This window comes from Haliotis asinina, chromosome 7, assembly GCF_037392515.1.
Source record: "Haliotis asinina isolate JCU_RB_2024 chromosome 7, JCU_Hal_asi_v2, whole genome shotgun sequence".
NCBI lineage: Eukaryota > Metazoa > Mollusca > Gastropoda > Lepetellida > Haliotidae > Haliotis > Haliotis asinina.
In genome coordinates, this window is record NC_090286.1 from 54,032,480 (window position 1) to 54,089,703 (window position 57,224).

At 40.8% G+C, this 57,224-nt stretch overlaps 5 protein-coding genes across 5 annotated transcripts; all 5 read right to left on the reverse strand.

Moving 5' to 3' along the window:
• Positions 1-2,602: 2,602 nt before the first annotated feature.
• Positions 2,603-11,964, reverse strand: LOC137291790 (uncharacterized). The gene is made up of 11 exons (XM_067823317.1): positions 11,890-11,964; positions 11,383-11,535; positions 10,678-10,757; positions 9,232-9,373; positions 7,954-8,085; positions 7,264-7,281; positions 6,575-6,804; positions 5,845-5,987; positions 4,982-5,121; positions 4,205-4,298; positions 2,603-3,047 (listed from the first exon to the last, which is right to left on the reverse strand). The coding sequence occupies exons 1-11, from the start codon at positions 11,957-11,959 to the stop codon at positions 2,882-2,884; spliced, it is 1,368 nt and encodes a 455-aa protein (XP_067679418.1). The 5' UTR covers positions 11,960-11,964; the 3' UTR covers positions 2,603-2,881.
• A 1,010-nt stretch (positions 11,965-12,974) lies between these two features.
• LOC137292073 (uncharacterized) lies at positions 12,975-15,134 on the reverse strand. The gene has a single exon (XM_067823617.1). The coding sequence runs from the start codon at positions 15,132-15,134 to the stop codon at positions 12,975-12,977; it is 2,160 nt and encodes a 719-aa protein (XP_067679718.1).
• A 500-nt stretch (positions 15,135-15,634) lies between these two features.
• LOC137291791 (uncharacterized) lies at positions 15,635-29,398 on the reverse strand. The gene is made up of 13 exons (XM_067823318.1): positions 29,316-29,398; positions 28,668-28,829; positions 27,221-27,297; positions 25,268-25,397; positions 21,065-21,196; positions 20,340-20,357; positions 19,623-19,849; positions 19,221-19,363; positions 18,459-18,598; positions 17,977-18,070; positions 17,302-17,467; positions 16,181-16,231; positions 15,635-15,743 (listed from the first exon to the last, which is right to left on the reverse strand). Exons 1-12 carry the CDS (start codon positions 29,377-29,379, stop codon positions 16,220-16,222), a joined length of 1,365 nt encoding a protein of 454 aa, XP_067679419.1. The 5' UTR covers positions 29,380-29,398; the 3' UTR covers positions 15,635-15,743; positions 16,181-16,219.
• A 1,646-nt stretch (positions 29,399-31,044) lies between these two features.
• LOC137290820 (uncharacterized) lies at positions 31,045-40,572 on the reverse strand. Its single transcript, XM_067821962.1, has 13 exons — positions 40,437-40,572; positions 39,545-39,697; positions 38,910-38,989; positions 38,192-38,324; positions 37,461-37,592; positions 36,266-36,283; positions 35,627-35,835; positions 35,132-35,277; positions 34,720-34,859; positions 34,268-34,361; positions 32,430-32,586; positions 31,379-31,443; positions 31,045-31,207 (listed from the first exon to the last, which is right to left on the reverse strand). The coding sequence occupies exons 1-12, from the start codon at positions 40,504-40,506 to the stop codon at positions 31,423-31,425; spliced, it is 1,353 nt and encodes a 450-aa protein (XP_067678063.1). The 5' UTR covers positions 40,507-40,572; the 3' UTR covers positions 31,045-31,207; positions 31,379-31,422.
• A 3,511-nt stretch (positions 40,573-44,083) lies between these two features.
• Positions 44,084-55,891, reverse strand: LOC137291375 (uncharacterized). Its single transcript, XM_067822693.1, has 13 exons — positions 55,795-55,891; positions 55,376-55,528; positions 54,047-54,126; positions 53,401-53,539; positions 50,060-50,191; positions 49,834-49,851; positions 48,861-49,081; positions 48,193-48,338; positions 47,812-47,951; positions 47,162-47,255; positions 46,079-46,235; positions 44,364-44,424; positions 44,084-44,220 (listed from the first exon to the last, which is right to left on the reverse strand). Exons 1-12 carry the CDS (start codon positions 55,862-55,864, stop codon positions 44,404-44,406), a joined length of 1,371 nt encoding a protein of 456 aa, XP_067678794.1. The 5' UTR covers positions 55,865-55,891; the 3' UTR covers positions 44,084-44,220; positions 44,364-44,403.
• Positions 55,892-57,224: the final 1,333 nt, after the last annotated feature.

Sequence of the window (57,224 nt, forward strand, 5' to 3'; positions counted from 1 at the left end):
GTTTCAAGAGAAAACACGTTCATGATGTTAATATTCATCCCAAAGAACTTACGTGGGAGCATTTAGCATATTTACAGGTGATAAATACTATTTTGAGGACTCACATCAGTGTTGGTCTATTTCTATTGTTCTATATCTATTAAATGTCTGTATATTAAGCTGGTGGGGAACGAAGAACATTCTTTCATATCTTTAGTTCGTGAATCAGGAGATAAACATACTGTGTTGGGGAATCAGATGTATATAACGAAATTATATTGGCTCTAAATCTGATTTAAAACGCGTACTCAGTATGAGCTAGTTCATAACAAGTAGCATAGATCGGACATGTACTGGCCATGGTCCACTTTTCACCTAGAGAAACTCCAGAAAATTAGTAACTCGAATGAAATGACACTGGAGAATCTTCAGTACCGTGGAGTATTATGGCTACCTTGAACGTACAAGTAAAAGGTTTTTAAAACTTAGTTAAAATGAATAAATATTACATTGCAAATGTATATTTTAGTGGTATATGGTTGCCAGCTGTTATGTGCCCTTAATTTTATAGCAGGTGTTGACAGGTATGCATGCGCACTTGAATTTGTTTTCTGCAGCACGTGTTTCGACAAAAATGACTGTGCACAAAAACTATTGTTTTGTTGTTTATTCAGGTATGTACCAAAACAAATGTCCATGCGTCATTACATTATTAAGTTTGTTAGGAGTGACAAATAAAATAAAAAAGTATTCTAGTATATAATAACAATATTCCAGAAACTTAGAAATTGCAGAAAGTAATTTAATTAATAATCTTAAATATCTACTGTTCGCACATGATTGAAAGAGTTATGTCCCTTGGATCATTCACACACTCTTGTCGATGTCTATCATGGTTCCTTCTATTACAATGGTTATTGTTTTCATATTTGAATAGCATCTAGGCAATATCAGGTATATGTTTTTACTGTAAAGTTTGTCATTTTCAGCAATTTTATTACAATCACCCTGATGATAACAAATTGAAGCATGCGTAAAATATTGTTTTCTTGCCTTGATTTTTAATATAAATGTGTTTATGTGTAATTGAAGTATTTTATTAAAGCAAATGTTATTTCAAATGTGGTTTAATATGAAGTCATACCCAATTTTATGCGGAGTTTACTTGCTAGATATTTAGATTTATAGCGTTCATTGTTTTGAACGAAGTTGGTTCAAATTAATGTTGTTTGAAGAACTATACATACCCTGTAAGCACTGAAGAACTAATGTGTATTAAGTTAAGATGCCGATGATTGTCAGATTCAAGTTATTATCCTCGGTGCCTGCGCACTTGAAATTGTTCTATGCAACATGTTTTTCCGAAGTAAGTAGCTGAGTACTAAATCTATTGTTTATCCGGGCATGGCAAGACCGTCCAACCAAGAGAAAATTCAGTAACATGGTGTAGCTGGGAGAGAAATGACACATATATGAACTAAAACCGGAAATGATTAATTTATAGCTGTTACATACGCCGTCAGATCTACTGTTGTTGGAAACAAAATATTGTCCTAGTTGAGTTTCCCTATACTTGGGGTGTGACGAATACACGTTCCACTACACTAAATCAGAATCACTTCCTGATTGATAAAAAAGATATAGAATCATGTGACAGCTGTGACTGGATGATAGAATCATGTGACAGCTGGCTTGGATAAAACTGTGTAAGATTTTTATATATATTTAAAAGTTCATCCATCCAGAAATTGAAACTGTTAACATTTCAAAGTATGTAGTCAGTTCAGTTTGAATAGCATTGAATTTTAGTATTTAGTGTTTATTTCAACATGGTGACTTGTGCTGAATGTTCCAAGGGAACAACCAGGGGAAGTGACTCTAACCAGCAAGTAGCTACGGGATCACAGCCATGGACCAACAGACCACTTCAAATTTTCTGCCACATTTTCTGCCTACAACACACTTCTTCCACAGAACACTCTTCAGCAGAGGATGGTAGTTCGGATCAGTATAGATCCACTTTGTCGCAGCATTGCTCAAAGGGATCTGAATATTTCTGCTTTGCCTCTTTAGAACCCAGTAGACCCGTGAGGGTCCCGGGGTAAACTAGTGTCTTCAGCAGCCCATGCTTGCTATAAAAGGCGACTGACTATGCTTGTCGTAAGAGCTGACTAACGGGATCGGGTGGTCAGGCTCGCTGACTTGGTTGGCACATGTAATAGGTTTCCTGTTGCGCAGATCAATGTTCATTTTGTTGATCAGTGGACTGACTGGTCCAGATTCGATTATTTACAGACCGCCGCCATTTGGCAGGAATATCGCTGAGTGCGGCGTAAAACTAAACTCACTCACTTCAACAGAGGAGAGTACGAACATCGGCTATTTCAATGAGACATGGGGGCGGTGGGGTAGCCTAGTGGTTAAAGCGTTCGCTCGTCACGCCGAAGACCCGGGTTCGATTCCCCACACTGGTACAATGTGTGAGGCCCATTTTCTGGTGTCCCCAGCCGTGATATCGCTGGAATATTTCTAAAAGCGGCGTAAAACTAAAATCAGTCGCTCGCTCACTCAATGAGACATGAGTTTACATACCAATACAACTTCAATTACAGAGAAGAGAGAGTTGCAGTACATGATAGTTTAATCATGATAGTGCTCAGAATTCAATTTGATGTTTTCGGATACATATTGCACCCGAGTATACAGGTTTACAAGATTCGTCTCGACCCGCTGATACAGTTTTATTTAAGCTCCATAGTTAAGACTAATTATCACACGGATTTTCTCACATGGATGACTTGCTGAAGAAATTCTCAATTTGATTTCGTAGATCGGTCTACATCACCTTCAGTGTATGACTGACAATCATGTTTCCAGTACACTAGCGTTCACCTTTCATCTGCTATGTACAGACATGATTATCATGTTGCGTAAACGAGGGTACTAGAACACAATAAAACACCACCTTGCTGTACCCCCTCAGGTGAAACATGGGAAACATTCCAGACTGGATTACACCAGAGGTTTCGTTAAGTCTTCCAAAGCCAATGACTTTCTTTAGAGAACATCTGTAAAAGATATACCGATTTAAGTGAGAATGCCCTCAATAAACACTGCAGGCCACACTATACGGCGGCTACTAAATCATTATCACCGAGAAAGAGATAAACGAGATATAAACAAATATTCACAGCTCTCAAATCATCAGTTACTTGTAATTATTTCTTGACATGTATATATACAAGAACAAAATATTTCCATCTGTGATATGAATATGCCAAAAGCATGGCATTTCGGTGAAAGCAATGGTATAACCTCAGCAATTCACATTGAGTTCGAGTCCTACACTGAGAGAGTTCGATAGCGTCACACACGTCTCAATAACACCCCAACAGGAGTCATGTAATAACTAACACTTACTGCCTGAAAACAAAATATGTATATACTTGATTGTAACAAAAATACTCATTAATATTGGAAAAGGGGCCCCGGTAAGACCAGAGATTCCGGAGGAAATCCAGACTTGCTTCATTTAGAGCTTTAGCATGGCATGATGGGCTTGGCTGTGGGAAAATAATATGGCTCAGGCACCGTGAGGTAGACTAATAATGGGTATGAAATACTATTGCTTTGACTTTTTTCAACAAAGTCAGTTGCATATTTAATCACGATGAACACCATTTAAATGAAGCAACAGTATGTATGTATTGCATGAATGCTCACTCATGCATCACTGCTTGTAGATGATACATTGTTTGTGACACTAGCAGTGACCTTGAACTGCTTCCTCATTACCTTGACCTGTCAGTTCCTTCAAACAAGTGACATGAAACTATATACTGACCTCAAAGACAGAGACGGAAAACATTTTTTTGTTTCAATTATAAAGAAACAAAAAAATGGGCTGTCAGGTAATATTTTTCATGAAATAAGTGACAAATTAATGTTCGAGGACATCGTCTTATCTGAGACATGTAAACATTGCTTTCCCGTCGTAAACGCATTAGAAATAGACTGAGCAACCTATTAGGATGAAATTTAATTTCAGTCATGTTGTTGGCGGTGTCCAATCAGAATCCTGTATCTGACAGACCCATTTCCTGTCCGTAACAGTACCGAGGAACGGAGAATGTTATTTATTCTCACGGGATTCCAAATTACGTAATAATTTTTGCATTACACTTTCGTTACATCACATTTTATGTTTTAATACGTTTATACTGACCCGTGGGCGTCAGTCAGTTGTACAGTGACCTTTCCATCTGGAGATGCAGCTTGACAGTTCCGAGGATGAAACACCGGATTGACTATATCGTCCCCTGAAACAAGAAGATGGTAGAGGACGCCGAATGAATAATGAACTGAGAAAGCCTCATATTCATTTATTTCATTTCCAAATCTCTCTGATCTTGACCTAAAAATGTTGATAACTCTTCTGATTTGAAGTTGTACTTATAGGTTGATCATCATAACCAAAGTGCTCACGGGACACTGCAGATCTGCTTGTAACAAGTTACATTTCCGCGTAGTTTGTTGTTATTTTGAACGATTGTTGCAGCAGAATGCATGTTCCTGCAGGCAATATTCTTCCCTCTTGGTCCAGGGAATGCATGCAGAACGGCAAGGAAGAATAATAGCAATCTTGACTTCATTCAGAAAAGGATTCAGTTTGGTATGAAGGAATGTAGTTGTGAACATAATATGAATAGATGATTGAAAATCATGAAAGTCATGACACCTGGTGTTATAGGGTAAGCTTCCTGCGCTACTGACTGCACCCTCCATTCATAAAATTTGCCTAAAGTTGCTTGTTTGAATCCCACCTTGAGGGTGGTGGTGGTGGGGTAGCCTAGTGGTTAAAGCGTTCGCTCTTCTCGCCCAAGACCCGGGTTCGATTCCTTGCATGGGTACAATGCATGACACGTATTTCTGGTGTTCCCGTGATATTGCTGGAATATTGCAAAAAGCGGCTTAAATCATACCCACTCACTCGCACACCCACCTTGAGGACGCGTGACCATCAATCTGACAGGGACACCAATGTTGAGGCTAGTGATCGGTTCCAGTGTGTCCGTGGTAGCGAGGTACGACTGGACACTGAGCCTTGTCTGAGTGGCAATTGTTGTTGACTTTTGGCGAAGACTGGAATAAGTAAACTGTAAGTTAAGGTTTATGCACACAACCCAGTTTCGAAAATGTGATTGATTTTTTTTCGGTTGATCTTAATCCAGTTTGGGAGCAGCTACGATCATATTGTAGGGCGATGAGATATTCTTGTGTTTAAACTGTTCACTCGTCACACACTGTTTACCAGACCCGGGTTCGATTTATATAAACCTATCTCGTCTCGGAAAGACTTGAGAAACGATGTAGAATCTCAAACATTTTGTACAAAATAGGGTGATAACTGTTTGGATGTAATAATTTTTGCCAGCCCTGATCACTTACAAAAAATGCTAAAACAATGAGCCATGGAAGATTCTGTTGTTTGGTCGGCTTCGGACTCTTCCGTGTGGTGAAGTTTCTACTTTTCTTCATTAAATCACGCTAATGTTTCTGCTCAATGTTGATATGATTGTTTAACACTTACTATATACCTCTATATAAAACATATCTTTAAATGAACAAGCCTTGACAGGAAATCCAGTGACAAACCTCTTGAGTGACTGGGATTCACCTGTGTACCAAGTCCTTCCATTCTCATTTGTCGCCTCTTATGACAAGCATGGGTTGATGAAGTCCGATTCTAACCCGGATCGTTACGGGTCGTTTCTGCTTTGTTTCATCTGTAATGGCCGTTTGTTTTCAATTTTATAAGCTGGCAAAGGACAGATGTCTTGATTTATACGTATTTTAGAAACTTACTCCTCTATCCCAACTTTCTCGGCAGCGTACATGGCATCAGCTTCAGACAGATCACATTGGACTTCATATTCCTGATCTTCAAACGACACCACCTCTTCTTGCTTCTGAAGTCTGAAAGTCCATTGTAGGATCCCCTCACCGACCTAGTGTATGTGACCACAACAACATGTTAGGATTCGTCTGTCATTTTTTCAGCTTCGCATGAAGTTATATTTCATTGGGCCATACAATTCAGTGATTGCCATCCTGAACATGTGTCTATATAATTGCATTTGATATGTTATAAAATACTTTAAACATTCATGTATACACATAGGAGTGTGTACGATCACGATCATGATGACTAGCGTAATGTGGAAGAAAGGCCCTAAGGTGACGGCAGTCTTTGTGGTAGGAAAAGATCATGCTCTTTTGCAACATCCTGCGTGGTTTGCTGGAAACCAAATCCAACCCAGGTCTTGAGACAAGCCTGGTTTGCTGAAGACCAAATCTCACCCAGGTATTGAGTCAAACACGGTTTGCTGAAGACCAAATTTCACCCAGGTCTTGATTTACTGAAGACCAACTCTAAACTAGATCGCCAAGGACCCATCTGGAGCAGTTTTTCTAGTAAAAGGTATATTTTAATACACAGTACTAGTAGTTAAATGTACTACTGAGCCATCACACACGTCAACAAATGTTCACGTTTTGAGATGACAAAGTAAGGTGATGAATGTTTCATTCTTACTGTGTTCGCAGGGCAATCAGGTTTCAAGACTCCCGATTCGTTGTGAATCTGAATACGTAAGCGAGTTTCGCTTCTCATGCTTGTATCAAATCTGCTGTTTGCACAGTTGGGACTAATCTCGCCATCAGCACCTACAGACCCCATTCTCCGGAAGGCGAGAGCCTCCAACCAGGGAAAGAAGACCATCAAAGAGTAGTCTCCATCACTCTTCTTGATGCAGTGAGCCGAGACTGCAAATCACGCAAATAAATGACAGATAGTATTTAGAAGGAGACAAAGGTACACACGTTTACAAAACACTCTGCAGACATGAAGTTACTGAACTCGGTTCACTGAAGAATTCACATATAGTGCCAGGCAACTTTCTGCTGATTTAATGAGTTCATCACGTATGTGATTACTTTAGTGATATGATACTATATTGCTTTTAATGCAAGCCATTGAAAATCCCTACAACGTGAGTTATAGGGTTCCAGTTTTGACGGATAGATAATATACTCATGGAAAGGAATATAGGAACACATAAAGGTACAAGTGTTGCTTTATTCACTTTCAGGTTTCTTCACGAGGTATGTATTGCACTATGGGTGAAATGAATAAAGGAACTCTTGTATTTTCGTTATTTGTTTCCACGAGTACAGTGCAACACCCAAAAAGTAAAGCTGATAAAGGACGCTAAGACCTCTCACCTGTAGTTCTCACTGTATCTGGAACACCAATGAAAATGTCAGTATTTAGTAAAGTATATTCTAAAACAGCTGAACAGCTTCCTATGGACAGGGATACATGTACCGTAAACTACCGATATAACGAACTCTCGTTAAGGAAGACCATTCGTTCTAACCGTAACGACGCATTATTAGCATTTAGGCTAAGGGACCGTTCATGGTTTATAGCTAGGAACGCCCATCCCCACCCCACCCACTACCCTGCTTGTCATGTACAAAATAATTTCAAATCTTATGATGCACAAAATCGCTGCAGTCACCTCCTGTACATGCGTACAAAATCGATGACCCCCACTCTCACCTAGAATCATCATCACCCGCCGAGGCCTAAATTATGAACGGTCCCTAAATTGATTGATGAAATGTTAGATATGCTGTTGTCAATAACATGCAACACTATCTACAGGCTCCGGGAATCAACTCCATCGAACACAACAGTCCAATCATAGCTTGAAATGTTCTGTAACATGTCTTTAGTGTAGAGACTTTATTTTGATAAAGTTTTGTTGTCGGGCCTGGCCCCTCTTTCCGATATATGACATATGAAAATAACACCCGTACCCTTGTATGCCTAAGAATTCTTGTTGAGTGTGAAAATAACCGTGAGGTATAAGGATATTATATTGGACAAACCATCTACTATTTACTTACATTCATCGCACATATCTCCGCTATACCCTGGTTCACACCCATACGGACAAGCTTCGGTTTTATTACAGAGAAAGCCCGCGTAGCAGTGACACTCGCGGTCACAGTAATATCCCGTCCATCCAGGCTGACACACTGAAATAGAAGACAGTAGAGTCAGTCTACAGTAATGTCCTGTCTTTTAAGGCTTACCCACTGAAATAGCAGACAGCAGAGTCCGTCCATATGTAGAATGCTGTAAAATAGCGCCTCGTTGTGTCCATACGTAAAGCGAACTTTAAATATAGCCTTTTTGTGTCCATATCTTGGGCAGACCTGCTGTAAATATAGCTGCAAGATATTCATGTATAGAACATACAAACTGTAAATATAGCTTCAAGGCCTTCATGCATAGAACCGACAAGGTGTAAATATAGCTTCAAGGTGTCAACGTGTAGGACAGACCAGTGGTTAATATAGGTTCAAGGTGACCATGTCTAGAACAGACAAGGTGTACATATAGCTTCAAGGTGTCCATGTGCAGAACAGACCAGGTGTAAATATAGCTTCAAGGTCTTCATGCATAGAACCGACAAGGTGTAAATATGGCTTCACGGTGTCAACATGTAGGACGGGCCAAGGGTTAATATAGGTTCAAGGTGACCATGTCTAGAACAGACAAGGTGTACATATATATTCAAGGTGTCCATGTGTAGAACAGACCGGGTGTTAGGATAGCTTCAAGGTGCCCATGCATAGAACAGACAAGGTGTAAATATGGCTTCAAGGTGTCAACTTGTAGGACACACCAAGGGTTAATATAGGTTCAAGGTGTCCATGTCTAGAACAGACAAGGTGTACATATATATTCAAGGTGTTCATGTGTAGAACAGACTAGGGTTTAATATAGCTTCAAAGTGACCATGTACGGAACAAACAAGATGTAAATATATCTTCAAGGTGTCCATGTATGGAACAGACAAGGTGTAAATATAGCTTCAAGGTGTTATGTATTCCTACTTTATGACCACTTGTAGTGCACACTCTGCTTCGTGCAGTCCACATGTAGACCAAACCAGTTACAAATAATGCTGCTTGCTCCCTACTCACCCAGAGGATGGTATTTCAGGTAGACACAATCAACATCAACTGATTAATAGAACCTGAAGTAATGAAAGCATGCTATTCTAATAATTCCTTTACAGGTTACATCCATGATGTTCAAATCTGATTCGCAGCGTTTGTATACTTGCATGAAGTTGTGCACTTAATTTATGATTGTGCAGAGTGAAAAGGTCTTACCCGCTTCTTTAAAGCATACGTAGGGGTAGTTTCTATGACAGTACCCGGCTTTCCAAATGCCAGTGTCGAGAATCTTTGTGCAGTATTTTGCAGACCTTCTACCATAGCCAGATCCCTGCCAGTTTGAAAATCCCACATGATACTAAAAAGAAAATAGAATTTTTTTTCAATTTGCATCAATATGATAAAATCGCAGATAATGCTACGAAAGAATGAGAAATATATAAACTTGTATCAATATAATAAAATCCCACATAATACTACAACGGAAATGAGAATTATTTGCGTCAATATAATATTTAAGACCAGAATGAATAAAAATTATTTGTTTATCAACAAGAAGATAGCGCAGATTTATGGTTGTGCCTGGATTTCTAGTAAGAAAAGCGAAAGTCTGACGTCTGGTCAACCTGTTTGTCACTCATGAGAGATGAGATGGCGCGCTGCCTTGCACAAAGACTGACCCTAAATGAGGTGTCTCGTACTCTTCCGGAATGTCATACCAGTAGCACACGCCTGCCATTGCGCGGCGGTGTAGAACATATAGGTAGTTTTCCATATCTACTCACACCGCCCCAAATCATGACTGAGCCCCTTCCCAGCAACGCTAGGTTAGAATCGCAAAATTATTGGACGACATGTAAACTCAACTCTATTCATCAATAAAATCAACTAGACCATTTAATGGTCCGTTGATATGCTCATAAGCCCAATCCAAAAGTGCTTTCCTATAGTGTCGAGATAGTGGGACGAAAATGCATGTCATTCGTGAATAGAGTACAACCTCATGGGAGTGATGATGCATGGGGTTGGAGACGTTAAGGACACAGCCCACGCGTACTGTCACACAGGTCTTCAAGCCTTCCATGTAAATCGTATACATGACTGTTGGACTCCGTTTGTTCATCACCAGCTTGTGCCCATGTTTCTATGCTTCAAATTTGTAAGATGAATTTTAATATCCCCGAAACGCGATCCTTTGTAAACCTTCGGTAGTATGTATTTTCATTAACCAATTGTGTGTCCTGAATTCCCTACACAAGGTATAATAATGATTTATGCTAACCTTGGAAACATAGCAGAGCCCTCATCTCACTCGTCATCTGTCATTCCAAAATTAAGCCATTCTACTGACTGTCTGAGCATGATTACGCAATGCCATTTAGGAAGTGGTCAAATTCCACATATGTCATATGTGGGATTTCACTTTCTTAGTAAAGTACAAATTCTAGCACCAGGATTCGAAGCCGCACCTTCAGAGTTAGGCACGTAATCTCCAGCACATAAAGTCAGCCGCCTAAACCGCATTTTGTACTTTACTAAGAAAAGTGACATCACAAATATATGTATGATATGTGTTGTGTCTGAGAATGCTTGTAACAGTATTCTTGCAAAATCGTGGCTTCAGAAACCGGTAGTCGAACGCAGGCCTTATTTTTAACTTACCTGATTTGTTTGGTCCCACTTATAATGTCGGCCCGTCCAATAGAGAGCGATCCACGCTTTCTCATGACCATGAATCAGATCTAGAAACGATCAGCATGATTTTAAAGTATTTATATACACGCAGGCAAACACAGACATGCATGAATACATACATGAACACACACACACACACACACACACACACACACACACACACATTACATAACATTACATTACAGACATACATTCATACATTACATACATATATTGCATACATAGATGCTTACATATATACCTACCTACACACACACACTCTCTCTCTCTCTCTCTCTCTCACACACACACACACACACACACACACATACATACATACATACATACATACATACATACATACATACATACATACATACATACATACATACATACATACATACATACATACATACATACATATTTAGGTCATTTATCATAGGACCCGTGAAGGCAACTGTGCTTGTCGTAAGAGGTGACTAACAGGATTGGTTCGTCAGGCTCGCTGACTTGGTTGACACATGTCATCGGTTCCCAGTTGCGCAGATTGATGCTCATGTTGTTGATCACTGGATTGTCTGGTCCAGACTCGATTGTTTATAGACCGCCGCCATATAGCTGGAATATTAAAAACTAAACTCACTCACTCACTCCCTTATTTATCATGGATCACAGAATACAGTGCAAACATACCTTTGACTCCAGCATTCTCCTCCTCGTTCTCAATCACTGCTAACATAGCACCAAAGCGGGATTCGCATCTGTCAAAAGCCGTGTCCCTATCAACTGCTTCCTCCACAAGAATGTAGCACTTTCTGTTCACCATTGTCCAGCCTTCGGGGCAGTCTGAGAGAAAAACAGATGTGTGCCTCCAAGACGATCGATATATTAAAATGTTCGTTTGCTTGTTTGTTATTCAACGCCACACTGAGCAACATTCCAGCTATATGGTGGCGGTCTGTAAATAACCAAACCTGGCAAACAGTTCGATAACATGTGTCAACCACGACAAAGAGCATGACCATTTGAAGGTTGAGAGTATTTCTGTAATTAGAAACAAAATCAAGATATTTCGTCACTTGACTCGATCAGTAAACTTCTTATGTCATTCCAACTAACTAGGGGACATGGTGTCTCAAGGTTTTATGCAAAATGAATGAATGTTTTCAAAAAAGTGGAGTTACAACCCTTAATTCATACCTTGGTGCGTGCCAGTGTCAGCGGCGATGGTTAGAAGGGGGAGTAAAGAGAACAGAAGGACAACCTCCATTTCGTTCGACATATACGCACACAGTGCACTGGCTGGTCATAGACAGCCGGACGTAGATAATGACTTCCATGGTTACCGGGGTTAATATCAGCGCTATCACAGCCAATCGGAACGTATTAAACATCATTAGAGTCTTTCAGTATTGTTATATAACTCCCTGAACTTAATCAACGCCAACGCGAGTGTTGGCAGATGTGTATAAAGTTGTATGCCAGCTTCGTTGATGTGTCCGTGTCTCTCTGGCTGCAGATGTGTGTCTCTCTGGCTGCAGATGTGTGTCTCTCTGGCTGCAGATATGTGTTGAATAAGACAGAGATACGCCCCTGTGTATTTGAAAGGACGTCCTTCATTGCATAATGGTTGTCGTGTGTATTGCTACTGAAATGTAATGCAATCTTAGAGAGTGACACACGATTATTCGTGCTGGTTTTCCTTTTCCGTGCGGTCTTAACAAGCATGATGACGTTAGTTATTTAATTAGTTATCAACAGTAGAAGGATCGCCCGGTTCCGAGACGATCACTTATGGCAACCACTGCATGGAATACAAGAGGTATGACCTGATCTGTTACTCTACATGTAGTTTACCGATTTATACTAAGTCTTGTATTTATTTATACGCGAGGCCTGACTTGACCGGTTATTTCACAAGTCGTTTGCCTACTTACACATGCCAGGGGGTAAACAAACTACACACAGGACTTCCCATATGCCGAAGCTGCAGTGGTTGTGTGGGTTAGTGTGCTGACGATAAGGTGCCTGGCGACTAGGTTTTGAATCCCCAGTTCTAGGATCCGCACTGTACTGAGAAAGTGTAATCCCAAATGTAACGTGTGATCACTACCTGTAAATAATCTATGTATTCAGGTGTAGGCATGTTTTCAGGAAGATTGGGAACTGCTGACTTATATTGTAGACATATATTTCAAGGACATATGTTTCAAGGGAATATGTTGACGTTTCACTCGCAGAAGTAGTTGAGTAGTGACGGACATAGGATAGGGTATGCTTACAAATTACTGCTTATGACACAGAACAGTGTCTCTTTGTGTTAGACTGACATTCAGAGCTGCTACTTCTCCAAAGACTACTGTTGCTGCTTTTTCACCCATTAGTGCTATTGCTTCTCCAGGCATTAGTGCTGTTGCTTCTCCAGGCATTAGTGCTGTTGCTTCTCCAGGCATTAGTGCTATTGCTTCTCCAGGCATTAGTGCTGTTGCTTCTCCAGGCATTAGTGCTGTTGCTTCTCCAGGCATTAGTGCTATTGCTTCTCCAGGCATTAGTGCTGTTGCTTCTCCAGGCATTAGTGCTGTTGCTTCTCCAGGCATTAGTGCTGTTGCTTCTCCAGGCATTGGTGCTGTTGCTTCTCCAGGCATTAGTGCTGTTGCTTCTCCAGACATTAGTCCTGTTGCTTCTCCAGGCATTAGTGCTGTTGCTTTTCCAGGCATTAGTGCTGTTGCTTCTCCAGGCATTAGTGCTGTTGCTTCTCCAGGCATTAGTGCTGTTGCTTCTCCAGGCATTAGTGCTGTTGCTTCTCCAGGCATTAGTGCTGTTGCTTTTCCAGGCATTAGTGCTGTTGCTTCTCCAGGCATTAGTGCTGTTGCTTCTCCAGGCATTAGTGCTGTTGCTTCTCCAGGCATTGGTGCTGTTGCTTCTCCAGGCATTGGTGCTGTTGCTTCTCCAGGCATTAGTGCTGTTGCTTCTCCAGACATTAGTCCTGTTGCTTCTCCAGGCATTAGTGCTGTTGCTTTTCCAGGCATTAGTGCTGTTGCTTCTCCAGGCATTAGTGCTGTTGCTTTTCCAGGCATTAGTGCTGTTGCTTCTCCAGGCATTAGTGCTGTTGCTTCTCCAGGCATTAGTGCTGTTGCTTTTCCAGGCATTAGTGCTGTTGCTTCTCCAGGCATTAGTGCTGTTGCTTCTCCAGGCATTAGTGCTCTTGCTTCTCCAGGCATTAGTGCTGTTGCTTTTCCAGGCATTAGTGCTGTTGCTTCTCCAGGCATTAGTGCTGTTGCTTCTCCAGGCATTAGTGCTGTTGCTTCTCCAGTCATTAGTGCTGTTGCTTTTCCAGGCATTAGTGCTGTTGCTTCTCCAGGCATTAGTGCTGTTGCTTCTCCAGACATTAGTGCTGTTGCTTCTCCAGGCATTAGTGCTGTTGCTTTTCCAGGCATTAGTGCTGTTGCTTCTCCAGGCATTAGTGCTGTTGCTTTTCCAGGCATTAGTGCTGTTGCTTCTCCAGGCATTAGTGCTGTTGCTTCTCCAGACATTAGTGCTGTTGCTTCTCCAGGCATTAGTGCTGTTGCTTCTCCAGGCATTAGTGCTGTTGCTTCTCCAGGCATTAGTGCTGTTGCTTCTCCAGGCATTAGTGCTGTTGCTTCTCCAGGCATTGGTGCTGTTGCTTCTCCAGGCATTGGTGCTATTGCTTCTCCAGGCATTAGTGCTGTTGCTTCTCCAGACATTAGTCCTGTTGCTTCTCCAGGCATTAGTGCTGTTGCTTTTCCAGGCATTAGTGCTGTTGCTTCTCCAGGCATTAGTGCTGTTGCTTTTCCAGGCATTAGTGCTGTTGCTTCTCCAGGCATTAGTGCTGTTGCTTCTCCAGGCATTAGTGCTGTTGCTTTTCCAGGCATTAGTGCTGTTGCTTCTCCAGACATTAGTGCTGTTGCTTCTCCAGACATTAGTGCTGTTGCTTCTCCAGGCATTAGTGCTGTTGCTTTTCCAGGCATTAGTGCTGTTGCTTCTCCAGGCATTAGTGCTGTTGTTTTTCCAGGCATTAGTGCTGTTGCTTCTCCAGGCATTAGTGCTGTTGCTTCTCCAGACATTAGTGCTGTTGCTTCTCCAGGCATTAGTGCTGTTGCTTCTCCAGGCATTAGTGCTCTTGCTTCTCCAGGCATTAGTGCTGTTGCTTCTCCAGGCATTAGTGCTGTTGCTTCTCCAGGCATTAGTGCTGTTGCTTCTCCAGGCATTAGTGCTGTTGTTTTTCCAGGCATTAGTGCTGTTGCTTCTCCAGGCATTAGTGCTGTTGCTTCTCCAGACATTAGTGCTGTTGCTTCTCCAGGCATTAGTGCTGTTGCTTCTCCAGGCATTAGTGCTCTTGCTTCTCCAGGCATTAGTGCTGTTGCTTCTCCAGGCATTAGTGCTGTTGCTTCTCCAGACATTAGTGCTGTTGCTTCTCCAGGCATTAGTGCTGATACGTCCTCAACCTTTTATGCTGCTGGTTCTTCAACCCCTGTTGTTGCTTTTTCAACCGTGACTGCTGCTTGTGCTGTCACTACCTACCACTTCTGGTTTTGCTCTTTTGGGTTTACTTTTTAACGCTGCTCTCAGTCCTGTTCCATCTATATACTGGCTGTGTGTAAATAATCGAATCTGGTACAGACAATACAGTGACCAACTGGGATATGATGACGCATAAACCAAGTCAACCAGCCTAACCACCCGATGCCCTGAGTCGCCTCATACGAAATTTATGGATTGATGAAAATCAGTTCTAAACCGGGTCTTCATGGGTCTCTCTGCTGCTCCTATGGCCACTGCTACTGCTACAACCATTACCTTCACCCTTCTACTATATTACGTCGGCGATAGTAAACAGACGCGCGGTCAAACTTCAGACCCTTATTGTGTACTTTTAACTGTGTGCAGATTTGACTGTGAAAATTCAACAAGAAGCAGTCCATGTATATAGATTACCTTGTTTATTTCAAGTGCGATAAACAAACATTATGAAACATGTTGATTGAATCAACTCGCTGTTTACAAATGGTCTGCTGTTGATCAGTACTGGTTACCTGAAATAAATACACATGATGGTAGGACTTAACTAATCGAGAATCATAAAATGTTTGTAGTTATTACCCTTACTTCGTATTGATTGGTTTACGTAGCTAGTACCCACTAGTTCAAAATGAAGATGGATTTTGTTTCGTTTACCTGTAAGTGCTTTTCTGATATATTTAATCTAGTTCAAAATGAAGATTTTTCGTAAATTTCACCATCTTCAGTTTATAACAAGACTTGAAAACGTATAGATCTCTTTCATACAACTGACACTATTTCTCGTTAATATTGGAATTTATTTTCATCAAATACTCAGGACAAAACCTAACTGCCAGAAACATTCCAAACCCCCTGTAACCTCAGTATTGTGACAATGTGAAGATCGGCATACGTGCTAAATGTCTCCACGTTGTAATACTTGTCATGTATGTCTGCATGCTAGACTGACCTTTGTCGCGGGCCTCTCAACTTCTTTGTATGTGTGCTCCTAGGTACAAATCTGTGGGATACAGTCAATATAATCGTGTTAGCATTTGACATGTGTAACACTGTTATGTGATTCAGTTTCTTACATCTTGGTGTGATTCAAAGCCCTCTCGTCGTAAGGAAAAAACCAATTGCTTTATCAAGAACCGGTTTACAGTATGAAATATACTGAAAATGGAACATGTTTTTGTATTTGATCCTTGTTCAACGTCACACTCAGCAATATTCCAATTATGTGGTGGTGGTCTGTAAATAATTGAGTCTGGACCAGACGATCCAGTGATCAATAGCATGAGCACCGATCGATGCAGATTGGACAAAATAACCTGTGTCAACCAAGTCGGTGAACCTGTTAGTCGCCTCTTACCACAAGCATGGGTTACTGAAGACAATTCTAACCCGGATCTTTACGTTTGAAAATAAAACAACACAAGAAACGTGTGTTTGGGGGACCGTGGCCATAGTGGGTCCATGAACAGAACTAACATAATTGAATCAAGATCTTTTATGGATAAACCGTCTTTTAATTCTTTGACACACAACGTTTTGGGGTCATTTCAGACCCCTTCATTAGGTGAACAACTTAAAATGACCCCGACACGTTGTGTGTCAAAGAATAATTAAAGAACATATGTAACAACTTCTAAATGCTTTAATTGTAGTGGGATAAATATTTCAAAGGGGAAGACATTTTCCATAGCTTATGTGAAGCCATACGATCCCTGTCATCTATCATTCGTCATAGACATTGTTTTGGTGGGTTAAGTACGACCCACATGCTCATCCCACATGCATATAAACACAACTAGAACATACGTGACCTAGACCAGTTGTCGGACGTCTGTTTTGGTGGCTGAGTGGGTTAGATCGCTGATCCGAAAGGGACAAGAATCTCAACTTTACCGAGGAAGTGCAAAGCCGAACGAAAATAGGACACGGTAAGACCCAGAGGTTTGTTGTGTTCATGTGGTCATTAACAAGCTGACAATACAGACCCCGGACATTGTCATCTGCAGCGTAAAGCAACACTCTCCCGATCACGTCAATAAGAAATGTAAATTTGAAAATTTACATAAAACTAACCGGTTTCTGATATTCTACATGAGCCACACTGGGTACTTCAAGAGTACAACTGAACACCACTTCTGTGTGGCCCCTCAACCTAAACATGGGGAACATCTCCGACTGGATCACCTCAGCGGCCAAGTCCATTCTGCCCAGAAAGATTTCGTCTTCATTTCGAGGGCAGCTGAAACAGATAAAATAAAAAATAGACTCCAGGAAGCTTGACGTGCAGTAAACACGTGTACACCTACAAACTTGACATAATGATTACAAAGTATAAGTACAAGGGGTTTAGTTTATCTTCCCCATTACTTTTATCACTAAGGTGCAGTTTACATAGTCTTGTGCTTCTAAAATTTACAATAATTGAAAATCCCCAAGTTGCTATGAAATCAAATCTATTTTATGGATGGGGATATGGATATATCTTGGATAATCCGCTTATTCCGCCCAGCTTAATCCGTCCAGAAGTTCAAGCTAAGTTGTAAAATACAAAGGTCTTATCAAGCTTGATACTGACTATTCAACTGACCGTTCAACATACTTATTAAAATCTTAGAAAAAAATAATAGACGGATATTTCGTTTGATAGCATTACCAGATTTCTCAAACTTTTTTACCCTTGAACATATTCCTTAAAGAAAGAACGTGTATAAATTTGGTCACTTATTTTGAGAGTGCCTGCTTACTGACCCTTTGGAGTTGGTCATTTGGAAAGAAACCGTCCCATCTGCAGTGGCTGCTTTACAGGTCCGAGGGTAAAAGAACGGGTTGACACTATCATCTCCTGAAGTGAATGAAGATAGAAGTTAAACTGAAGAATGACACATTGAGACTGAGACACGTCCACAGATTTATACCCATCGGCTCGTCATCAAACTGAGGCAATCTTCCTGCTGACTTTCACACAAGAATGTGTCTCATAATCACAATGAACTATGCACTTCTTTCGAAGACCTGTTCCCAGTTTTGTGTTTGTGTTCAGTATCACATCTACGCGTACGGCAGCTACCGAGTTTGACTCTGGACACCCCTCCCCAAGAACATCGTTATCATTATGTGCCGTGCCACATCAGTGATATACATCTTCACATCTCCACAGAGCAGTCGTTGAGTAATGCTGATTAGCGTAACAATTCTACCAGCGATTCCAGTATAGTATTTGTTAAAAACACCTTCAGGAAGCGTGACCACGAGTCTGACAGGAACACCAATGCTGATGTTTGTAACTGGTTCCAGACTTTCAGGATTTGCTAGATATGCCCGCACGTTGACTCTCGTTTGTGTAGCTGTCGTCGTAGTTCTCTCACGACCCCTGAACAAATAACATAGAATGTAAACTCCCTAGTAGTGAGTGAGTCAGTACTGTTTTACGCTGCTTTTAGCAATATTCCAGCACTATAACGTCGGGGCCACCATAATTGGGCTTCACATACAGTACCTATGTGGGGAATCGAACCCGGGTCTTCGGCGTTACGAACGAACGCTTTAACCCCAGACTACCCCCATGGCCTCACTTTCAAGTGCATAAAATAGTGTATTGAAAATGTGATTGCTTGTCTTGGTTCGTATGACAAGTGTATATTCATCCGATCGAGAGGTATATAGGACCTGAAATAATGACCTTTCACTTTCGCTTTTGCAACTTCTGAGAGAAGAAGAAACTTTGTTACTAATCACAAAACACCTATCTACAGCTCAGGAACTTAGGTGTGTATCCAAGCCATTCACGAAGCTAACAGGTCCACAACATAATCTGCTCCGGACCTTTAAGCGCTTCTTACCATAAGTTATATTTTCTATTACCCCTTAAAATTAAGAAGGCCATGGAAAAGTGTCTAAGCTGCTTTTCCACTTGTGCTGTTTGTCGAATACTTTGCGCCAGACAAAGATACAACATTAATGATACAGCATTCATAAGAACAGAATATCCTTACGCTTCTATCACGACCGGTTCCGCAGCATATGTATCATCAGCTTCAGACAGATCACACTGTACTAGATATTCCTCATCTTCAGCTGATTCCACCCACTCCATCTTCTGGAATCGCCATGTCCATTGCAGGACCCTGTCAGAAACCTATTGATTTGTGGGAAAAGATGGCCGAACGTAATGTTCTGTAAGTCCCGGACCCCGTTTCACAAAGCTCTCGAAGGCCTTAGATCGTGTAACGTTTCTCTTAGCATTTGTATGTCCTATACTGTAACAGAATGGATACGAAAGCTACGAGAAAAGTTACGAGATCTTTGGCTTACGAGAGCTTTGTGAAACGAAGTCCAGGCAACCTGGCAACTCAGATACTAAAACACGTTCATACTGATACACGTTCTATACTTACTGTTTCCGCAGGGCAATCTGTTTTCAATACTCCTGACACGTTTTGAATCTGAACATCTAAACTCATCTCAAGATGATTGCTTTTTCTAAATCTATCGTTGGTACACAAGGGACTGATCTCTCCCTCGGCGTTGACAGCTCCGATTCGTTTGTAGGAATGACCATGTAGGACCACGGAAACTGTCAGAGAGTAGTTTCCGTTTCTATTCTTCATGCAGTAGAATGACACTGTAATCGCACATTACACGGTGCATCAAGTTATGAAATTGCTCTGTCGAATCAGACGTGAAGATCAGATAGCAGTGATATTGACTCCGAGAATTCGATTGTCATGTGCATCCAAAATTAATTATGGGGTGAGTATTTACATATACTAGAAGCCTGAGAGCAGAACCGGGGCATTTATATCAACACTACTGCATAAGTACAAGTAAAAAAAAATGAAAATGTCTGATTTCAGAGGTTTTCAGACTTACTTACATGGTGACACTGAGAGTTCAACTGAAAATTCGAACGATGAAACCTTTTCTCTCAATTTAGCTACATTTGTTACAATTTAGTTTTATCAGTTTTCTGATACTTTGAAATTCAATATGTTCAGTTTACACTTCCTATCATGTCCTTTTAAAAATATCAATAACTAGATATTCATGAAGACATGCTGAAATATTTTCATTCGTAAATTGCATGAAAGAACCTATGGAATACTTCATCTTACCGTTCGGTTTCTGGTATTCTGTAAAAGAAGTGAACATATTGATGTATGTCACATGTAAGATGAAAATGATACTAATTGGTTATTGTAAACCAAAAGTCACTGTGTTCTGTAATCTGATTGGTTGAAAAACATGATCAAATGGTATTAGATTCCCGGAAACTGGAAGACTATTCACTGCGTATTTACACGTAAACAATTGTTTTGTTGTGTCATCAACAGTGGTGACGTCATTCAAATCATATTGTGACGTAAAGTTAGAATGACGTCACAAATGAGCAACTCCAGACGTTACCATGGGAACCAGCTGAAACGGCCAGCTGATGAGACTTTACTGCTGTACTCATACTCGATGTAAACGAGTGCAGACAGTAAAGCCCCTTTGGTTTACTTTTTTGTTTACAATGTCGATAAACATCATGTGTTGGCCAATTTCGGGGAGTTATTGAGTATTTGAAGCACGGGAATATTTCATTTGAAACCTCCGGCTGACGCCGTCGGTTCCAAATGCATTCCCGTGCTTCAAATACTCAATAACACCCGGAAATTGGCCAACACATGATGTTTATCTCCTAAATGAATCATGAATCTAATATATAACCTGAGAGAGTTCAGACCGACTTTGGTCGGACTTCCACGAGAAATGCATGACTCGATCAATACAAAGAACATAATCGTCACTGTAAACTGGAAGTGAATCTAAGCAATTTGGCTTGCCTTTTACTCACCTTTGTCACACATCTCCCCATGCCACCCCGGCTCACATCCATAGGGGCACGGTTCTGTATCATTACATACGTGACCTAGATAACAGTGACACTGACGCTCACATGCATTTCCTAGCCATCCACTTTCACAATCTGGAATAACATCGTAAAATTACATATTAACTATGAGATAATTTTTGAAGGGCATTTAGAAGTGAATGCATAAGAAAAGCAAGATTTCACACGGTGATGAAGGAGCAAGCATACGCTCCGAAACGTCGTGTTATTCAAAACAAAGAAGTTTATATCCAAAAGCTTCTGTGGACAGTGACTGCCATGTAGTCAGACTGTCTTACAGACCTTGAAGCAAATATATACAAGAAAGCCCATGCAAGTCTAGAATATGTTGTTGATATCCAAAAAACTTTCTAAAACTATGAAATACTGTGTATTTAAGTGGAAAGAAATACACGCTATCAATGCCCAGATGTATTCTCAGCAGTACTCTCCGTACACCCGGTACACTGTACACCCTGTACCCTATCGAGCTTCACATACCCTCAAATGATTGAAAGCAACAATTTCCGTCTTCTGCTACTAGTTGTTTGGTAACAGTTGAGCGTACCCTATCATGGCGGTTACAACCGTCACAAATACATGCAGAGGTAAGCCAATTACATCCCTAAATCATGGGACCTTTACTTAAAGTCAAAATTTAAAATGGCATCGGACGCAGTCTAGTCACCGATAAGTCAACATGTCCACCTTCTTGGCAGAAATAGGGGAGGAAAGGTGTGTGGTTAATAAAGTCACTGTATGCTGATGAACACGAAGTTTCGGTGCATAGACCTACTCTTTCATCAGCCAATTACAGGTGGTAGGTAGGGTAGTGGTTAAAGTGTTTGCTTGTCACTCCATAGACCCGGGCTCGATTCCCCATATGGATACTGTGCGTGGAGCCCATTTCTGGTGTACCCCGCCGTGATATTGCTGGAATATATGCCAAAGGCGAAGTAAAACTAAACTCACTCACTTACATATCTGCCGAACCATCACGTAGGATATACTGGGGTTATACTTGATTGAATGGAGCGACAAATTTCATATATAGTGTACTACATGCACTGAGTCTTCTTTCAGTATTGACGAACAAGCAGGAAATGTTGTTGTAGAGCTAATGACTAAGAAAAATACATTCAACTGATATATACATATGGAAATTAATTAAGCAACACCAAATTCAAAGACACATAAAAACTTAACAAAGTCTAACGAAGTAATTTTGATGATTGATTATTCAATTTTGATGTATTGACATACAGCATGAGCTTTTCATGGGTTGATATGACGCGCGTGAAGCTTGCACAGCGCACGTGCATTGCTTTAACCTCAACTTTCGAAAAATGCACTTTTTCCCTGGGGTGTTTACAAGCGCAGGTTGTCGATTGCATTCGGTTTTTCATTCATTTCAATGTCATGGCACGTAGGAAATTATCAGAGGCCACTCGTTGGCAAATAATCGGCATGAGGAATGCTGGTATGTCTCTAAGACAAATCGGGACTCAAATCGGACGACATCATTCCATAATTTCAAAACTTTTGAAAAAATACCGGGCCACTAATGAAGTTAAAGACCTGCCTAGACCAGGAAGACCCAGGAAGACCACAGTCCGGGAGGACAGAGCTTTACTGAGACTTGTACGGCGCAGGTCCTTCGACTCGAGCTCTCGGTTGAGACAGGAGTGGCTTCCAGGGAGACCCATCTCGAACAGGACTGTTCGGAATCGTCTGAAAGCTGCAGGATACCGGGCAAGGAGGCCAATCAAGCGACCCAGACTGTCTCCAGCCCATAAGGCAGCCCGACTGGCCTGGTGTAATGACCGTTTGCACTGGAACATTGCCTCTTGGAGGAAGGTCCATTTCTCAGATGAGAGCCGGTTCTTGCTGCACATGGTGGACGGTCGTACTCGGGTCTGGAGGCAGAGGAACACAGCAATGGCTCCACGGAACATCCAGGAGACTGTGGCCTTTGGGGGAGGTTCCGTTATGGTATGGGGGTGCATTTCCATGAACTGCAAGTTGGATATCATTACCATCCGTGGCAACCTTAACGGTGTTCGTTACCAACAGGAGGTTCTTGACAGGGCTGTGGTACCTCATTTTGAGAACCATCCTCTGGCAACGAGACCCATATTTATGGACGACAATGCTAGACCTCACAGGGCGCATGCTGTAAATGATTTTTTGCGGCAAAATGCAAATGACAGAATTCCATGGCCTGCCATGAGCCCTGACCTCAACCCCATTGAACATTTGTGGGACTTTATTGGCCGTCGTGTGAGGCAGAGAGACCCACCAGTCCATAATCTCAACGAATTGACGGCTGCCCTGCATGAGGAGTGGAACAGGATCCCCCAGAATCAGATCCGGAGACTCATCCAAGGAATGAGGAGGCGTCTGGAATCGGTGGTGCGTGCGCAGGGAGGACACACTAGATATTGATGAAAGTCGGTGTGCAGACTCTCAGATGACTGTTCTTTCTTTCCATGTGACATTTGTGTTAATACACCTGACAACAACGTCTGTGGATGAATAGTAAATTGTGTCCATTTTTTCATGAATTTAAGACAGTTTTAAGAATTTGGATTTCGTTGCAATAAAGCAAAGTCTTGATACTTTTTCCCTTTAAGTTGTTTGTCAGAGATCGTCTGTTGAATAAAAAAGTGTCAAACTATATCAACCCGGCATATTTTGATTGTCAGAACACTTCAAAGTTGCTCCAATAGAAAAAATTGGGGTGTTGCTTGATTAATTTCCAGGTGTATATTTCATTAATCAATGTCAGATAATTGCCATGTCCATCAAGAATATCACAAATCTGAGAGATGCCCATTGGAAAATCAAAAATATTGTTGTCTCAAAAATATTTTCGTATGAATAACATTGTTGCTATTATAGAATATATAATCAGACAAGAAATCCTTAAAACAAACAGGTATAATTTTACTTGAATCATAAAATCTAAAAGTTTTTTTTAAAATTACTGACACTTTTCTTCAACAATCCCATGCCGTGCTTATCAAATTCGCTACATTTGTAATAACTAGTATTTAGAATGTATTTCTGCTCGGGATCCTCAGTAATAACTTTCTCATTCAGAATTTCTGCTTGTGTTGGCAAAATCAGAACAAGGTTATTTGGCCAAGAAGTTTAAGTTCAACTTCCTGAACATCGATGAACTAATATCGTTTAGTGGCATCACATGGCCAGTTCCATTCTACTGGCATACCCACCTGAAATTAAGGAAACAAATTAGACCTCCTCAGCAGTTCCATACTTAAACCATACTGCTTGAAGATTCAGATCCTAACCCTATCCCTGACAAAAAGTCTCCACATCGTTATATGACAAAGGGGGTAATGTCAACTTTCCAGTAGTCAACAGATCTTTGATGTCCAGCAATAGCCCAACGCCTCCAGCCTTTGGTGTCTACATTTCACATCTTTTGAGGTATAATCCAACATGTTTTTTTATTAAGATTTCAAAGAAAAGCGTCATATCACTTTTGCTAAGAGGTTATTTAATCAAGGTTGTAAAATGCAGGACCATTGTAAAGCTTTGAGGCAGTTTTATGGAGGACATGTGGAGAAGATTTCCAAATTTGATGTCTCAGTGACAAAAGTGATGTCTGATGCGATTCTCTAATTAGAATTATTTTAGATGAACGTCTGATAAGACTTGTGTTTATAACGGGTGCCACCGGTGGAGCAGGATACGCTCATCTTTTCACGAACACTAGGTATCATCACTATTTCATAGCGATTCATAATCGCATGTCATCGGATCGCATGGTGACAATCACTGCTCTGGTTTAGACTCGATTTGTATTGGCAGTGCTGCTAAAACAAATATCTGCTCACAATACAATCACTGGTCTGGTTTAGACTTGATTTGTGTTGGCAGTGCTGTTAAAACAAATATCTGCTCACGATATAATCACAATTGTACAATCCAAACTGCTCTTAACGGAGATTTCTTATGAATGTGGAAAGCGTTTTCTCTATTGCTACACATATTGGATTTGTTGAAAATATCATCATAATCATAATAACACCTACTAAGTATGCTATGAAACATTTACAGACATAGAAATTCGTCCAGGCACATACGTTCGTTTAACGAAAATGGATGCACACTTGATGGACTATCGTGAGTTCATCTCACCCACTACTTTGCCGCATACGAATGGTCCGGAGGAACGACAGTATGCGGGACTCCAGTGGCCAGTGTAGTAAATCTCTGTGCATTCTTTGTAATGGTTATGATACGATCCGTACCAATTTTCAAATTGGAGCTGGAAGTACAGAAAATAAATATGTAAGTATCTTGGACCGTGCTCTTTTAAAATAATCGGAATTCTTACTTATATTATAAGAAGCATAATAAATACTATGTTTACGATTTCGTACACATGACCTTATCATTTCTGAAACAGGGGAGAGATATTGCCATTTTTCATATGAATAATTTTTTTTATAATACACCATTAAGGAAGTAGGCTATATACTGTTAGCCAATACCAATGCATATGAGGAAACATAATGTACATCCATACAGATGAAACATATACAAAAGAATGGAATTCCTTCCTTTCTATCTATCTCTCAATTGTTCCTCATCATATGTTTCCTCATGGCTTCATCCTTTCCATTTTATCTTGTAAATCCAATGCCTCTACTTTTTAATGGTTTATAATGGTAAGTAATTGAACCTCGTTAGAAAATACATGAATATCATTATACATTTGATTGAACTAAAAAAAAACCAAGGAGAACATGACCGTTCTTCCTATATGCAAGTTCTTGGTCTCTATTACCACTGCAGGCTTCCGAAGAAACAGGGGAGTTACATCTAAATACATTTGTTGAATCGCATGCTTAGGGGATACTTGCAGAGTTACCTCCCTTACTTCATATGCCAGAAGTGTTTTTTTTTGTCAAATTAATGTTACCAAAATTCTAACGGTAATGACGGCAGGTAAGAAAAATAGCTTCCAACAATTTAAAATGTTGAATTGAATATATTGTACGTGAGTAATAAAAAAAATATCTGAGAGTACAACCTTGTGATGAAATGAACGTCTACCTTTCATGGTGGCGATATCATATTTTGATATTAAAAGTATTTTTCAAATCGAAGCAAGGGATGTACGTTGCTCACCCGTACCTAGCTCGTTTGTCGCCCTAGACCCCATAGCTCACCCGTACCTAGCTCGTTTGTCGCCCTAGACCCCATGGCTCACCCGTACCTAGCTCGTTTGTCACCCTAGACCCCATAGCTCACCCGTACCTAGCTCGTTTGTCGCCCTAGACCCCATGGCTCACCCGTACCTAGCTCGTTTGTCGCCCTAGACCCCATAGCTCACCCGTACCTAGCTCGTTTGTCGCCCTAGACCCCATGGCTCACCCGTACCTAGCTCGTTTGTCGCCCTAGACCCCATGGCTCACCCGTACCTAGCTCGTTTGTCGACCTAGACCCCATAGCTCACCCGTACCTTGCTCGTTTGTCGCCCTAGACCCCATGGCTCACCCGTACCTAGCTCGTTTGTCGCCCTAGACCCCATGGCTCACCCGTACCTAGCTCGTTTGTCGCCCTAGACCCCATGGCTCACCCGTACCTAGCTCGTTTGTCGCCCTAGACCCCATGGCTCACCCGTACCTAGCTCGTTTGTCGCCCTAGACCCCATGGCTCACCCGTACCTAGCTCGTTTGTCGCCCTAGACCCCATGGCTCACCCGTACCTAGCTCGTTTGTCGCCCTAGACCCCATAGCTCACCCGTACCTAGCTCGTTTGTCGCCCTAGACCCCATAGCTCACCCGTACCTAGCTCGTTTGTCGCCCTAGAACCCATAGCTCACCCGTACCTAGCTCGTTTGTCGCCCTAGACCCCATAGCTCACCCGTACCTTGCTCGTTTGTCGCCCTAGACCCCATAGCTCAAACGTACCTTGCTCGTTTGTCGCCCTAGACCCCATAGCTCACCCGTACCTAGCTCGTTTGTCGCCCTAGACCCCATAGCTCACCCCTACCTAGCTCGTTTGTCAAAATCAAACCAAGAAACCTCATCATTTTGTATTGCATTCCAATAGAAGGTGTTGGTGATGCTGTTTTTCCTTCACCTTCTCTCCAGTGTCCCACTGAAAGTGACTACCTTGGCGATACAGACCGATCCACGCAAACGTGTAACCAAGAAGATCTGGAAAGGATAACTGTGGTGTAAATGTTCGTGTAAGGGAGATGCTTGTACAGTCTGTTCATAACCGACAATGAAGTGCAACTTGGGAAAATGTTCATTAAACACATAGAAGTGCAACTTCAGATAATGTTCATGCGCGACATTAAGTACAGCGTAACTGAATGCTCATAAGTGACATCTTAGTATAACTTTTAGAAAGACATTTAAGTGCATTTTAAGAGAATGTTCACGAGCGACTTTTAGAGCTCATATGCATCCAAAGCGATAAACACGATTAAAAGACCATTATTTTATATTCATGAAATATAAATATACATTGCTGATTATGAAAAAATAGACAAAATTCTAAGCATACAATTGCAAATCCAAGATGCAATATGTTGTACTTGGAGTAATCACCCTCGAAACGATGCATCCGGGATACCGAACCCAGAGCGGGTTGGAGTGTGCTTCAGTGTAAGGGAGACTTTCATTGGTTGCTTCATTTGTCGATACACTCATGTCTATTTGTTGCTGTAAGGTGTTTGGCCTTACAAATTAAAATTGCACGTAGTTAATATTTGAAGTTGTGTATTGCATATTGTCATTACTAGACAGGCAGACACATAGTTATCAATAACACACTCTCAGACATTAGGTTTTGTCTGTGACAGAGACTGCTGATCAAAATCAACATGTTTGTTTTTTTTCTCTGTAGCTAGTAGATTATTTACTATTTGTTGTTTGTTCACACAATCCAACCGAGACAAGACCATTCCTGCTATAATCTTCAAGCCGCGCAAACCTATTCACTGCACATGCTCTATATGCGCACAACCGTTGAAACAACTTTTTACCCCAAATGGGGAAAATTAGTGCATCATTTGAACTCCGGTATTTTTCAGCTTTATAAGCTGAATTTACATGTTTGTTCATTTGTTACTGCAATCCGCAAAGTTGTGTCTTGCATGTAAGCTTTAGAGGATGGTCATGAGCTACGTCTCAAAGTACAACTTGAGAGAATGTTCATAAAGACATTTCAGTACCACTTGACAAAGACACAAAAAGTGAAACTTTAGAAAATGTTCAAAAACGTCATTAAAGAATAACTTGTAAAACAGTAATAGGTACAATTCATGAGAATGTTCATTAATGACATTGTTCATAGAGACACCGTTCAAATGTACTGTTCATGTTCAAGTTGAAATGGTGTTCATAAGAGACATTCAAGTGCAACTCTACTCAATGGTTATAACCATTCATACATGAACAACTTAGAAGTAATTTAAGAGGGGCATCTATGTACGACCTGTTATCGTACAACCTGAAAGTAAGTTCAAAAGAGACATGGAGAGTGGATTCATGATGAAGCTATAATTGTGTCCACATACCTCTGACGGCGTTATTTTCTTCCATGTTTTGAATCACTGCTAGAGAAGCACCAAAGCGTTCTGCACATATCCTAGCTGCTTCGGTCCTACTAACACTCTCGTCTACAAATTTGTAGCATTTTTTCTTCACCTGAGTCCAGCCGACTGGACATGGCCGTAAGCCTGATAGAGTTACGAGAATATCAGTTTGGAGCAAAACACACAGATACGAGTACACAGACACAGACAAACACAGACTTCCAGCGGTTTTGGAGACAAATGAAAGCATAATGAACGTGAAAAATAATTTCTTTGACAACCAAAGTTGTCACAGTTGTCAACTATCGTCTATGATTTAATATTCCTGACGCTAAATAAGTGTAATACGGGTTAGTTTCGGGGCTGATGATAAGGGATGATCAGGGAATATAAACACAATTAGAGTTATCAAAACCATGCATGTCATCTAATTTGGAAAGTACAAGCAGCTTGTATAAACAGATACATTATACATATAGATGGGAGGTACGAAGGGGATGTAAACGTTAATGTAGGCACAATTTTAGTAATTTACCGGCTGAGTATGTCTATTCATTTCCCGATTCATTGGGAAAGTGCTCTCTCATCGCCACAGACACGTCAAGCTTGCAAACAACATCTTATTCATACCTTGGTGTCCTCCAATGGCGCTGGTCAGAAAGGCAAGAGTAATGACCCAGCGAACCACCCCCATTTCTATCGTAGCCTCCGAATAGAGTCACGTTAAACTATCGTGTATTGTTCTCTGGGATCGCACTAATGGTTTCTTTCACCGGATGTTATACTTGCTCTCATGGAGTCAAGGTTAATATCAGAGCTATTACTGAGAATCTGAATACCATTGTTAGTGTTGTCACCTTTTGGACTTAATGCATCGTAGAAGGTCATAATATAGATAAAATGGGCACTTATGTAGCGCTGAACATACATACATACATATGCATGCATACATACATACATACATACATACATACATACATAATACATACATACATACATACATACATACATACATACATACATACATACATACATACATACATACATACATAGCTGAGTGTAGACTTGAACTTCGACAAGGTGTAACTGTATACGGTAGTGTACTGGAAACCACTGAAGGTCCTGCAGGACTGGCTGTGTGTAAATGAATGCAAGAATGTGATACGTGTGTATGTATATAAACTACTCAAAAAAGACACGCATAGGTAGTATTTTTCCATGTAAATTTGAATCATTGGTGTCTATGTAATAAGTATATCTATGATGATCGCTGTCTGCAAACATCCATTGAATCCATTGTTTGAATCCATTGTTCAATGCTCTTGCCACAGTTGACAACCTTAAATTTGGTGGCTCAGCACAACAATGCGATTGGTCATATTGAGGCTGGGGAGTCTCAGTCTGCGATTGCAAGGCAACTGAATGAGTCATAGAGTAAGATAGCAAGACTTTGGAACTACCAGCAGCAAGGGTCTACAAGTGATCGCCCCAGGTCAGGACCATCCCGTGTGACCACGGCAGCTCAGGTCGCCTTCGACATTTGCGGATCAGGTTCCACACATCATCCTCCACAACATCGGTAGTGTCAAGACTCAGAACAATTTCTGATCAGACTGTGAGGAACCGCTTACATGATGCTGGTATTCGTTCCAGGCGACCTTTGCGAGGACCTGTCCTTACACGTCAACATCGAAAACAACGCAGACAGTGGTGTCGCCAACATTTCCCATGGCCGTTGGAAAGGTGGAGAACTGTTATCTTCAGTGATGAGTCACGTAAAATGCTGCTACGTCCCGACGGAAGAGCACGTGTATATCGACGTCGTAACGAACGCTACGCTGCAAACCGTGTACAGGAAGTGGACAGATCTTGTGGTAGAGATGTCATGGTTTGGGCTGGCATCTCATGAACAGGCAGGACAGATCTCATTCAGGTCCAGGGCCATTTGACAGCTCGACGTTACAGTGATGAAATCATCAGGCCTCATATCCTTCCTCTCATGAACGTCATTTTTTCAGTATTTTTTCGGCCGCATACATCAAGAATAACCAGGGATTTCTTTGCCCAGAAGAACGTTAGGGTTCTTGAATGGCCCTTAACCCTGCTGAACATTTGTGGGGCGAATTGGATCGTCGTGTGCGACAGCGTGACCCTCGGCCACAGACGGTACCTGCTCTGTTTGTGGCCTTGCGGGAAGAGTACCAACTCCTTCCTATGCACTCCATCCGGAATCTAATCCAGTCTATGGAACGCCGATGTCAAGCAGATATTGCTGCTTAAGGTGCCCGACACGCGCTGTATGAAGCAATACCTGTCAGTTCTTGTACAGTCGTTGGCGAGAAACAGAGACAAGATCGAGTTCAGTTTGGGTAATGTGACGCTTTTATTTATTTTGACCAGACAGGTACTCTGTGATGTAAAGCTAAATTTAGGGCTTGTATTGCCTGTTGTGTCATATCAGGAGTGACCCAAATATTGCTGACAGGCTTCCACGAATACTTCCGCTTCCTCGATGGTTCAATCTGAAAATATATTCACAAACTGACATAAGCCATCAAAAGACCGTATGAAAACTGGTTTACATACTCACCTCCTCCGGATGTAACTGACAATTAGCATGAATATATATACCGACATAATACACTACATGATACGAGAATTATGACCGACATATACCATACTCTGTATATTACCTTGTGTATTACCCATCATGCTCTGCGTCCAAATTGAGAATGCCTCAGCCTCTGAACGGACAATACTGTGAAAGAAAATAATCATTTTTATGTAATGAGCGTCTATCAACCACTGGTTCGGATGGGATTGAGTGTGTGGCAGTCATTGTGATACACAGACATGATTCGTTTTAGGAAATAGTTAGATGGTTCACTCTGTGAATTATTGTATGTCATCATATAACTAATATTCGGTGTTATCTCATATAATTCATTGTGAGTGAGTGTGTTTGTATGCCACTTTTACCGATATTCGGGCAATATCACAGGGTGGGACACCAGAAATAGGCTTCATTGTTTCACTAGACGACCCCATCGCCCCTTCTTTGTGCTGGGTCGTGATATGTTTAATGGTATGAAATCTTTAAACAGTTTACAGTATGAACCAGTGCATGCTATCTTATTGATATTTGGTGTTACCTGATATGATTCAATTGTGTTGGATCGTGATATGATTCATAGTATGAAATCTTTAAATGCATTACTATAGTATTAAGTGCACGCTACCTGAGTGATATTTGGTGTCATTGTGTGATGTGATTCACCTTCATTCAAGACCTCGGTTACAAACAGGGCTAAATGGGATTTGGTGGGCCTGGTTGACAGGCAGACCTGTTCCACGAGTTGGTTTGTCATGGCTGTTCAGAAGAATATTCTTGCATGTTCGTACACTTCCTGGAGATCAGGCCATACGGTATCGATCACCACATACTGATCCTAACAAATGAGGTGCTTCATGCTGACTATGTATCACAGTGGGCGTGAGTGGATGCTCATGATTGGCCTGAAAGTACCAGACTGACAGGCGCAATGATAAAACTTTAGTATCGCTATCTGCTGTTAAAACACCCTAATATTCTGTCCCGTTTAGTAATGCTTGCACACTGTCGTACATCTTGGTCGCCACGTCATTGTATACCGATGGGGTAGATCGACGTGCATGGTGCTGACCAGGGATTGTCTGGTCCAGACTTGCGGATTTACAAGAAACAAACAAAGCGTCTTCACCTACCGGTCGAATAGCTCTGAAACTGGACGAGGGTACAAGTGAACAGGTGAACACCACTTCTGTGTAGCCAGGCAGATAAAACATGGGAAATGTCTTTGACTGGATGACACGAGAGATACTCTTCATTATCCCAAAGCCAATGCCTTTCTTCAGAGAACAACTGGAAGAGATGAGCGATCCAATAGTGAAGCTAGGGCAGTATCATCATCATCATCATCATCATCATCACCTGTCGATATCGTTGTTTTTTCACGTTTGTACTTGTTTTTCCCCAAACAGTCCATATTTTTCATAGTGACATGATAAATTCAAGAAAACTCAATTTTCCATTGTGTTTAAACGCAACGCGGATTAAACGTTGAAGTGTTCTAAGTCTCTGACCCGCTAGCCCGTGGCTAGTAAAAATCAAATCGAGCCAGTAAATCTTCAAAGTTACTGGCCTGACTGGCTAGTGAATTTTCATGGAGTCATGTACTGGTTAAGTTATAATACACTTTTAAATCATGCAAGATCACAGCCTGATAAAATACTAGTATTCATCACATGAGCAGCTTAATGATGAAACCCGTATCTAATTTCAAACGTCGGCCTTGTGAATAATGTTATGGACTAGTAACGCTCAGGTACAGCAAGCCCGACTGGTTAACAAAGTGTGGAAGCTGTTTCGCACATTCATTCAAAGCACGACAACACCACTGGTGAGATAGATGCATTAATTTTGTTTTCAATACAAGTTGCGCCATGTGTCTAATTGAGGTATGTAGACTTTACAACATTCAACAGTGGGGACCTATTTCATCTAACAGCTTTAAGTTATGTGTCCTATTACTCCAGTTATAACAGAGACAGTGTACAACTTGATTATAGTGGCCACTGACCAACTGATCGGTTGATACATAAACATAAATGATCGTCACCTCCCTAAAGGTGTTCGCCTGAAATACTTATTGGCCATACTTTTTTATTACCTCAATCCCACTGACAATTTCTGAAGTAACAGAGACAAATTTGACAGATTTCTATCACACAAAAGTCAAGTACACATAACTATACCTCGCGATTACTCATTGTCAAATCGCCACATAGACATTGCGTGCAGTGCAGTGCAGTGCAGTGCAGTGCGTGAGTGAGGTTACTTTTACGGCGCCTTTAACAACGTTCCGGTAATATCACAGCGAATAACACCAGAAATGGCTTCTCACATTGTACGCATGTGGGGAATCGAACCCGGGTTTTCGGCGTGACGAGCGGACGCTTTACCCACCAGGATACCCAGCCGCTCCATACGTTGAAGGAAAAAAATATTTGCCCTATATGTCAGTTTCATCAGCTTGCGCATATGAAGTTTACAATGTTCTGACTGTTTAAGAGAAGGGGCGCTCAAAATGTAAAGGTGAAACAGATATCAAACCTCTAAAATTCGCTCGCGGAAGTGTCGTGTTCAATAAAATGTGAGAGCCTCTTTCCGGTGTCCCCGCCGTGATATTGGTCGAATATTGCTGTACGTAACGTAAAACCCAGCTCACACACTCACTCAGATTCTAAAGATCTGGACTTTTTTAAATGTATTTTTTAACGTAAGAAACTAACATTTCATTTCACTAGATGGACATGGACTGTTTTGATGCTTATATTCGCACCCAAGTTGACGTAGGGGAAGGGTAGAAAATGTTCTAAATTACGTTAGGATCAACATACGCTCAAACATATTTCAGCAATACAATGGCGTGGGACACCATGTGGGGAATCGAACCCGGGGCTTCGGAGTGACGAGCGAACGCTTTAACCCCTAGACTACCCCACCAAGTCAGTGAGTTTGGAAGTGAGTGACAGCCACTGACCCTGAGTCATCTGTCAGCTGTACAATGACATTTCCATCTGGAGATGCAGCTTGACAGTTCCGAGGCTGAAAGAAAGGATTGACGACGCCATCCCCTGAAACAAGATGGTGTTGTAAAACATGGAGAGAGACGAATCATCTTTTCAAATTCCCTGAAGCTGTGCTGCCTATAGATACATCTCCCTGATTGACTTTTAACATAATAGGTTGAATACCACAACCATATTGTCAACTGTGATTGAGGGCAGATCGTATGGCAGATATCCACATCTATCCAAAAGGTCAGCTCATAACGTCACTCTAAGCATTAATGGTCGTTATTCGTGCTCATCTCAGTGCCGCCATATACTATATCTTCCTGGCTGTAATAACACCTGAAAGGGCAGATGGCGCTCTTTCATAACCGGAAACGTGTTTAGCCTGGGAATAACAACATGCGTAATTTTATTAAACCTTCTGGAAGCTTGACCACCAGTTTGACAGGAACACCAAGGCCGATATTTGTGACTGGTTCCAGAGTGTCAGGATCTGCTAGGAATATCCGGGGACTGACGCTAGTCTGTATGGCAGCAGTTAATGTCCTCTCTCGAATCCTGAAACACGTAAACTGAATCAACGCGCTTACACCACACCATTACTTACTACACGTATTCAAATTGCCTCAAAACAAAACAAACAAAAACTAACAAAAAGAAAACAAACAAACATTAAAGAAAAACAAAAACAAAACACAAATAACATAAAGGCAAAACAAAAACACATGGAGGCAAATCACGTATGGGATCGTACTCATGCGAAGTAAAACATATTTCCATATGTGCAGACACATTTTCTCTATATTAACAGTGATAAAAGAAACACATACTCCTCCACCCCCACCCTGCCCGTGTCATCGTATGCAGCATCGGCTTGCGACAGGTCACAGTGGACTTGGAGGTCCTCATCTTCAAACGACACCACGCCTCTGTTCTTTTGAAGCCTGAATGTCCACTTCAGTATGCCCTTTCCTACCTTGTGTTGTATGAACACAAATATAATCACGATGAAAATACGCCTTCAGAGTTTTCCTCATGCCGTATCAATTTATGGCTGCTGATGTGCTGATAAATAAACTACTGATATACACGATTGATAATAGGGCGTTACACGTACATTCGCAAGTACACACACACCATAGACGCACGCACGCTCATGCACACACACACACACACACACACACACATACACACACAGAGAAAGAGAGAGAGAGAGTTTCATTGAAGGTCTGAGGCTTCACAACCCATGAAGATCCAGGTTAGAACTGATCTTCAGTAATCCATACTTGGATGCGACTCGTTAACTGTTTTACACTACGTCTTACTGTTTCTACAGGACAATCCGATTCCCAAACTCCGGACACGTTTCGAATCTCTACATGCAAACCAAGGTAGGTAAACTTTTCTCTGTCACATTTGGGACTGATCTCTCCTTCAGCGTTCAAGGCTCCATAGTTCGAGAAATGGATGTTTTTCTTGTCCAAGGTAAGGTTCAAAGTATAGCCTTCCCGATCTCTCATACAGTAGAAGAACACTGCAATCACACAATGAAAACATGCTACGAAATCATCACCACGAGAAGGGATATCAGAGTACTCTATCTTTATGAGTAAGAGAGTGATTTCGGTTTATCGTCTCTGTAACATTACTGCGGGTCTGTTCATTGTGGGTTGGAAGACCGAGATAATGCCGGTGGAAACCACGAGCACGTGCATGGGACTTAAACAACTAATAATCTAATCCATGCCAAGACAGATCTAGACTCGTCGACAGTCGTCGATCTTAGGTTTCATGTAGGGAAGAACTCATCTGGTTCACACGTGGCCTCGCCGTGGACTTTATGGTGACTTATTTGTGAGTAAATTATAAGGAAATTCAGGTTTATTTACATTCTCAGTAATATTTCAAGCAGATCATGTAGAACACTTGAATCCGACAAAACACATAAAGAAACATATTCTTACCTTCAGGTTTTTCTATGCCTGGAAAATTAATGTAAGTCTCAATGTTTATGAGTACCATATTTTCGAGTGAGTGGGTGTAGTGTTACGCCAGACTCACCAATTTTCCAGCTATATGGCGGCGGTCAGTAAATAATCGAGTCCGGACCAGACAATCCAATGGTCAATAGCATGAACATCGATCTGCGCAAATGGGAACCAATGACATGTGTCAACCATGATCCCGTTAGTCGCCTCTTACGACAAGCGTTGTCGCCTTTAATGGCAAGCATGGGCTGCTGAAGGCCTGTTCTACCCCGGACCTTCAAGGGAGCATTAAGTACAACTTCAAGCACAATTTTATAATGTGTGTGTTTAAAATCCAATAATATTTTACTTGAAAACTGTCATTTGTATATCTGACAATTGATCTGAACGTCCGTTTTATCTTTGTACATCGTGTTCGTCCCACCCAGTCCTTAACCAGGAACATGGCTAAAGGTTGTACACATTTACATTCTCAGCGAATTTACCTTCAATTACTGAACAGATGTCAAATGGCTGACCTACGAGACACCTGAACATAACAAAAACATATCTAATGTTCTGTAAAACAGCTCTATTTCTCAATCATATCTCTCCTCTAATATATCGGAAGCTCTGTATGTCTACACAACAGTCGTAATTCAAAACCACCTGAATGGTACGTCCGGTTCATCAATCACTTGATTGTCCGGTTCGTTGACAGACATCGTGGCATGGTTGGAGAATTGCTGGGTAGTTTTAGGCAAAACAGTCGGTGGGACTGGACATTTTTACCTGTTTCATGAACACCTGGTATCATCAGTGATCCGTTCATGTATTTTAAGAGCTATTTTCCTTTAAACCAAACGGAATTTGTTTCCAATGACAGTCCGAAATGGGTGTTCGTTTTCACTTAATTTCTCTTGTTCATGTATTAACGTACAACAATCAAATACGGAGCACAGAATCAATCAATTGTTCAATGAAACTAAATGGTGTGAAATATGTAGTACATGGTCACGGAACAAGGTGGCATTTATTTGACTCTCAAGTCTGTCCAGTCAAGTCCATCCCAGTTCACATCCACACGTCCCTGTACACCAATATTTTACCGCGGTTGAACCAAATAGAATCTACGCCGTTCTTTAATTCACTGTTGCCGAATATGTTAAAACTTCTAAGGATTACCACTCACGTCTGTCACAATGGTCACCAACCCATCCCACTTCACATCCATAAGGACAATCGTCTGTTCCGTTACAGGCATAGCCCCGGTAGCAGTGACACGGACGGTCGCACTCGTCTCCTGTCCAGCCTGGTTCACACTCTGAAATATACAGTTTATGCACTTTAATGTCTCTTTGCTTTTTGCTCAATCTGACTCTATAAGACGGCAGTATGTAAATAATCAAGACCACCACGTTATCGACTTTTTGAACATCGATCTGTGCAACTGGGATACCATACCAGAAAGACATCTCAATATACAAGCTGATGTTTGGTTGATGAAGTCAAAGCTTCACCCTGCTGTACAAGAAGTACATGGACGACACTTCTAGGACAGGTTCTCTGTACCACCTACCTCCGGTCTCTACATCTAGTACATAATACTTGTACATCCTACAGTCAAAGAGTCAATGTCGGGTGTACACTTAATCTGTACAAGATATGACCGCCCACAGGTCGAGTGTACATCTCCTCTGTACCAGATATGACCGTACACACACAGAGAGAGACACACACACACATAGACACACACACACACACACACACACACACACACACACACACACACACACACACCTTTTGAGCATGAGACTGTATTAACGATTTATTGACCTTTAGTAATTCGCAGCTGTACCGATTAGCATAATTGTAGAGATACGTCTGCCTGATAAGTTGGAGTGTTCTCTTGTAATATCTTACCAGCTTTTTTGAAACACACATAGCTGCTGTCAAGAAAACAATATGATCGTCCCCAGTCGCCATTATGGTATATCTTCACGCACTCTCCGTATTTCTGCCGTCGAGAAGACCAGTTGGAATAATTGTACTGAAACTGAAATAAGTGACCGTAAGTTTGTGTATGTGTTGCTGTCTGTATAATACACTCCAAATTCAGTCTTCACAGCGACGTAAATCAAAATCTGGCATTGCGGCTTATCTGTGCAATCTCCAAAGTAAGGACTCAAGGTTAAACGAGACAGTAATGATCAATAGTATGAGTATTGATCTACGCAACTGGGATACAATGACATGTGTCTACCAAGTCACCGATCCTGACCACCCGATCTCGTTTGTCGCCTCTTAGGACCAGCATGGGTTACTGACGACCAGTTCTTACCTGCATCTTCGGATGTGTGTGGTGGAGAGTGTTGACGAAAACCTGACAGAATGTGTACTTTACAAAGAAAGTGTAATCTCAAATGTGATATTTGTTACAGTCAAATACGCCTGTTCGTGAGAAGCTATCAGCGCTCAGTTAAGAAAAGACAGTAGGCTCCGTGTAAGTTTATGTCTATAATGGTGACAATGTGATTTTTCTAAGAACAATCTGAAACATGGAATTGAAATCGAACCAGTTGTGTTAACATCACACTAGCATTTTACTGAGATATCTGTGCTGACGATTACTTCTTCTTACCGTATATTCATCGTCCCACTCAAAACTTCCATATCTGCGACGAAGCCCGATCCATGCATTCAACTCGCCATCAAGAATATCTAGAAATAATTTTGTTCATGAGAGACATCGTTTAACAGTGAGTGAGTGAGTGAGTGTAGTTTTACGCCTCACTCAGCAATATTACAGCTATATGGCGGCGGTCTGTAAATAATCGAGTCTGGACCAGACAATCCAGTGATCAACAACATGAGCATCGATCTGCGCAATTGGGAACCGATGACATGTGTCAACCAAGTCAGCGAGTCTGACCACCCGATCCCGTTAGTCGCCTCTTACGACAAGCTGAGTCGCCTTTTATGGCAAGCATGGGTTGCTGAAGGCCTATTCTACCCCGGGACCTTCACGGGTCATCGTTTAACAACCTGGGAACATATTCATGTAAGATATATTTGTATACCTTGTAATTGTGATCGGAGGGGACAATTTTCTTGAAAACTGCAAAAAATGGACTTTTTTATATCTGGAACAATTTAGATACGTATTGTATATAAATAGTGCATGCAGTTGTCTTACCCAAACTGCAGAATCGACCTCGCAGTATTATTGCGTCCACATAACCAGTATCAATGCATTTGAAACACATTCATACATACGTGCAACTACGTTGTTCTCCTCTTCGTTTTCAATCACTGCTAGAGAGGCTTTATGCTCATTTCTACATCTCCTGAGCGCTTGAACTCTCTCAATTCTTTCGTCCACAAACTTGAAGCACTTTGATGCCCCCTTTGTCCAACCTTCGGGGCAGTCTGACGTATGAAAACAACTACTGGGAATAGATGTATCTGTCGCTATACAGATTCCACAGAGGTGAAGATAACATGTATGGTTCACAAGATTTTTTAATGACACCAGGACCCGATTTCTCAAAACAAACTTAATTTTACACTCAAATTTCAAACCGAGCTTGGCAGTTTGAAACAGATGAAATTCTAGCTCAATTGCATTTGTAAAATCAAACAGTCAAAACAACTCAAGTAACCTTACTGCTAAACTTAGATTGTCTTCTGTGTTTGAGTTAAATGTCGATTATCATTATCTTGCGTTTTCTCAGATTTGAGTAAAATATTTAACTTAAGTGAAACCTCAGACTTAAGTTTGTTTCAGCAGATCCGAGCCTGGTGTTGACTTTCAAACAATTTGCACCTGGACAAATCTGTTCCCTGACGAGGTTGCCTGATCCAGTCGGCTATGGATGCTGTCCAGAAAACAATGCATTGCAAAATATGTTGTCATATGTTTATACATTACTTCAATAACTAATGTTTGGACATTTCAAGGTGGTAACAAGATCCAGTATGGATGCACTTCACATAAATGTGCATTGTATAAATTTGGATGGGTGAATTCCATTCTCTCAAGTGGGTGACAATGAACAATTTCAACGTTAAATATGGTAGTAGAGTGATAGATTATTGGTGACTAAACTGAAATAAACTAAGGAATACCTAAACGAAAAGTCGCAGCCAAACATCCCCTTATTCATACCTTGGTATCTTCCACCGTCGGCCGTGTTGGAGAGAAAGACAAGCACAGTAATCATCAGAACTACATCCATCTCTGTTGAAGTGCACGAACACACAGTTGAACTACCTGCTGCGGGAGTGATAGACCAACCGCTATTAACTTCAAGCAAATAATAGCTTTCCCGGACGCCTGCTGCTAAAGGTTACAAGCCAGTATATCAGGATTAATACGAATGCTATTATGCCGAATTTGGAAACATTAACACAATCAGAGTTATCCCAATCGTGTATTTAAACATTTCAGTAACATCAACGGGTACATCATGTTTAACGTTACTGGCCACAATGCGTTAGCGTTTTAGACTCGACTATTTTCTGTTTTCAGACCACCGCCATATAGCTTGAATATTGTGTGTGGCGTTAAACAATAACAACAATAACACCAACAACAACAATTATTAAAATATTCCAGTGGGCTGTATTATTACTTATTTGATCATATTAAACAATAGAAGGGTCATTCATCATAATCAGGTCTTTCAGGCACTTTGAAACTTAAAGATGTTAATATCCGTAAATACACGAGGTTCACCATAAGTATCTACCTGTATATTATACATGCACACATCGCGAAGGGAAAGACTGTAAGACCCCACTTTATTCATGGTTAGAGAAACCGTATCCAGTTTGATATAGATATGGGTGAGTGCTGTCTTAAATATTGATGTTATGATGTACGGCGCATGAAGTTTAGTACTGTCCACCCGTGGTCCGTGCCACTATTGTCGATCTAAGGTGAACCTAACTCCCATGTTTTAATATAGATTTACGACAGTCGTAACGAATACGATCGTGTTGTGGAATGTCTTCCTGGACAAGCCCCATACTTATTGTCAGCCATCACAACTAGCATGATGACTTCAGTCATTGCCCCAGAGGTATCATGTCACATCGCACAGGTGCACCAGTAACCTATGACGACTTGTACGACATATGTGAGACTTACTTTGGTCTTCATTGCTCCGTAACATAATATAAGAAACGGGTTCAGGCAAAGGTGTGTATGCTAAATGTATTCCACACATACACCTACTGAACATCGCCACGTCATACCAGAACTCGATCACAACAGTACCACTTCCTCAGCCCACGTGAAACGTGATCCTGAACGATTATGCACGTGTAGCAGTCCACGTTCACATCAGATCACATGATGCAGTTTATATTTAAAATGTTCATATCTCACAAGAGAAGGAATCACCATTGTTGCTTAAAGAGCTGTTTGTTGGTTTGAATTTCTAGAGAAGGTTAAGGTCTACATGTGACCTCGTAAGTGTTATTTCGATTTCCAGTGATAGTGGTTCACTTGATCAATGTACGTATGGATCTAGTGTTCAAGGTTATTTCCTAAGGTGCAAGATTTTGACTGGTCAGGATGATGGTCCGGAATACGTGTGGACCGAGATGGAGGTTCATTAACTGGGAATTACACTATTTTAAGACAGAAAGTATCCAAAGGTGTCATAGAGACGAGGGTTACGTGCATAATATATAATCACATTTCGGATTGCATTTTCATAGTAACGTACAGATTCTAGTATTTTTCTAGGGTTGAGTTCCATTCGGGATTAGAACTCTCTTGTTGAAGTCGCGGCGACTGAGCGGGTTAGGTGGTTGCTTTGTGTGCTGCTGATTAGGTGCTTGAGTGTGAGTCCTACTCAACCCAACAAAAGTAGTAGAACCTGTACTTTACCATGGAATATAATCCTAAATATATCACATCACATTTGACCATTTTCTAAATGACATTGCGTGATCATGAGGAGTACATGCATTCTTTCTCACAATCTACCCTACCTATTGAGAGACTGAGTAATCCTCATTTTCTAATGCATCTGCTTCGACTGCTACTACCACAAACACCAACACCATGACTACCGCTTCGACTGCTACTACCACAAACACCAACACCATGACTACCGCTTCGACTGCTACTACCACAAATACCAACACCATGACTACTGCATCGACGACTGTTTCATCCAGTACAACTTGTACTATGTCTGATAGTACAACTGCGGATGATGATGATGATGATGATGATGATGATGATGATGATGATGATGATGATGCCTATCACATGCAATCACGAAAGCTGAACAAAATATGTTGGACGATTGATTTTCAGGTTGACAACATTTCGGCCACATTTAGACTAATGACCCTGTAGTATTTGTGTCCCTCTTCAATACAAATGCTTCGAACTTGAAGCATTAAGTTCCAGAGCTCTTAGATTTGGGCATTGTCACGATAAATATGGAACTTCATTCCAACTACCATATAAACCCTATCAAATGTAGAAATTCAGAACCCTATCAAATGTAGAAATTCAGAACCCTATCAAATGTAGAAATTCAGAACCCTATCAAATGTAGAAATTCAGAACCCTATCAAATGTAGAAATTCAGAACCCTATCAAATGTAGAAATACAGAATTCTCAGTCCGCAGTGATTCAGGGCCACAGTTATGATTTCGATTTTCCCATTTTAAATTTCCTCTTCCTCAAAGAAAATGGAACTGCATCTGTGACCAGTCATGCCATGATGCATCAAATTGGGAAATGTCATCGGTTTTGATCTGTCTGATTCATTTTGAAAGTTTTACTGAGACTTCCGATATTGTTAGTGTGATCAAAACACTATTGAGTAAGAAAAGAATAACTAGTATAAAACTCGTGAAAGAAACTACATGCTGCGGATGGGCGGATAAATCTCAAAGTTCCTCGCAAAACGTCCTTGTGTGGATTCTCTAATCCGAGCAGAAGTAGGTTTTTTGTAAGGGCAGTGGTTCGAATCTCCACGCAGATGTGGTCCTTGCCTTGTCAAAGTCTTTCGATCCAAAACAAGACAGTATTCAAACATATTCCATGAAATGTCACATTTTGTCTTACCGCTTCATGATGAAATTAATCCATAATGTAAAGCAGTATGTTATAAAGAGTCTTGGCAAAATATATAGATACAGACAGCCTACAAAACATACATTTTGAAAATATATTTCATTTTTCTTAAATCTAGATTTGAATTTCCAACAGCATCAGACATGTGGCCTTCGGGGGTGCGTTTCTTTAGAAGTATGCCTGTGAGTTGCTTAAAGGTTTCATGCAGAGTTTAGTTTTTCAGGCAGGCTGCAAAAATGCAGCCTCCCAACTCCCAACTCCCCTGTGCAGGGTTAATACTGTACACCTGGGGATCACACAATATTCGATGCTGACACCATCATGGGGAAGATTGTGTTTTCAGAAATTAAGCAAAATTTGAAATTTCATGTATGCTAATCTAATTTATCTCTAAAGTCATCAAAATATCAGCGAAAGGTTTGCCATACATTTACTTTCTGACACATGTATATTCTAATAGTAAATTCCAAGGTTAACCTTTGTCATCACCAGACACCCATAGCTGCTCAAGAGCAGATAACATCTACACTACCGCGAAGGAGCCCATGAGAAACTCCCTGAAAACCTTGGCCTTTAACGGGTGATGTAATGAAGTTTGATATGGATTGGGCAATTCCTGCCATATCAACAAGCAATTCCGCAATTACGACGAGAGCTAAGCACTGGCATTGGCGTAAAACCGCCGGCAAACAGATATAACACGACTGACTGAGAGAAGGGGATCCTGGTGTTTAATTAGAGCAAAGAGGTTTGGTTATCAACACTGTGTGTGACCAAAGGATTGCAGGAATGGCTGCTTTGTCAGAGTTGTGGACTGGTCTGTGTGAAGACGTTTTCTCTTATGACCTGAAAAAAATTCATAAAAGTGAAAGAAGGAATAAACAGCGGTTCATATGCATGTACTTAACCAATTCATAATGATATTTTCTTTAACATGTTACTATAGCTTGATGCTATGACTGGCATACGTGTTTTTGTCATACACTTACCTTGGATATGATCGTCCATGTTGTTAGTCCATTCGACGCCTCATCCATGACGACTACAGGTCTGTTGAAACAACACACGTGTCTACAAAACGTATCGTAGGCATATGTCCTTGGCATTTTGGAACAGGGTTTATGAGAAATATTTATTACATTCCTTGAGTTATGTAAATTGAAATAGCTCTCTAAAATAATGACATGGCTGGCAATAGAAAGGAAATCAACGCAGCTTGACCATTGTCTTCATGGCTACCAACAGTGAGTCATTAGCTGCCTATAATTACTTAGTTAAAGACCGGTGGACCACTGAAGCATGACATTGTGCATGAGGTGCAGGATACTGCTGGCTAACATCTGTACGTCACGTGACAGTCTGATCAGGGCCCAAAGGTTAAATTAAGAACGCTTTCTGTTAGACTGGAGTTGACCCTCGGACAGCGGCTAGGCAGGGTGGCTGACCATCGCCTCGCCTAGCTCTTGATACATATCGTGTAGTTGTATACCGGATTCTATAATGAATAAAGTGTTGTGGACCCACTGATGGACTTCTGTATTTGAAGAGGCAGATATCCCGCAACCATTACCAGCCCGGGATACATGCTTTTTTAAAAACCTAATCTGAGATTGCCAAAAATACAGAAAAGGTCGTTGTATTTCATTGGGCTGAACATACAGTACAAGGCCCTATCTGCTCTGTACGCCACACATTATTTATGATATGAAAGTATAACTGCCTGAAAATGAACCACTTGATTCCTCAGGCCTTATTCAAACAAATTAAACGTCTTGCATTCCAAAGTGGTGCATCGTGCGAGTGTAATGGAAAAGAAGATAAGATCGGATGTGAATCAATGTCTGCAATGCCGATATCAATACCATGTCATTCAATGCATATCGCACGATATCAATATGTGGTTCACACTATATGGTATCAAAATGAATCACTACATAAAACCCTGAATATGATTACTTAAATGACATGCTGATTTGAGTTTGTGCCTGACACCCGAGGAGTATTAATTGTATGCGCCCTGGCATGTTTTCAAAGCATTACATTCTGAAATGATGCTGTATACATTTGCACATTATTATACATCCCAGTGCAATATACTGAATGGGGTCCTCAACTGAGGAAGTTCATGACCTTCTGATCCAAAGCATTTTAAGCCGCATATTTCAATATATGACAACCATTTCCGTACAGCTGTATGACCCATTATATGACGTCATTCGATGCATGACATCCTGATATCATTCCCTGTGTGACATCTTCGCGCGATTCCTTACAAAATGCTCGTATTAGTATTTTAATGATTCAAATCATCATATGACGTACAATTCACTTTTTGCGAGTCTGATATTATTCATTGCGTGGCATCGTGATATGATTCACTATGTGAGATCCTGGCAGAATTCTTTGGTTGACATTATGTGATGACTGATTGTACAGATGGCATGTTACTGTGCTTAAACCTACCGTAACGACATTCTGATATAAAGCTATTTGTACTTTAAAAACGTATGGATTTAAGTCATGAGAGTAGTTGTTTCCAAAGTTTTGCATCGTGGTTTATGATATTGAAGATAAACAAACTGTGTTGGAAAATCAGAGTTATATGACGTGATTATGTACTTTCCAATGACTTAAATTAACCAAAAAAGTCATAGTCGAATACTGTTTGGATAAAGCAATTTTGATGTCACTCTGCTGTACCAACCTGTGTCTCGTTTCTGAACGTGGACGAGGGTACGAAAGTACAAGAGAACACCACTTCTGTATAGCCTGGCAGTTGGAACAGGGGGAATACCCCCGACTGGATCACACCAGAGACGTTGTCCATTATTCGGAAGCCGATGTCGTCCCTCAGAGAACATCTGCACGAGATAGTCAAAACAGAAATAGATGTAAACTCGGAGCATATACAACGCCATCTTCGTTACACAGTGTCGCTCTTTTATGAGAAAGAGGAAAACAAAATCTTCAGCTCTCAAAGGCGTATATAAGAAAGAGCAAAACAAAATATTCAGCTCTGAAAGTCGAATATGAGAAATAGAAGAACGAAATATTCAGCTCTCAAAGATTGTGTGTTTTCAGTACTATCATTCAGACACATCAATATCCTAAGCACGATACATTAATCACTGATACAGATCTGTCGATAGATCTGTCCATGATTTACAAGTTTAACAGCGGCAAAGTGAAAGCAGCTTTGTGGCTGTAAGTTATGTCAAATATGGGTTAAGGTCGAATCTGCAGTATGTTGCCCGAGTCTCAACACTGTAACAGGAAACACGTATCTTTACACAGTTACCAAACTCTATTCCAAACATTGTTCCCAGGATAGAACATTGGACTTAATACTGATCTGTCGATTGTTGCTAGTAGGAAAGCATCATATGTCTATTTTAATCTTGTAGTAGCCAATGGTCAAACGCCTTCTCTTTCTGCCACGAACCTTACAGGTAGTGCTTGCACACTGATATCACGTAGGTTGAAAACATAATAACTGAAGACCACTACATGTGGAATGAACATGATTGTTGTTTTCCTTTGTGGTTATTCTTTCGAAGCTTAATCGTTAATAGGGGATACAAGACACATATTCACTCACACAAAAGACAACAGTGCTAATATGAGCAAAGTTTGATTACATCATGAGAAAATCATTCATACAAAGTTTTCCCGTTCCAGTCTTGAGAGAACAGTCTTGTTTCAAATGATGTTTTACATCCAGCAAATCAAAATGCATTGCCTTGACATGACTTAAAGAATGCTCTGCCGGATTTCACTGCCTACCTACCCTGAGTCGTCAGTCAGTCGTACCGTAACCTTTCCATCTAGAGATGCAGCTTGACAGTTCCTGGGGTAAAACAACGGATTGACTACGTCATTTCCTGAAACATGTTGATGGACACGGTCATGGAAATAATAACGCTTTGTGTGTTTTCCAAACCTTCCGAACCAGTCCTGCATTTGGAAACTGTTCCCCTGATTTAATTTTCTACCGCCATGCCAGGTTGTATTCACTTGTGATGATCCGGGTTAGAAGTGGACCTCAGGAACCCGTGCATGCCTGTAAGAGGCAACTAAGAAGGCCAGGTGGTCAGATTCGCTGACATGCTCATGGTGTTATTCACTGGACTGTCTGACCCAAACTCGATTATTTACAGACCACCGTCACATAGCTGGAGTATTGCTGAGTGCGGTGTTATATCAACGAACCTTCCAGGTTAAATACCACATCCAAATTGCAACTAGTTACAGGGCGAAGGTCTGCTGGCAGTTCCACAGGCCATCTTGTCATGCGACGACAATAATGGTCGTCATCAGCATGTTTAATTGACTACTTCCCACTGGTGATTATCATAGGAAATTACTAAACTCAACACACAATCCGGTCAGTAAAGCGTGCTTAACCTGACAATAACGACATGATTCGTTAAAGGAAACCTTCGGGAAGCTTGGCCACCAGTCTGACCGGAACACCAAGGTTGACATTTGTGAGCGGTTCCAGAGTGTTGGGATTTGCAAGGTATGTCCGAACTTTGACCCTTGTGTGGGCAGCATATGTTAAGGACCTCACTCGTATACTGAAACAGGCAAAAAGTAGTGCTACCTCCCAACACATTACAATATCTTACACATGTTTTGTTCAATTTGCGTGAATTTGTATTCTAGGAGTGGTCAATATTAATGTTATTCAGTTTCGGTACAACATAAGAAACACTTCAGTCACTCACATACTTAGGTTGATGGCAAACAAAGTGGAAGATAAGTGTATATCTTTAATTACATCATCTGTCAGCACTGGAAGGTTACACAAATACATACTCCTCCACGCCTACTCTGCCGGTGTCATCGTATCCAGCATCAGCTTGTGACAGGTCACAGTGGACTGGGATGTCCTCATCTTCAAACGATACTACGTCTTTCTTCATCTGAAGCCTGAATGTCCATTTCACCACCCTCTTACTAATCTGTGTTACATGAACGAAACAAACAAAAAAAACAGACATCAATAACAGATATTGATATAATAAGATTTTGATTTTTCATTTATCTATGATTTCTCATTTATCCGCCAAATGATATTTGTATTTGCATGCGGCCAAAGGAAATCACTTTAATCAACGTATTTGCCCTATGTGTCAAGAAAGGAATGAATTTCCTGATGAATTTCACTTACTCTTATATGTGAATGCTATAGTAATTTAAGAAACCTTTATTTATCACAGATATACAAAGACAATCCGTCTTCCTATAAATTCGAACCATGAGGGCCCCGGGGTAGAATTGGCCTTCAGCAACCCATGCTTGCCATAAAAGGCGACTATGTTTGTCGTAAGAGGCGACTAACGGGGTCGTTTACTCAGGCTCGTTGACTTGGTTGACACGTGTCATCGGTTCTCAATTGCGCAGATCGATGCTCATATTGTAGATCATTGGATTGTCTGGTCCAGACTGGATTATTTACAGATCCCCGCCACATCCATTCTTACCGTTTCTATGGGACAATCCGATTCCCAAACTCCAGAGATGTTTTGAATTTGAACTTTTAAACGTGAATCCCCATCTACCCAGACGAAGTTTTTCTTGTTACACTTTGCGCTGATCACCCCTTCGGCGTTCACGGCTCCGATATCCGAGAAACGAATGCGTTTCGTGTCGAAGGAAACAACCAGAGAGTAGCCTTGTCTTTCTTTCATGCAGTAGAAGGACACTGCAATCATGTGATGTGAACGTATTGTGCATACTCCCCGTCTACAGGGCAGAAACATGCTATAAAACAGTCATATAAGCCTGATTCTAAGGACTTGACTGAGTGAAGTGGGTTTGTCGTTACGGGCAGTATTCAAGTTCTTTAAAGGCGTGTGAGCGTCAAGAATACCTCAATGTATCTCACGTCTCAGAATATAGGGCGAGGTGGGGTAGTCAAGTGGTTAAAGCGTTCGCTTGTCACGCCGTAGACTGGGGATGCAATGTGTGAAGCCCATTTACGGCGTCCATCGCAGTGATATTGATGGAATATTGTTAAAAACTGCTTAAAATCCAACTCACTCACTTACTCAAATTAGACCCTTTTGTGCTGCCGGTGAAACCGTCTAACGCGGACACTGCGAATTGCGTCACTTTGGACGTCAGGTCGAGTCGTGCCCCAGGGTATTGTATTAAGATTTGCATGCCAATAGTTCATAAGTACATTAAGGTATATATATATACCCGTACCCTCACATGACTTCGACTTTCAATTCCATAAAAAAATATTGAAACTGATATTTTGATATTTTCTTCTCCGATAATACCTGTACTGCTGATCTAATTTCATTGTACACATGTATCCTCCCACGCAGCTGTTCAGTGCAACTGCACTCTATGGTAAGTATATACGATGGTACTTTCATACATGCACTTGTACTGAACAAAAATCCTATTCAACAATGCAACACCGAATAGTAGTAAAGCTATTCTTACCAGTGGGTTTTTCTAGCCCTGAAAAATACAAGTAAGTCATTAAGTATCTGATAACGATCTGAGAGATCTTTTCGTTGTGGTGTTGATCGCATGTTCCTTTTCCAAAACAAAACTGGGCGGTTGTGTAAAGAAGTAAAAGCTTTTACATGTTTCTGTACATCATTAATGTCTGTGCTTGAACCAGATATGTAATACAAAGTTTAGCGTGTTAGTATTATCTACATACGTTTATCACACTGGCGACCAGTCCACCCCAGGTCACATCCATAGGGACAATCGTCTGTTCCATTACAGGCAAAGCCTAGGTAGCAGTGACATTTGCTGTCACAGTTGTCTCCCATCCAGCCTGGTTCACAGTCTGAAATATGCAGTTAGTTTAAACATGCTGACGCCTCAGCTGATACATTAATGTAACATGAAATTTGTACGTAAAAGAATGCAGCATGATACCTTTAAAGATAATATAGATGTATGTATGTGTATGTGTGTGTGTGTGTGTGTGTGTGTGTTTGTTTTGTTTTTTTGTGTGTTTTTTTGTTTTTTGTTTGTTTTGTGTGTGTGTGTGTGTGTGTGTGTGTGCGGTCATATCTGGTACAGACTAAGTGTACACCCGACATTGACTCTTTGACTGTTAGAGTTCGCATGGACTCGGATCACTCTCCACTAGAACTGACGTGTACCTTCCCAACAGAGGCAGGAGTGTCCACTGATGTCCTCACACTTGATGATGTTACTTGTTCTGACGTCGTAGTCTGGGACAGCTCGAAAGAAGCCACGTATATAGCCTACTTCAAACAAGCATTCAGCATGTACAAGGATAGCCTATACAATACCATTGAGCTGAATATTAATGAAGGAATTGACTCCTTCGTGAAAATATTCGTAGAAGCATCGGTTTGTATGAAAAGACAACACAGTTATAGAGTCAGTAATGACACACCACGCTTGAGCCCCTAGTGTAGATTGGCGAGAAGAGAAGCCCGGAAAGCTCTGCGCAATTTTAGAAGTCAACGTAATAGGAGACAATGCTGTAGATTGCGAAATACCTACAAATCGGCATGCAGGAAATTCAGACTGGATTGCCAAAGCAGAAACATGTCTTATCTTTGCAGTTCTCAGGCCAACCCCGCATAATTTTGGAAGAAAATACGTGCACTGCAACGAAACAGACTTGCAACGGAAACGCAATGGCTGACTTATTTTCAAACATTATTCTCTTCAGACAACGCACCAAGTCTCTATGAATGTCCTAGTGCCGATGAGGATGACACAGCAGGTGATTACTTATAGGATGTGGACGACATGGTATTATACAGTGGGCAAATATATGTAAATTATTACCAGAAATTCAAGCTGGGTTCCAGAAAGGATACTCGACGGCAGACCATATCTTTACGTCGTTTGCAGTTGTCGAAAAGTATCTTTCATTTAACAAACGTAAGCTATATATGGCTTTTGTGGACTACCGGAAACCGTTTGACTCTGTGAATAGGCATTACCTTTGGGGGTGTTTACAGAAGAATAATCTACACGGGAAGATGTATGCAATCCTCAGATCTATGTACCAGAACGTAAAATCGTGTGTTGGTGGCGACAAAGGCATAACCGATGTCTTCGACTGTCCACCTGGGTTACGCCAAGGATGTGTATTGAGCCCCCTATTGTTCTCTCTCTCCGTAAACGAATAGACGAAATACTCACAGATATTTTTAACTCTTGTCACTTCTTTTTGCGGATGACGTAATCCTTATATCAAGTTCTGTAATCGGTCTACAGAATCAGCTGAACATCGTAGCTAAATATTCAGATGAATGGAAGCTTAATGTTAATCTGGACAAGACAAACATTGTCATAGTCAGGAAAAGTGGTCGAGTCGCAGCTAAAGAGATTTGGACATACAAAGGTGACATAGTCAAAACAGTACAAGTATCTATGCGTCTTGTTTATTCAAACTTTGAGCATAAAACTGTACAAGAACAAGCAACCAGGGGCAGAAAGCATTCTGCCAGCTACAGTCACTCCTAAATAAAGTTGATGTTATAACACCCCAGATATTCTTTAAACTGTTTGACGCCCAAATACTACCTGTTTTACATTACGGCTCCGAAATTTGGGGATGTCAAAGATTTCATTTTTTATAGAAAAGTTATACCCGTTTGCGTGCAAGAAATCCTTAAAAGCTGGACTTTCAACTCCTAACAGCATGGTGTACGGAGAGTGTGGGCGCTATCCACTGTACATTTATACTCTCACCCGATGCTTACGCTACTGGCTTAAACTGATTCACATGCCTGCTCCCCGCTTACCAAAGAACGCGTTTAACATGACTTACCACTTTGTCGAAATCGTCAAAACACTTGAACTTCTTCAATAAAAAACAGTGGGTGATTGTAACTCATTTCTCAAGATAGACATGTTTAAGCAGGATTGGCATTCAGGTTTGGAGGAAAGTTCAAGATACGACACATGTCGCACCATCAATTTCGACTTTGAAACAGAGACGTACCTCCACAATCTTAAATCTAACCCCTTAGAAACTGTCTCATTCGATTCCGACTAGGTCTTAACGATCTGGAGGTCATCAAAGGAAGGCACTACAACATCGATAAAATAAACAGGTGCTGCAAAAATATGTAATAGCGGAATCGAAGACGAATATCATTTTATGTATCTTTGCCCAGTCTACGATGAACTCAGAATTAAATATTTACTTACATCTAATTCTATACCCATGCAGGTCTGGACTTTAAGAAGCTTTTATCTTGCAGAAATCCTACTACCCAGTTTCACATTGCCTTATATATACACCATGCTTTGATATTACGCCAGACTTGTTCCGTCAATTGAATTATATTTCCGTTCAACCCATGCATGTCTCTATACTGACGTATACATTTAACTCTTTTGTATATGAGCCTATGGCCTCTTGTGCAATAAATCATTGATTGATTGATAGTGACTACATCGTCACCAAGTACCATTGCCCATGACAATGCCAGCAAGTCAGTTTGGTACTTGAACATATCAAGCTTGTGTGTATATCTTAAATGTTGCTATTGTTCTGCTCCTTCAAATAGATTATGCCAAATCTCGTGGATGGATTAGACTGTGACCGGCATGCTGTATTCAACCATGTGTAACTTGTTGCATTACTTTGTGTTCCTCGGAATATGTTCTTTGACCAATGTAGTGCCTCTTGTGCAGTTTTTCGCATTGTGTTCAAGTAATGGTCTTTATAACGTAACGTTATGCTCTTATAAGCACTTCTATAATTAATTGTAAACATGCTGTAATAATTGGTTGTACACATGCTCTGATAACTGATTGTAAGCATTTCTGCTGATTGTACACTAACCATTTTCTGTCTGTATACACTCAGGTATATTTTCTGTTATGTGTTGTGCGCCTTGGTACCTCTGTCAAAGAAATTGGTTGAGTAATTCTTTAACATATACGGTATTAACTCTTAATTGCCCTAAAATGACCCTTTTTGTTCTGTTCCAATTTCAATACCTGTATACCTTAGTGTGCTTGATGCATCTAACCAAAAAGGCGGAGGGTCCTTACCGGGTTTTCTCCAGCATACATAAGGAGCGTCGTCCGAACAATAGGAAGGCACCCAGAAGCCATCATTGCCGCGGATCCTTGCGCACTTTTTCAAGTATTTTCGAGAAGAACCCCGCCAGTTAACATATTTGACCTGCAACTAAAATCAGTCATGACAGTGAGTTGTAAATTCTTAACATACAGACATACAGTTACTATCCTTAAGATACTCGAAGCATTTAGCTGACTTACGTACATATTACAGCAGAAAGATCTGCATTTGTTTATGAACATGTCACTGTGAGATTTGGAATTGGTTTTCAGAAAAACATGTTTTCCACTAGATGGAAAAGATCGGGTCATTAAACCCGCCATATTACTGCGGGCCTAAACAACCACAAACCAATCTGTCACCCTTAACAGACGAAAGACCATGTTTTGGATCATGATTGTGTGGTATAGACATGTTTAAAGGAAGATTTCAATACACGTAGTCTTTAATACCGGTGTAGCTGTTCATCCCGCTGTCGGCACAACGCCGAACATGTTGTCACATGTTTATCAGTGTATTCAGCGTCTCCAACATACTGCCAATGTACAATAGGATTTACTAAAATCAAACTAATACATTGTTTAGATTACTTTAGTGATTAACTTTCTTTCTAACCCTATAATCCTCGTTCCACTCAAATGATCCGTATCTCCGATGTAAACCAATCCATGCGTATCTGTGACCACGGACAAGATCTAGAAAAAGGAAACATTTTCAAATGAAAATTTCCGTAATTAGGAACACGGATTTGAATACGGTCGCAGTACGTTCATGTTTCTACTGTTTGAGGGTAAGTTCAAGGGGGGTATACGTACCACATGAAACTAGTTGCATGGGGAACATGGCTGCATTGCTTCATGTAAAATGCGGAAATGAGTGACGTTATAGTAAACGAAAGAAAAGATAACAGGTCTTCTCAATCTTACCAAGAAACCATGATCATGGTCTGAGTGAGTGAGTGAGTTTGGTTTTACGCCGCTTTTAGCAATATTCCAGCGATATCACGGCGGGGGACACCAGAAAATGGGCCTCACACATTGTACCCATGTGGGGAATCGAACCCGGGTCTTCAGTGTGACGAGCGAACGCTTTAACCACTAGGCTACCCCACCGCCCCGATCATGGTCTGAAGGTGATGCTAATAGGTGTTGGCGGAAAGATAGAGTGTTTGTCTTGTGTCCCAAACTCTCTCTCTCTCTGTGTGTGTGTGTATCTTTTTTTCTTTCTTTCTTTATATCAAACAAACATCCTTAGCGGTGTCCCCACCTCACATCGCTTCAATCACTATCATGAACAATATAAAAGTAGTAGAGTGAGTAATGGTTTCAGTGTGGCAGACAGGTCGGATGTGCTTCTAATATGGAGTCACGATACCGGCCGGCATTATGCTTCTACTTTAGATCAAGTTTAACGGTGTTACATTCAGATGATACATAACTCAACCTTAAAAACACAACATCTCACATCGCTTCAATCACTATCATAAACAGTATAAAAGTAGTAGAGTGAGTAATGGTTTCAGTGTGGCAGACAGGTCGGATGTGCTTCCAATATGGAGTCATGATACCGGCCGGAATTATGCTTCTACTTTAGATCAAGTTTAACGGTGTTACATTCAGATGATACATAACTCAACCTTAAAAACACAACATCTCACATCGCTTCAGTCACTATCATAAACAGTATAAAAGTAGTAGAGTGAGTAATGGTTTCAGTGTGGGAGACAGGTCGGATGTGTTTCCAATATGGAGTCATGATACCGGAATTAAGTATGCTTCTACTTTGCATCAAGTTTAACGGTGTTACATTCAGATGATACATAACTTAACTCAGAGGTTAGCTGAGTCCTGTTAGCTGAGGTCTTACGTAATTAATGAGTTTGTAGAATCTATGTGTTTGGTCATCATTAAGTCAACACTCATGTCATAACTCAATTCAATATACCTCCAACGACATCGTTCTCTTCTTGGTTGTCAATCACGGCAAGTGTAGCAGAAAAACGTCGTTTACATGCTACATTGGCTTCATCCCGGTCAACATTTTCATTAAGAAACTTGTAGCACTTTTCATTCGCCCTTGTCCAGTCCTCCGGACATTCTGGTAAAAGTAACACAGCCTTCAGTGATATTGTGCTCTACCCATGAGGTTCCTGTACACGTAAATGTACAGTCTGTATGTAAGTGACGTTCACAAATTCAACCGTTTTCAAACATAACTATGCACTATTTCACAATGAACCATAAGCTTAGTTCCAATAGTTTTTGGTGGATAATTGGAGAATGTTTACTCTTATCGATCATCAAGTATCTAAAATGTTTGTTGTTCAGGTTAAAGTTGGCAAGCAAATAACGCTTAATTCATACCTTGATAATTTCCAGACTGTACAGCGTTGATTATACATGCGAAACAAGTGATGAGAGTAAGCAACTGCATTTCTGTCCAAATCTCCAAACAGTGTGCTAAACTAACGTGAATCGTTGGCTGGTCACAGATTCAGAGCATCAACCGGATGCAGATAATGGTTTTCATGGAGTCAGGGTTAATATCAGAATGTTAAAGCGGATTTGAACATATTATTAACCTTATCACAATTAGATCTTGCAAACATTTGAGAAAGTTCGTGAAGTTCATATCCGTGAATATGCGAGCTAAACTGTCAAAGGTTACTAGTAGGTTACATATGGAAATAGAGAAGATAGATGAAACGACAACGTTCATGAAGGGTTCCTCCGTGGAACTATGAGGCAATCTGACAAGGCAGCAGAAGATCATGTATTTATTTGACCCCTAAATGATTGGTAATGGTTGTGATGTGTGTGTGTGTGTGAGAGAGAGAGAGAGAGAGAGAGAGAGAGAGAGAGAGGGAGAGGGAGAGGGAGAGAGAGACATGTATTAGACAATTTGGCTATCCAGGATATAATCATATACTTAAAGATGACTGGTTGTCTGACAAGATACCCGACTAGTGAGACTGTCGCTCTTCGTGGGCTGCTTAACGTAACGCCAACGAACATTGCTCTTTTCGAGACAACACATTTTGGTAAAGGGTGCAGACTTTTCAAAATTAGACATTACTCTTCAAATGACACGGTTTGTAACACCTGGCTATAAATAGAATGCCTGTATTAACAACACTTTTGACAAACTTGGAATGAGTTATGTTTGGGCTACAGAGGCATACCTAAATAACATCTCCCCAATGCACTTGTAACGAGACTGAAATTGATCTACGGAAAACACAGAAAAATCTTCAAGAGGCGTTATTAATAATATTTTTTTTAAATTCTGAACTGCAAAAATGTGAAACCTGAATTTATTAAATAATAATAATTGGAGGGCATTGCTGAATTTCAGAACTTCAAACCATTATCTACCAGTTGAACAGGACAGTGGATTAAATAACGTCTCCAAATAAAAGACTGCGTACGTTTTGTAATGCAAATGATAGAGGAGGTGAAATTCACTGTGACAAATCTTAGTCCTAGAAAGGAAAAAACCAAAAAAAGAACACCAAGAACTATTTTTGTAGAAACCAGACTATGCACAAACCAGCTTTCTCAATTCACCAAATCAGGAAAACATGTGAAATTAGCAAAATTTGAAAAAAATATTATGTCTAATTTTAAGCGACGTCCCTATGTCGTGTAAAATACAAACAATAATGCATGAGTGTAACATTGTTATTTTAACGGGTTAAATGTATGTACAGATGTAGTATATTCTTGCAACCAAGCGATAAGTACATATTACCATTTTGTGTAAAATTATTTAAAATCCTTGCTCTTGCCTTGAT

Bases quoted from the DNA above. Each gene is read 5' to 3' on its own strand.
- LOC137291790 (XM_067823317.1), bottom strand. From the start codon at position 11,959: ATGGAGGTTGTCCTTCTGTTCTCTTTACTCCCCCTTCTAACCATCGCC. The intron at 10,758-11,382 runs GTATGTTTGCAC...GATCGTTTCTAG, and splicing joins GGAGAATGCTGGAGTCAAAG to ATCTGATTCATGGTCATGAG. The intron at 5,988-6,574 runs GTAAGAATGAAA...CACATACACTAG, and splicing joins CTGATTGCCCTGCGAACACA to GTCGGTGAGGGGATCCTACA.
- LOC137291375 (XM_067822693.1), bottom strand. From the start codon at position 55,864: ATGCAGTTGCTTACTCTCATCACTTGTTTCGCATGTATAATCAACGCT. The intron at 53,540-54,046 runs GTTAGAAAGAAA...GACTGATTTTAG, and splicing joins AGTGGAACGAGGATTATAGG to TTGCAGGTCAAATATGTTAA. The intron at 46,236-47,161 runs GTAGGTAGGCAG...TATCTCGTGCAG, and splicing joins CGACTGACTGACGACTCAGG to ATGTTCTCTGAGGGACGACA.
- LOC137291791 (XM_067823318.1), bottom strand. From the start codon at position 29,379: ATGGGGGTGGTTCGCTGGGTCATTACTCTTGCCTTTCTGACCAGCGCC. The intron at 25,398-27,220 runs GTGAAGGAAAAA...CTGTACTTCCAG, and splicing joins AGTGGGACACTGGAGAGAAG to CTCCAATTTGAAAATTGGTA. The intron at 18,071-18,458 runs GTGTTTTTAACA...CATTCACTTCAG, and splicing joins CGTGGTCACGCTTCCTGAAG to GAGATGATAGTGTCAACCCG.
- LOC137292073 (XM_067823617.1), bottom strand. From the start codon at position 15,134: ATGCCTGGAGAAGCAACAGCACTAATGTCTGGAGAAGCAACAGCACTA.
- LOC137290820 (XM_067821962.1), bottom strand. From the start codon at position 40,506: ATGGATGTAGTTCTGATGATTACTGTGCTTGTCTTTCTCTCCAACACG. The intron at 39,698-40,436 runs GTATGAATAAGG...TTCATACGTCAG, and splicing joins CGACGGTGGAAGATACCAAG to ACTGCCCCGAAGGTTGGACA. The intron at 31,444-32,429 runs GTAGGTGAAGAC...TTTCTTTCACAG, and splicing joins GTTTCAGAGCTATTCGACCG to TATTGTCCGTTCAGAGGCTG.